General features: G+C 42.6%; 1 protein-coding gene across 3 annotated transcripts; it reads left to right on the top strand.

The window, feature by feature from the left end:
• Positions 1-3,818: 3,818 nt before the first annotated feature.
• LOC137624603 (myoneurin-like) lies at positions 3,819-51,444 on the top strand. Of its 3 annotated transcripts, XM_068355561.1 has the most exons (6): positions 3,819-3,886; positions 4,086-4,097; positions 15,587-15,677; positions 37,582-38,115; positions 42,955-43,188; positions 49,176-51,444. In XM_068355561.1, exons 3-6 carry the CDS (start codon positions 15,597-15,599, stop codon positions 49,776-49,778), a joined length of 1,452 nt encoding a protein of 483 aa, XP_068211662.1. In that variant the 5' UTR covers positions 3,819-3,886; positions 4,086-4,097; positions 15,587-15,596; the 3' UTR covers positions 49,779-51,444. The 3 variants fall into 3 exon arrangements, with proteins under 3 accessions (XP_068211662.1, XP_068211661.1, XP_068211660.1); XM_068355560.1 differs by lacking the exon at positions 4,086-4,097 and having other exon boundaries at positions 3,819-3,907; XM_068355559.1 differs by lacking the exon at positions 3,819-3,886 and having other exon boundaries at positions 4,050-4,097.
• The last annotated feature ends 12,543 nt before the right edge of the window (positions 51,445-63,987 follow it).

Here is a 63,987-nt window from a genome sequence, read left to right as displayed (position 1 = left end):
TCACCAATAATTGGCACCATGCACTAATTTTAGCAAGATCTCAGCCACCCCAGATACAAAGAGAGTAGCATCATCTGCATATGCAACAAGCTTGTTTTCTGGGCTAAACTACATATGTGTATACAGTATATTACAAGTAATGGACCGAGAACACTACCCTGAGGAACACCAGATATCACAAAGAGAGTAGCATCATCTGCATATCCAACAAGCTTGTTTTCTGGGCTAAACTACATATATGTATACAGTATATTATGAAAAGTAATGAGCTGAGAACACTACCTGAGGAACACCAGATATCACATTCCTATACATTTGTAGGCTACTTATGATCAGTATTTCTGGCTACTTTTTGTATTTCCCACAACCAAACTTTGCAACTTTTCAAATTCACTTAAAGCTCTGTTTCTCCTTTTCCTGTCTCAAGCCATTAATAGAAGTACTTTCTTTTGTTTCCTTGTCACCATGAAATGTTCATAGATCCTGCCATCCTTTTTAAAGCTTACATTCCTTCTAAATATGACAATATCTTTCAATAGAAGCGAGATAACACATTATAGGCCTATATGCCAAGTACGTCTTATCGTAAGATATCATTATCAGTACTTTCAAGAGTGGCTTTTCGAACTTCAAGATGAATTTATAGAATGATATGAGAAAACTTACTTTGGAGCTGGTTTCTGAAATAATACACTTCTCATCTTTCATTAAGAATTGTCTGTGGATAACAATTTCTGTCAACAAATACAAAATCTATGGCATTTTTTTCCCAATCTGTTTCATTACTGTACCTTCTATCATGCTATGTACCTTAGTCTATTCATCATCTCAATTGGCTCCATCAGCAAAAATTACAGTAAGCTTATTGATTTATTGATAATTTGTTCCTCTTCATTGATATATATTTCCTTATTTCCTTTCCTCACTGGGCTATTTTTCCCTATTGGAGCCCCTGGGTTGTAGCTTGGATAATAATAATAATAATAATAATAATAATAATAATAATAATAATAATAATAATAATAATAATAATAATAATAATAAGGAATCTTTAACAGAAGTAGGCCTATAGATCATTCATAAAATATCTTTGGTTAAGATTAATCTCTTTACATTTCTTTTTTTTCTGGTTATTATATTTTCGTGTCTTTCCATTTCCATCGACCGCTGTATTGAAATAATCGACCCTTTAGAAAATCCATATTTTCATGGGTCGATTCTCACCTGCACGATATGTTTTCCTGGGTAGAAACAGTTGAAAGGTTTCCTTTCTATTTGAATATCATATTTCAACCTCTCTTTTCCATTCTTTCACCCAGGCTCAAATCAAACATGTGAACTATTATATAAATACTTGAGGATAGTTTTTATTCTTCTGTTAAAGAATAGCAGTAGAAGATTACTATGTAGTTGAAATGGATTTTTTGTTATATCCACTTGTCTCTACTTCTACAAAAGCTTATGCTCCTAACTTAACAATTTCTAACATCTCCAAGAGGCTGCATTATATACTCAAATTATAGAATATACGATGTTGAGCTATGATTATGCCGTGAAAGTAGTAAATAATGTATGAAATAATTATACACAGTATAAAAGAAGGTTTTTATCCTCTAGTTTAAATATCCATTTTGTTTATGAACGGTAGTACTTATCTCTACACACATTATATATATATATATATATATATATATATATATATATATATATATATATATATATATAATATATATATATTTATATATATATATATATATATATATATATAATATATATATATATATATACAGTGTATATATATACATATATATATATATATATATATATATATATATATAAATATATATATATATATATATATATATATATATATATATATATATATATATATATATATATATATATATATAAGAAAAGTTCTGATATTTTCCATAGCTCTTTGAGTTGTAACTAACTTATGCACAAGTTAGAAATGCTAGGACTATCTGATTAAATACTTTTCTTTTTATAGATAGTGGCATTTTACATTTCATAATCTCACTTTGTTCACTAAAACATATTTCCATAAAAATTTGGTTATTTTGAAACTTTCTATTGTGAACAAAGGCAAAGTACCACATTGTTTGATAAATGTTCTAGAATTAAGTAAATAAAGTGTACATTTGAAATGTTGATGATTTTGTAAAGTGAATAGAATGTTTCATGGTTAAAATAGAAAAAAAAATGACAAGTTCCTATGGCATAATAGATATGCGCAAAGCTTCTAAGTTTATACTTATTATTGTAATTAAGTTTTTCCCCTTGAACCATAAACAATATTATCAATGAAATTATTAATTTTTACTTTTATTCTAAAATAAAATCTTTTAGAATAAAATAAAAGTAAAAATTAAGAATGGCATTTCAAGACGACGCCTTCTGTTCAGGGTTGCCAGGTTTTCTAAAGGAGGAAAGGTCAATTTCTAATCAACAGAGGCTTTAAAAGGTCAACCCATTAATAGAAAAAGGTCAAAAATATAGTATTTAAGGGCCGGCTTTTTTCATATTACTAAAGGCCAACCTATCTACATACAAAAGGTCAAATTTGAGTTTTTTTTGGCCGGAAAAAAGGCCAAACTGGCAACCCTGCTTCTGTTGTGTACGTGCCGTAGAGATAATTTTCTAGTGTTCGAACACTATAAAATATGACTTCCATTTCATATATTAATAATGTATATCTCATAATTAAAAGCAAAATATATCAATAATATATATTCTAAATTAAGATATATATTTAAAATAATATATTTATATCATTACCTATGATTTTTTCAGTGTTAGAACACTGTAAATATGACTTCAGTTTTATACATAAACATTGTTAATCTCATATTTAGAAACAAAATATATTATTAATATATATTATAAATTCAATTATATATTTAAAATGATATATTTATATCCATAACTAATCATATTTAATCAAATTTATAAAATTCTTAACATGATTTTCTAGTGTTCGAACACTTTAAATATGACTTTAGTTTTACACGTAAATACTGTTAGTCTCATATTTAGAAACAAAATATATTGTTAATATATATTCTAAATTCAAAAAAATATTCAAAATAATATATTTATATCCATAACTAATCATATTTCATTAAAATTATAAATGATTTTCTAGTGTTCGAACACTATAAATATGACTTCAGTTGTATATGTAAACACTGTTAATCTCATATTTAAAAACAAAATATATTATTAATATATATTCTAAATTCGAAAATATATTTAAAACAATATATTTATATCCATAACTAATCATATTTCATTAAATTTATAAAATTCTTAACATGATTTTTCTAGTGTTCTAACACTATAAATATGACTTCAGTTGTATATGTAAATACTGTTAATTTCATATCTAGAAACAAAATATATTATTAATATATATTCTATATTAAAATATATATTTAAAATGATATATTTATATCCATAACTAATCATATTTAACCAAATTTATAAAATCCACAACAGACGCCACTAATCCGAACGCGTACAAAATTTGTCCCATTGTAGCTTCAGTCAGGGTTGCCATTCGTACGATAATTATCGTACATGTACGATTATTTTAGGTCCAGTACGATGTACGATACATACCTTAGGTATATACATATGTGTGTGTAATTAAACAATTATACTAAAATATTTTGAAATAAGACATTTATGTTACTCCTTAATAATTATATTGAAACTGTGTACGATCATTTTGGTTGAAAAACAATAATTTTAAGCCTTATGTACGATAATCCAGTGGACATAATCTGGCAACCCTGGTGGAAAGGTCCATGAAACTCCAAAACAAGAAGATAAACAACAGTTGTAGGATTTATTGTGACTTGTTTGTCTTGTTATACATTGAATGGTAAGAATTACAAGCCAATATAGTTCATATTTTCGTTACATTTCAATAATTATGCCGTTAAATGGCTTAAATTTCGAAGCCTATATGCTATTGATGCAAAGCATAATCTTAGATTGGTTCAGTTAAATCCTTGGCATTTTAGGATAAACAACAGTTGTAGGATTTATTGTGACTTGTTATACATTGAATGGTAAGAATTACAAGCCAATATAGTTCATGTTATCATTATATTTCAATAATTATGCCGTTAAATGGCTTAAATGACTTAAATATCGAAGCCTAAAGGCTATTGATGCAAAGCAGAGTCGTAGGTTGGTTCAGTTAAACCTTGGCATTTTAGGTTAAATTTATGTATGATTAAAGAAATGTATCTTAGATTATTGATTTTATGGATACGAAATGTATTTAGAAAGTTGTATTATATGAATGCTTAAGAAATCATGATCATAATTGGGAAGGAACTATAATGGTTTGGTTTGCATCTGAAATTGAACTATTATTTCGTCCTTGTAATATTTCAATTTTATTTTATAAATTTTTCCCTTTGATAACGAAAAATGAAATTTTCATTATAAAAGACAAGCTTTATTATCCTACGACCTAACCTAATATTCCCCACCTAACCTAACCAAGGACTCCTATCCTTACCTTACAGTAGGGCTACGCCCCCCACCCATGGGATATCGGTTTCATTGTAGTGTATTACAGGGCAATGTAACCTAGGAAAAAACTACTGTTTCTTACAGAAAAAATTACGCTCTCTTCGAAAATGACACTCGTTCCCGTCGCAAAGGAATAGTTTCAGAAATATATATACATCTATATCCTTCAATAATGGGGGACCCCCAGTGGGAACTTGGGGTTTTGGGTGGGGAAAACATTCTGGGGAATCGATATGTAAATGTAAAACAAGCCTTTTCTTCTCCATACATTACCTTCTTGAAATTATAATAACCGGAGGAAAATACAAAACAGTATATCTGGATAAACTTTGGAGGCGCCGTTGCAAAGATTGTGTCATGAAAAAATACAGTAACCAGTGCTGCCAACGTCCGATGTAGATCAAATGTTATTTTGTGACCTGTCATACTACTAGGCTAGGTTAGGTGGGTTTGTTAGGTTCAGTGCCCTTTTTGTACTTTTTATATATTGAGGAAAACTTATATGGAGAAATTATTTAAAATGCGTATGGAAATATCTATCATTACTATCGTTAGTAATGTCAGCGTGCCGTTGGTAACTCTGTGTACCATACGTCAACGTTGGTAACACTGTGTATTATTGGTAACGTTGCTAATGTTATCGTTCGCAGTACATTCGTAAGAGAAGTGACACCGTGCAACTCAAAGTTAGCCGAATTGGTTGATCTGTTTGTTTCCGATTGAAATGAACATCAAATTCGGTTAATTCACGTTATTTACTATAGGAAAACATATTTTCTGTTCGAAATCTCACCCTCTAATACAATAAAAAATTACCATATATTTTTTTTAATTAGAATATAGTGCTTTAGTAAATCTACCCATATTTCAATTACTGACCTGGTACTTCTCAAGCAGTTTAGCTTAGCTTGTAATAATAATAATAGTAATAATAATAGTAATAGTACTGTAAATAATATTAATAATGATAATACTAATAATACTGTAATAATAGTAATACCGTAATAATGATGATAATAATAATAATACTGTAATAATGATGATGATAATAATAATAATAATAATAATAATGATAATAATAGTAACAACAACTACCAAAGTTACCCATCTGTTTTCTTGCCGACCATCTTCTTGAAATTTGATTTTACATACATACTTCTTAGTTCAACCCGTCCTTAAAACTTGAAAAGTACGTTTTTTCCTTCGATGATTGCCCTCAAAACCATTCAGAACACTTATAAACGCTTTTGGTGGCTTATGTGCTAACGTCCTACTGGTGAATGCCAGACTGGGGTTCGAGTCCCGCTCAAACTCGTTAGTTCCTGTGGTCGCTGCAACCTCACCATCCTTGTGAGCTGAGGGGTAGCCTATAGGTTTATCTGCAGAGTCATCAGCAGCCATTGCCGGGCCCTCCTTAGTCCTAGCTTGGGTGAAGAGGGGTCTTGGCTGTCAACCATATGTATATATGGTCAGTCTTTAGGGCATTGCCCTGCTTGATAGGCAATGTCACTGTCCCTTGCCTCTGCTATTCATGACCAATTTTTTGTTAGGCTATATCTCACTAGATATGTTTCAAAGATTATGATTTGTCAATATTGAAACAAGCTTCTAATTAAATGGTGGGAATTGACAGTGAAAACATTTCTTGCATAGAGAACGCAAATGTCTACCAGTACTAAAAGTGCAGAAAATGTATAATAAAAATCGCCAAAAATCGGTGTCACCTGTTGGAAATTTTATGAAATATGCGTGGGAACTTCCCTTGTAGTGGTGTATATAAAAGATATAGTATATACCGTGCTTTGATGAATTCATATTTTTGTGTGTTTTAAACAATCTTGATATTGATAAACGTCGATACGTTTTAAATGATCTTGTCGATAAATGTCGATACGTTTTAAATTATCTTGTTGATAAACGTCGATACGTTTTAAATGATCTTGTTGATAAACGTCGATACATTTTAAATGATCTTGTTGATAAACGTTGATGTGTTTTATATGATCTTGATGGTGATAAAAGCAATACTTTTTAAATGATCTTGATGTTGATAAATGTTGATACGTTTTAAATGATTTTGATGTTGATAAATGTCGATACCTGTAATTTTCAAGTTATAGATAAGCCTGAAAAACCATATTTCACTTAGAAAGCAAACAGGGATACAACTTCCCCTAACCTAACTTAGGGAACCTTGTCCTTACCTATGAGGTACCAGGGAGTGCTACACACCTGGGGACCCAACTAAGACAGCGTGTATTATTAGTATCCGAATACTGTATAGGTTATCGGGTTTTAGAAAAGGTTTGAGGAACTTCATTCGTCTGTTAGTTCCAATATTGTAATCAATATTGTCCTTGGAACCGTTGAAGTTGGTAGGGATAGACTGGGTGTAAAATTTTAAAAGTTATGACTAAAAAACCCCATTTTTAATGGGAACCAAGCATAAGAACACCACATTATCTAAGGTTCCCCACCTAACCTAACCTGGGGGGAAATTGATAGGCTTTGAAGTAATGACACATTATCCCCGGCATATTTTCAGTTAGGCCTATCATACATCTAAAGAACCATATCATGGAAAAGAAAAATCATAACCCTGTCATATCAGCCTATAAAGCCATATGGTAGGTTTTAGCTTTATAACTAGAAGCAAGAATTTTCTGTGACGACTTTTCCATTGCATTGGAGTTGCAAGAAAAATAATGGTATATGTTCAACCGTAAAGTGTCCCCACCTAACCCTAAGTTAAATCTGTCTCTTTACATACTGGGGAAGGAGGTTGTGAGGAACCCGTTAGGGGGGAAAAGATCAAGAGGGAAGCAGAAAATTAGATGGCGAGAAAAGGTGAAGGATGATATAGAGAGAAGAGGTTTGGTGGAAGAGGATGCCTTTGACAGAATGCATTGGAGAGGGAGCATCAGGCAACCGACCTCTTAATGTAGGAATAACGTTGGGGAAGAAAAAGAAGGGAGGAGGTTTTGACACATTGGGCTATGGCCCTACAACTCTTGCTTACTGCTGGCGGTCAGTGGCAACACACCTTTCCTGGCTTGCAAAAGGAACAGAAACCAACATATAGATCTAACTTGAGATATTACTTTTTCTCTCTTTTTTTTTTAGGGAAATAAACATTTTGTACGGTATGGTCAAAACATAACTTTTATTACCTCTGCCAACAAAATTTTACTCCTTGTTTGTGTGTGTGTGTTTGTGAACGGCTTTAGATCTTCACCTGACTATGAAGACAGTTTTCCTTATCGCCTAAACGTCAGCACGAAGACTATTCAAAGAAAATCTTTCATAAAATATTTTCTAAAAAATATTCATTTCATAACTCTTACAGAGCAAATGATTTAAACTTAACGAAAATAAAAGTTGAATGGGCTCAACGTTGTTTAACTTCGGTTTCCAAGTTAGGACCGCCTACTCTCGGACTAGGGGAGGAATAGGTAAGGCCGCATATAAACAGAACATAAAATTTATCTTGATGTTTAGTATAAATGGAAAGCTAATCGAAGAGGCCTAATAAGGGCGGGTGAGATATAAAATATATAGAGGAAAATCTATAATTAACAACAATAATTTATAACGTGATAAGATAATTGCTAAAAGCCTAAAACACACTTCCGTACACTAAGGGAAGGGTCGGCCATCTTTACTCTATGGAAAAAACCAGAGATAAAAGAGCAAGGGCAAAACACTTTTACTCTCCTTTCAAAAGCATTTCTTTTGAGGATAGTATTGAATAATCCAACACGGCAAAAGCAATAAAACCAAAACCAAGTACTTCACCAATTCGGTAGAAAACTCGAGGTCATAATAGCGAGTGGAATCGACTTGTCGATGAAACCGACAGAGAAGAACTGAGGCTGTTTACATGTATATGCGGTATCTGGCCGATAGTCGGCGCTGGTGGGCACACCCGCAACCTTCATGGCGATCGCTCGCGAGTTTTTGGAATCTGTCGAGCCGTCGGAGACGTCAGCTATTATATATTCACCGGGTAAGTATATTCAAAAATTTATTTTATAATCAAAATATCATATTTCGTAAATGTAATGCTAGGGATTGTAACAAACGTCTTCCAAAGGCCTCTCTCGACCCACATACCGTGTGTTCTAATTGCCGGGGTAAAACCTGCCAATTAGGAGATCTGTGTGATGAGTGCGTGGTACTTTCGGAATTCGACTGGCTAGAGTTTGATTAGTGTTCTCGTAAGCTTGAGAGAGATAGGGTGAGGAGAAGTTCCTCTAGATCATTAGATTTTTCCTCTTCCCATGCCCCTGAACCTAATCCTTCCCCTGTAGTAGTTGTGCCTGAACCTTCTACTAGCACTCATGAACCATCCATGCGGGATATGTTGCTTGCCATTCAAGCGTTGGGCGAGAGAGTTGAGTCTTTGGCAACGGACCGTAATCAACTCATGGCGGATGTTAAAGTGTCAGAGTGCCACATTAGAAAATCGTGGGGATAAAGTGATTAGTGCGCAAAGTGTTTTTAGTGTTGCGACCGAGGGTTCGTCTGTTCGTGCTTGTCGTTCGCCTAGTCCGAGACCTCTTGCAAGCTCCCATGCACCAGGGAGAAGTAATGTCGTAGGACTTATGGGGACGAGAGGCTTTAACCAACGAACAGACGTTCCCTCTATGGTTTCAGGCGTGTCTCGTCAAGACCGCCCCTACCATAAGACGAGCGAGGCGGTTTTCTCCTCGTCATCCGAAGGCTTCTCGCGTAAGAAACTGTGGAGCAAGGTTTCGAGACCCTTAAAGCGGAAGTCAGTCCCTTCAGGACAGGTCCAGCGTCCTGGCTGTAGCCATTGGGACAGCTCTGACCCTGTGCAGTCATCGGAAGACTGCTCGCCGCCTAAACGAAAGCGTAACACGGGCTCCGAGAGTCTTAGTAAAGGCAATGTTTTGCCGTCACAGACGTTACCATCGTCTCGGCCCGTACCGACTCCCTTTGATCCTAAATGGGTTGTCCTGCAGGATATGCAGAATGAGCTTGCCTCCCTTATGGAGGAGTATACCGTTGAGCAGGTTCACGATGATCCTCGCCGTTACGCTGATCGAGATCCTGGCCTTCAGCCGCCCAAACGAGCCTTTACTCGTCCTGTTGACGTTACAAAGTCACGTCAGTCACGTGACTTGGAGCCTCACTCGATGCAGTCCCGTGTTGACTTTCAGCCGCCTCCGCATGCTCGTGTTGACGTTCAGGACGTTCGCCAACCATCTCAGTTGCCTTGTTTTGACGTTGAGCGTCAAGCACCGCAGTCAAGGGTTGTTTTGACTGCTCAATCTAGGCAGTCAAGGCAGTCTCGACCTGACGTCGAGCGTCCTCCCGCTCCTGTTTCTGTTGCTGGTCAGTCCTTTAAGCAGTTACATGACGTAGCGTCCTTGACTGCTACTGATGCTCCTTTGCGTGTGGACTTTGCTTGTCAAGCATTGCCACCACGGCAGGTCTCTTCCTTGCTTGAGACTCATCAATTGTCGGACGAGGTTCCTTCAGATGAGGATGTTGCTGATCCCATGCCTACTGATAATCCTTTGGACGTTTTATCAGACGTGGAAGAGCCTAAGGCTGCGCAACCTTCCATGGATTTTAAGAAAATTATGATGGTTTTTAAGGATCTTTTCCCAGATCATTTTGTTACTGCTGCTCCTCGTTCGCCTCCGTCTGAGTTTGCGCTAGGCTTAGCTGCTGCCAAGCCCTCCTTTACTAAGCTAGTGCTTTCTCGCTCTTCTAAGAGGGCTTTACGTCTACTAGGCGACTGGTTGGTTACCAGGAGGAGTTTGGGGAAGACGGCCTTTGCCTTCCCACCTTTTAAACTAGCTTCTAGAGCGAGCGTCTGGTATGACACGGGAGAAGTTCTCGGCTTGGGAGTCCCTGCCTCTGCCCATGGTGACTTCTCAAGCCTCGTAGACTCTCCCGTCGCCTGGCCATGAGACGCTCTAAAATTTGTTGGTCCTCCTCGGACCTTGACCATCTCCTTAAAGGGGTATACAGGGCCTTCGAAGTTTTTAACTTTTTAGATTGGTCTCTAGGAGCATTAAGCAGGAAGATCTCGTCTGCTGACCAGGAGGTGTCCTTACTTATTATGTCTTGTATGGACAAAGCCATCCGCGATGGCTCCAATGAGCTCGCCTCCACCTTTACGTCTGGAGTCTTGAAGAAGAGAGAATCCCTTTGCTCTTTCCTTTCAGCAGGAGTTACTCCCTGTCAAAGATCGGAACTTCTCTTTGCTCCCTTATCGGCTGCCTTGTTTCCTCAACAGCTGATTAAGGACATTGCTGCTTCGCTTGTACAGAAAGACACACATGACCTGATGGCTTCTTCTGCTCGCAAGGGAGCTCCTTCTTCATCTTTTGTTGTGAGACCCAGAATCGAGACTCCTGCGTCTAGGTTTATCCCGCCCTTTCGTGGCAGAGCTCCCAGCAGGGGAGGCTCTCGTGCCGACGGAAAGAGAGGTAAGAGGAGAGGAGCCAAGTCCTCCCGTGGCAGAGTCTGACTGCCCACGTCCTCAGACAGCGGTAGGGGCCAGACTGAACAACTTCTGGCAGGCCTGGGAGAAGAGGGGTGCAGACCAAGAGTCTGTGTTGTTGCTCAAGGAGGGGTACAAAATACCTTTTGTACGCAGACCTCCTCTAGTAACAGTTCCTCTAGACCTCTCTCCCAGGTATCGAGAGGAGTCAAAGAGACAAGCTCTACATCACCAGGTGTCTCTGTTGCTAGAGAAGGGAGCGGTGGTGAAAGTCTCGGACCTTCAATCACCGGGATTTTACAACCGTCTCTTCCTAGTCCCAAAGCTTACGGGAGGTTGGAGGCCAGTGCTGGACGTCGGTGCGCTCAACGTTTTTGTTACGTAAACAAAATTTACGATGGAGACCACGAAGTCCGTCCTAGCAGCGGTCAGAGAGGGAGACTGGATGGTCTCTCTCGACCTGCAAGATGCGTACTTCCACATTCCTATACACCCGGATTCCCAACCGTATCTGAGGTTTGTTTACAGGAATGTGGTGTACCAGTTTCGAGCACTGTGCTTCGGCCTCAGCCCTGCTCCTCTCGTGTTTACGAGGCTCATGAGGAATGTGGCAAAATTCCTTCATTTATCGGGAATTCGAGCCTCCCTGTACTTGGACGACTGGCTTCTCAGAGCATCGTCCAGTCATCGCTGACTGCAGGACCTACACTGGACGTTGGGTCTGGCAAAGGAGTTGGGACTGTTGGTCAACTTAGAAAAGTCTCAACTGATTCCATCCCAGACGATTCTCTATTTGGGGATGGAGATTCGCAGTCTAGTTTTTCGGGCTTTTCCGTCTGCCACCCGAATAGAACAAGCCCTGCTCAAAGTCCGACTCATGCTGAAAAAAGAACGTTGTTCAGTAAGAAGTTGGATGAGTCTCGTAGGGACTCTGTCATCCCTGGAGCAGTTTGTCTCGCTAGGGAGACTTCACCTTCGCCCTCTCCAGTTCCATCTAGACTCACTGGAACAAGAGCAAGACTTTAGAAGCTGTATCAATCCCGGTCTCCGAGCCAGTAAAAGCATGCCTGAACTGGTGGGACAGCAACATAAGTCTGAGAGAGGGTCTGTCCCTGGCAGTCAAGAACCCAAACCACGTGTTGTTCTCAGACGCGTCGGATTTGGGTTGGGGTGCGACTCTGGACGGTCGGGAATGTTCGGGTCTTTGGACGTCGGTTCAGAAGAGCATGCACATCAACGGCAAGGAGCTATTAGCAGTCCACTTGGCCTTGATGAGTTTCGAGAGCATTCTTCGAAACAAAGTGGTAGAGGTCAATTCAGACAACACCACAGCTTTGGCGTACATCTCCAAGCAAGGAGGCACTCACTCCCACACACTATTCGTGATCGCAAGGGACCTCCTCATCTGGTAAAAAATCGAGGCATCTCCCTGTTGACAAGATTCATCCAGGGGGACTTGAACGTCTTGGCAGACTGTCTCAGTCGGAGAGGTCAGGTGATCCCCACGGAATGGACCCTCCACAAGGACGTGTGCAAGAGTCTTTGGGCGACTTGGGGTCAACCCTCCATAGACCTCTTTGCCACCTCGTTGACCAAAAGGCTCCCGATCTATTGCTCGCCAGTCCCAGATCCAGAGGCGACCCACATAGACGCGTTTCTACTGGACTGGTCTCACCGTTCAAGATAGTCAACAAGGTACTGCAGAAGTTCGCCTCTCACGAAGGGACAAGGTTGACGTTGGTTGCTCTCCTCTGGCCCGCGAGAGAGTGGTTCACAGAGGTACTTCAATGGCTGGTAGACGTTCCAAGGAGTCTTCCTCTAAGGATAGATCTCTTACGGCAGCCCCACGTAAGGGATCTTCATCAAAGCCTCCCCGCGCTTCGGCCGACTGCCTTCAGACTATCGAAAGACTCTCAAGAGCTCGAGGCTTTTCGAAGGAGGCAGCCAGAGCGATTGCGAGAGCTAGGAGAGCTTCTACCATCAAAGTATACCAGTCGAAGTGGGAAGTCTTTCGAGACTGGTGCAAGTCAGCATCTATTTCCTCTTCCAGTACCTCTGTAGCCCAAATCGCAGATTTTCTCTTACATCTGAGAAATGTTCGCTCCCTCTCAGCACCCACTATTAAGGGCTACAGGAGCATGTTGGCGTCTGTCTTTAGACATAGAGGCTTAGATCTTTCCAATAATAAAGATCTCCAAGATCTCCTTAAGTCTTTCGAGACCTCTAAGGAGCGTCGTATGGCAACTCCTGGATGGAACTTAGACGTGGTCCTAAGGTTCCTAATGTCCGACAGGTTTGAGCCATTACATTCAGCCTCCCTGAAGGATCTCACCCTCAAGACACTTTTCTTAGTGTGCTTGGCTTCGGCTAAAAGGGTCAGTGAGATCCATGCCTTCAGTAGGAACATCGGCTTTTCCACGGATAAAGCCACATGTTCACTTCAGCTTGGTTTCTTGGCCAAAAATGAACTGCCTTCTCGTCCTTGGCCTAAGTCATTTGATATACCTTGCCTCTCAGAGATCGTAGGCAACGAGCTTGAAAGAGTACTGTGTCCAGTTAGAGCTCTTAAGTTCTATTTAGCTCGTACCAAATCCTTACGAGGTGGATCTGAGGCCTTGTGGTGCTCAGTTAAGAAGCCATCATTACCTATGTCAAAGAATGCTTTGTCATATTTTATTAGATTTTTAATCCGAGAGGCTCATTCTCACTTGAGTGAAAAAGACCGTTGCTTGCTTAAGGTTAAGACGCACGAAGTAAGAGCTATAGCAACTTCCGTGGCCTTTAAGCAAAATAGATCTCTGCGAAGTATTATGGACGCGACCTTTTGGAGAATTATGGACGCGACCTTTTGGAGAAGCAAGTCGGTATTCGCGTCATTTTACTTAAAAGATGTCCAGACTCTTTATGAGGACTGCTACACACTGGGTCCATTCGTTGCAGCGAGTGCAGTAGTGGGTGAGGGTTCTACCACTACATTCCCTTAATTCCAATATCCTTTTAATCTGTCTCTTGAAATGTTTTTAATCTTGTTTTGGGTTGTACAGAAGGCTAAGAAGCCTTTCGCATCCTGGTTGATTTGGCGGGTGGTCAAATGTCATTTCTTGAGAGCGCCCAGATTGAGGGTTTTGATGAGGTCCTGTTGTATGGGTTGTCGCCCTGGATACTTCAGCTCCTGGGAGTCTTTCAGCATCCTAAGAGGATGGCTGGGCTTCGTGAGGAAAGCAGACTAACAAGGCAGAGTAATCGTCAGAGTCAGCTTCCTTACCAGGTACCTATATTTATTTGGGTTTTGTTATGATATAACTGTCAAAAACTCTAAGCATATACGCCGTAAACTGTATTAATACTGGTCTCTACCCACCACCATGGGTGTGAATCAGCTATTATATATTCACCGGCTAAGTTTAATATTTAAAAATGATATTTTGATTATAAAATAAATTTTTGAATATACTTACCCGGTGAATATATAAATTAAAGGCCCCCCCTTCCTCCCCGATAGAGACCGAGCGGAATGAGAAGAACTGGAGCTGTTTACATGTATATGCGGTATCTGGCCGATAGTTGGTGCTGGTGGGCACACCCGCAACCTTCATGGCGATCGCTCGCGAGTTTTTGTGTTTCTGTCGAGCCGTCCGAGACGTCAGCTATTATATATTCACCGGGTAAGTATATTCAAAAATTTATTTTATAATTAAAATATCATTTTTCCAAATGATACAAACCTTCAGCTATTTATACAAATTAGGCCCTCCATCACCTATCCCCCTGCAACTCCTGTCTGCAATTAAAAGTGACGAGATAACACCGGTGTGTGTGAGTGGGGTTGCCAGTACTACCCCTTACCCTACCGCTAACCAGCGATGGGTTAGTTACACCTCGCTAAAAGTCTTATGGCTAGTCTTCTAGCTTCGCCGAAAGTATATACCCTAATAAAGATCTCAAGGTTTGTATCATTAGAAAAAATACAAATTACTTTAAATTTGTCAAATTTTCTCTGCCGAGGAACTGAAGTATGCAAGCGTGCATAGATAGGCTATTTGAAAAAGGGTTTGTGTATGGGAAAATTAATTTTAAACATGTAACTTCCCTGGTAGTTACATATATATAGCATATATCAGCCACGACTAAGGCTATATATATGTAACTACCAGGTAAGTATATTTAAAAATTTATTTTAAAATGAAAATACCATTTTTAAAAATATAACTTTCCTGGTAGTTACATATATATAGCCTTAGTCATGGCTGATCTATGCTGTATATATATGTAACTACCAGGTAAGTATATTTAAAAATTTATTTTAAAATGAAAATACCATTTTTAAACATATAACTTTCCTGGTAGTTACATATATATAGCCTTAGTCGTGGCTGATCTATGCTATATATATATATATATGTAACTACCAGGGAAGTATATTTAAAAATTTATTTTAAAATGAAAATACCATTTCTATTGATAAGGAAATTATTTTTTTCATTGTTGAACTTGAAATGAATATTTTTAATTGAATTTCAAATGAATTTTAATCTCCAGGTGAAGCAAGATGGAAGAGGAGATGTTGGAACTGATCTGGACCAATCATGGCCCAATATTTCGATATTGGTTCACTGAGCATCGGGAAAAGGTAAAGAAATGAGTCAACATTAGAACTTTTATTTTTTTCCATGGTTCATCGTAGAACTGTCTTACATTAATATTTGTAAGTAGTCCTATAAATCTCTAAATTCCATTATATACTTAACCCTTTTACCCCCAAAGGACGTACTGGTATGTTTCACAAAACCCATCCCTTTACCCCCATGGACGTACCGGTACGTCCTTGCAAAAAATGCTATAAATTTTTTTTTTCATTTTTTTTATAATTTTTTGAAAAAGTTCAGGCATTTTCCAAGAGAATGAGACCAACCTGACCTCTCTATGACAAAATTAAGGCTGTTAGAGCAATTTAACAAAAATATACTGCAAAATGTGCTGGGAAAAAAATAACCCCCTGGGGGTCAAGGGTTGGAAATTTCCAAATACCCCGGGGGTAAAAGGGTTAATATTTGTAAGTAGTCTTGTAAATTTCTAAATTCCGTTATATACTTAAGAAGTAAATTATTATTATTACTTGTTAAGCTACAACCCTAGTTGGTAAAGCAGGATGCTATAAGCTCATGGGCTCCAATAGGAAAAATAACCCAGTGAGGAAAGGAAAAAAGGAAAATAAAATATTTTAAGGAGTGACAACATTAAAATAAATATCTTCTATATCAATTATAAAAACTTTAACAAAATAAGATTAAGAGAAACAAGATAGAATAGTGTGCTTGAGTGTACCCTCAAGTTGTACATATCACTGTTGAGTTCCTTGCATTTTTTTTCATTTTTAACTGCAAATTCTTTGCATTTTTCTTGAGTCTAGACAACTATCATTTCAATGAGTGTGTATTATATGTAAAATTGCCTTTAGAAATTTTGGTATTCCTCATGCCAAGCTAAATAGACATTTGACAGTGCCATACTTTAGTAGGTGATCTGTTATATGTGTAGCAAAATGATTAAGATTGAGCCTTAGCAGCCTGGAAGTATATCCTTTATATTGGAAAAAGTAAGTATTCAAAAATATAGAAGCAGTTGATAAAACAAGATATATGATTTTTATTGGTTAAATCTGGACATAAAGTTGAACCGTAGACGATAATCAAATACAGAATTTGCATCATCTGCTTTGTAAGACTCCGGAATATCCTCTCCATATGTAAATTTCTTTTGTTCCTTCACGAATAGAAACTTTCGTCCTTTAACCCTTTTACCCCCAAAGGACGTACTGGTACGTTTCACAAAACTCATCCCTTTACCCCCATGGACGTACCGGTACGTCCTTGCAAAAAAATGCTATAAAATTTTTTTTTTCATATTTTTGATAATTTTTTGAGAAAAGTCAGGCATTTTTCAAGAGAATGAGACCAACCTGACCTCTCTATGACTAAAATTAAAGCTGTTAGAGCAATTTAGATAAAAATATACTGCAAAATGTGCTGGGAAAAAAATAACCCCTGGGGGTTAAGGGTTGGAAATTTCCAAATAGCCTGGGGGTTAAAGGGTTAATTGGATTATATTTTAGCACAGCTAAAAACTCGGCTTTCAGCCACTGAGTAGTATTCTTGGTGACCAAACTTGGCTTATTAAATCTTTTATATAATGTGTTGTTTAGTCTCCAAGGGCTCTCCTGTAAAAGTCTAGAGCATGGAATCCAATGCAATATAACTACCTGAGAAATATTGTCTTTCCTCCTCTAAGGCCACCTGATCAATTTCCAAAGCTTGTACTTAGTGTATAAGAGAGGCCTTCAATTTCAGATTATTAAACTTGACACAGCACCTCCTAAGCTGAAACCGTGTAGCTATGGGTGACACGTTATTACTATGTCATCACCGAGAAACATCGCTAAAAGTGGAGACAGCGCTTTCTGCGCATCAATTTTCTGTTGTCAAACCGCCAACATTGTTCCCGGTTTTCGTCTTCGTGGAATTATGAATCTTAAAATAAGCTTAAGTAACAGGAATCATATGATTGATTATCCACTATTTTCAATAATTCCATTAATGTAATGGTGGTTATTATATAGTCAAGTTTACCATAAATAGTTTAATTTGTTATTGTTTTTTGTTTATATGCCATTATTAGCCTTTACTCCCCAGCTTTGTTAACATGGAGGGGTTTAGTTTGCTTCATTCCACCTTTTCCAATATAAAAATTTGATATATCTTTCTAATTGGATGATTTTATAATTCCTTGTTGTAATATGTTTATCTTGCATAGCCTAGTAACCCTAGTCAGACATATGAATGTTTGTTACCTCCGCCAATGAAGTGGGAAGGAGGTTGGGTTTTTGCCTGTTTGTCTGTTTGTTCGTGAACAATGTCCCGGGTACAATTTTACTTGCAGAGTAGTGAAACTTTCAGGGAATAATTGTTATCTTGAGATATGGAAGTGATTTGATTTTGAAAGTCCTAGGTTATGGTCAAGGTCCGGCAAAAGGTCGACCGAAAAATATGCCTATGGTCTAAGTTGATTCTGGGAATGGCGAGCTAGTTTCAGTGTGCTTTTCTAGTTTAGTTTATTACTGGTGTAATTTGTTCTTTTGACTCGAGGTATTTATACATTGATGTTTATGAGACTAAATGGGAGTTTTAGTACTCCTTTATTGCTGACACATAGTAATGGATAGGCTAGCGTAGCGTAAAGCTGGCTTTTTCTAGCCAATTTTACAAGTGGTTATTTTATTGATGAGAGAGAGAGAGAGAGAGAGAGAGAGAGAGAGAGAGAGAGAGAGAGAGAGAGAGTCTGTGTGTGTGTTTTATTAAATTCACCCATGACTTACAGGGAGGGATTCCTGTTTTAGACGGACTATAGTAACCTCCCGTAGAGGCAACGGGTTACGTAACATTGACAAAAGGGGAGGGGACTCCGGTTCTTTTCTAATATGCAATATCAGGGCGTCCCGAACTATACAGGTTGTTCTGGACATGGGGTTTACTTTAACCCTTTTACCCCCCCCCCATAAGGTTAAATTTCGAGCACATTTTGCTTTATATTCTTTTCAAATTGCTCTAACAGCTTTATTTTTTGTCGTAGAGAGGTCAGGTTGGTCTCATTCTTTGGGAAAATGCCTGAAGTTTCTCATAAAGTTATCAAAAACATGTAAATAACAGTGTTTTGCAAGAACGTACCGGTACGTCCTTTGGGGGCGAAAGGGTTAAACACCACCTGAAACAAATCTAAGCAACACAGCATTTATATGTGGTACTTGGCTTATTCGTGAGCCCTTTGGGGGGAACTCGGAGAAAAGGACAGTTCAGCCAGATCCTTCAGCAGAAACGTGACGACAGGTATTCAGTGTCCTCCGGAACAGTGGCAGCTCATAGTTGAAATTAGTGAGGAAGCTGATTCAGAAAATTTTAGTCTGTTTTAATTTTGCGTAATAAGAAACAAACAGGTATAAGAAAATTCATTCTGAAACTTGAGAGGATCCTAAAAGAACATAAGCAAACTTCTTTTACTTACTATAAGCTAAATTGTTACAGTTCAAGGTTTATCCATTCATCTAAAAATGAAATCCATTATTTTTGTTTTGATTTGTGTAAAAAGATCAATAATTTTCTCCTTGATCTCTGGATGACACTGAGGAGATTTTTCTCCATTGTAGTGGATTAAACAGAGTAGCTGGAAGTAAAACAATAATCTAATTCTATGCTTTATAACATTCAAGAATATGATACACGTTTTTCAAGCAAATCAGACGCGGAGTAAAAAAAACTTCCACCAGCACGCCAAGGTCGGCACTGTGGGAGTGACAGTGCTCATTCTCCCACGCAGCCTCGTGAGCAGTTTCTTAGGAGTGCATTTGCACAACAGCCAAACACCATCCTGCTGGAACTATGAAGTACACAGTTCCATACAAAGATTTTCGTAATTTTTTATAAACTGAGGGATGGTTACTGACATTAAGCTTAAGGGTTATATATTGTAAAAGTATAAAAAAAAAAAATTATAAAAGAAATGATTATATTTAATGTTATCGATAATACCAAGTGAAAAAAGGGGATGCTGCACTTCCACGTTGCCTATACACGAGCCACTATTGGTCCAGATTCATCTTATGATGTGAGCGTCAAACTTGTTAATTTTTCTTCTCATCTATACAAACATATGTAGATTGTTTCATGTTGTTGCTTGGTGTAGATTGTCCTCAACCGTGCATGACTCTACTCCATTAATACTCTTGTACTAGTCTTTGGTGACCATGACGAAGGAATAACCTATTTTGGCAAGGTGCTGTGTGGGCTCTAGGACCCTCCCTCCCTAGTCTCATGCATGGAAGTGGGACAATTGATTCTCACTATGCTTGGTGATGACGTAGCAATAACGTGTTGCCCATAGCCAGACTGTTTCAGTATTGGATGTGCTATGTCATCTTCAATAGTGCCTGAATTTGAATCTCTCTTTTATACACTTCTAAGTCCATGCTTTGCATATTGATACACTGACCCTAGAACAGGGGAGACAACATTTCTTTGGTATTTATGTCGTACAGTATTGGATTCCTTGTTTTAGCCTTTTATAGAAAACTCAGAGTGGAGATCTCACAGCACCTCTCCAAAAAAATGCTTCCTTTGTCAAAACCCTTTTTTTTTTGCTTGATTTTTGGTTGGTGTGTCTTTCAGGGAGAAACCACAAGTAGGCATGAGCAAACCAAGGGGCACAAATGTATGCAGTCTTCCCCTTGTGGGGAGTGTAGGGAGGGGTCAGCCTTCAAGCGGTAGGAGTTCGGTAAGAAGAGGATAAAAGAATATCAAGAGAGAATCTTCCCTTTCGGGGTCTACCGTTGGTTCTCTTCTTTCTCCTCCCAGAATCATGGATGTTAATCCTTTTCCGTTGCCCTCCTTTGGGGTGAATGTAAAGAAGGAAAGCTGCTGATGATTAAACCCTTAGGCAAGCCCAGAGTGTTGATAGCTGTACCTGCTTCCCCTAGTGGAGCAGATATCCCTTCTCCTCAAGGCCAACCTTTTAAGATTACTTCATCAGATGCTGTAGCCAGTGACGATACCCTAAAGACATTATGGCTGTCCTTTGGGCTGGAAGATATTCCCTCCAGAGAGGCTTTTACAAGCTTTAGCTTAATCAAAAGCAAACTTTATAGGTGAAGAATCAATAGCGCAGGGGAAAGAAATTTTCCTGCGGGAAACAAGAATTATTTTCACACGTGCTCATTCTTATGAGTTTTCTCCTGCTTGGTCTCTTTAGCACACACTCTACAAGGGAACTTTACCTTTGTGTGTGTGCACAGAGGTATGGTTGCTTTCATAATATTGAGCACTTCTGTTTATTCACACTCATCTATTAGAGAGCACTCTGAACTTGTTTGTTACTTTGATGTTAATCAATCTCATGTTTACGCTCGTCCTCTTGTCAAGAGTGCTCTCTGATTCACTCACACACATACTGTACTCTTTGGATCGTGCTTACCATCCTCTTGGCATTATTGCTTCTGGCCTGGAAGAATCTCCTGTGCACACGCATCACTATGCAAATTCCTATGTTTGCTGGCAATCTTTTCTTAAAATGTGAGCACCGACAAGAACGCACTCACCGAGCACCTTAGAACACACACTTCTGGACTTTAAAAACCACCACTGAGCTCACATTCAGTAGAGGACGAGCTAGCAATAGCGTTTGTGCTTAAGTGCGATCATCATCGCACACACAAACGTTTAACACGCATTCGTTAGACCATGACGAAATTCCTGTTAGGGATTAACATATCGACACACGATCGCGCTGTCATAGCAAAGCGCATCTTCAGATTGCAAGCATTTTTCGGCAAAACTTTCATCACGTAAAATTTACTCCTCAGAACAAGAGAAAAAGCATTTTGAAGCGAATTCCCATGGTAGAGCAAGATATCAAGTCACATGTTTATACATTCACTCCTATGGACTTGCGAGCTTCTTTCTATGAGTGCTCACCTACGTGTAGACTTATCTTTCAGCTAGATGGGCACTCGTGCGCTCTCAGCGGGCATTCGTGTTCATCATACTCGCTCTTATTCGCTAATTAGGGAACTTTCGCCCATTCCAATTACCACCTCAGTATGTGCTCATGGATGATCACTTTGAACTTCACACTCTCCTAGGAATGCACGCACTATGTCACGCATCCATTCTTCTTTCCTAGAGGATCTTAATAATCTTGATACTGTACAGTACTTGCATGCTCCCTTATATCTGCACAACTTTCGGTTGCACACAGGCTTGTCCTCCCATTAGGGAGACCTCCTCCCATTAGGGAGACCTCCTCCCATTAGGGAAACCTTTCTTATTCTTTTGAACAAACCTATACATCAACACTAATGCTCTCTCTCGTAGGAGGTGCTCATGGATTGAAGACATCCCCAATGTAAGACATGCTGTGTTTTAGATAAGCCTTGTTTCCTCCTTCAACAAGATCCTCAGAGGAGTACATTGCGTAAGCAAGTCATAGAGATGTATATGTGCAACTAGAGGCTTAACCTCTTCTAGGGAAAGCTATCATCATAGGACTAGAAGATCCCACTGCATTCTTCACCTTCAGATAGCATGGGTACACAAAGGAAAGATACTAGAGTACGCTGGAGGAATAGAAATCGTACGCCACAAGTTACTAGAACTGCATTGGTGACCCTATCCAGAACTAATACATCGAGGTTCTCTTGATTGAGTGATCTCATTGAGATCATTCTAGAAAATCATCCCACCCACCAGCAGGTAAATCAAAGACTTGGTAGTCCATAGGTCTTTATTGAGCAAATGTATAAGCCCTTCAGAGGCACAAACTACCACTTGTGGGTCAAGGCTATCACTGGAACCTCTAGGTTTGCTAGGGAGTATTGATGAAGAAGAGTCCCGAAAATATTGTCTGGGTACAGTTCTAGGAGAGGAATTTGAGATCTCATCATCCTTCCCCAGATCACGAGGAATCACCCCTTCTACACCAGACTCGGGCCCCGCTCTAGCAGAGGTAGAAGAAACAGAATCCAAGTCTGCTTTTCTGAGAGTCTTGCCCCAACGGATAAATTAACATCTTAGGGAACCAATCAATTTGCAGACGAAAGGCAGTAAAATGGCAATTGAGAAACTGTTTATGCCACCTACAAGTAATGAACTTTAGAACTTTGGCCAGGGAAGCAATAGATAATGAGGTACATAACTGCTTCTCAGCACCTCTGTGACTAGGCGATACAGGCTAACGAATGGGCACAGATCAGTGCAGTGCAGCAATCAGTGTGGTTCATTCCAGGAAAAAGAAATGTGATAGCCGGCAAGCTCAGTCAACAGGGGCAAGTCGTTGAGTCAGAGTGGGTCCTCCATCCTTAAAGTGGTGAGAAACCTCTTGAATTTGTGGGGTTCCTCGTCAATAGACATGTTTGCGATGAAACTAAACCGCCAATACCGGATCAGGCCGCAGCGTTAGAGGACACCTTCTAACACTCATGAGAAGGCCTCGATGTTTTTTTTCTCTGTTTTACCAAATCAGAAAGGTAGTCAATAGAGTATTGGTACTCTCAAGTGGCCACATACAGAATGGTACCTGAACCTTCTAATGCTGTTAACTGACGCTCCAAGAGAACTGCCCATTCAACCGGATCTTCTCTGCTAACCCCGTCTACATGGACACCGTAAGTCCGTCTCTTCATTGGTGGAGAGTATCCAGCATTTCCCCTGAGCAAAATTTTTTTTTTTGCAAAACACTCTGCGGGACATGTTGGGAGATCTCAGTAGATCCTCCGCAGAAACCTCCCAGTCTAAATTGCCATGGAGGGGGCACTTTTCCTCTCGAAGCCTCTATTCAGCTGGTAGTGGACTTTGTTTTCATAGGTAAAGAGAAACTCCTTTCAGTTTTAGTAGCAAATGGCTATCACCCATCATTAAGCCTGGTGTTTAAGTTGAAAGGTATTGACCCTTCTAATTCATGGAAATTGTCAATACTGATGAAAAGCTTTGAACAATCCTGTCCTCCAAGGGAGCTCAAATCCTCCTCATGAAATGTAACATCAGTTCTCAAGTCCTTCAAAAAGCCTTATACTGTACAAACCAATAAAGCAAACTTTGTATAGAGACTTGTCCCATAAAACCATCTTTCTTCTTCCCCTGGCTTCTACAAAATGATTAAGGGAGCTACACAGATTGATGTACCTCAACAGCCATTCTGAGGGATGGAGGAAATTACAGTACTGTATTGTTTTCCTTCATTCCGGAATTTGTAGCAAAAACGAAAACCACGCTGTAAACGGCCCAAGATTTGTATCATTCTCGGTTTCCTCCCTTAGGGAAGTAACATACAATCCAGATGAGTTGCATCTTTGCCCGGTGTGAGTGCACCAAGATGCTACCTCAAAAGGAATACAAAATCATTTTATCAATGCAGGTAGGCTCAAGAAGAAACTATCCTAGAACACCATCTCTTTTTGGCTTGGGGAAACCATAAACAGATTCCTAAACCAAACAGCAAGCGAACCAGAACATCCGACACAGGCATTTGCGCGCTGTCAGAGAAGTTGGTGCAATGCTAGACTTAAAAGAACCTATCAGGGGGCCAAGTACTGAAGGCAGAAATCTGGACATGTCAAATGCTATTCATAGCCCACTATATATAAGAATACACCAATAAGTCTCTCGATACTTTTACCTTAGGACCCGTGGTAATAGCTCGGCGGGCTGTGTAGCGTACCTAGTGCCCTCCCTCACAGAACAAGAAGTATTTCGTGTAAGGTAATATTTACAACGTTAGTCTAGGGTGAGAGTTAAAATGTTTGGCTTTTCTTTCCATTCTTACCCTTTTTAAGGGTGCAGTTATTTGACCATATGTCCTTGAAACAGTCAATAATGCAGGTAAGACCATGCAAGTATAGTAACTATTCTATTAATGTTAAGATGGAAGTGCTTATTCCCCCAGCCTCCTGAAGATGGTGAGGATGGCTAGTAATGTGTATCCATCTTTTTAACAGGATATAATTTCTTCTGTGACCTCCTGTTTATGACAGTAACTTAGCCCTGTCTCCTGAGACTTAGTTTTAGGCAGTGGATTGGAGTTTACACTTGCTCATCCTAAGAACCAATGCTTAGACCTCCCTGGATTTTAAGCCAGGAACCTCTTCCTTCTAAGGATAAGTATCTTTATAAAGGACGAAGGCATGTATCTGTGTTGGAACGAATCACAATTTCTTATAAAGTAATTTGTATTTTTCCTAACTACTGTATACAAACATGAGTTTGTTAAGTTACACTGTACTTCCTGCCTCTACTCTTGGTTTATACTTCCTGCCTTATTCACTCCACAAGTGGTTTCTCAGTGAGCAGGCAGGTCTCGGGACTTCCACCCCCACTACCCATCAGTAAGTACTGATACCTCGTTATAATTTTAACGGCTTAGTTTCCAGCATGCCGAAATCATACACCTATTAAAGGAATCATGTTTGTATAGTTAGGAAAAATACAAATTATTTTGAATTTTATTTTATTTCCTTATTTCGAAATCTTAAGTATCTAATCATGATAACAAAACATATGATGATAAAGAAAAGTACCTATCTATTAAAATAAAATGGAAGGAAAATGATTACTTTTCCTGGCTGGTAAAAAGTTTAGCTACACACTATATCTCTCTCGATGAATGCATCTGATTTTATAAATAGTACGAAGATACTGCAAAACTCGGTAGTTTCTAGTAGTGTCTACAACCTCACCATTCTTGTGAGCTAAGTAGAAGTGGGGTTTGAGGGAGCCTATAGGTCTACCTGCTGAGTCATCAGCAGCCAGTGCCTGGTCCTCTCTGGTCCTAGCTTGATTGGAGATAGGCATGGGCATTGATCATATAGATATATGGTCAGTATCTAGGGCATTGTCACTGTCCCTTGCCTCTGCCATTTATGAAACCTTTAAACCCGATCATCTTAATCTGTTAGTTGAACTTCAGATGTTAAAACATATTGCAAGTGCTTTTTTGTTGGAACTGGCCGACATAAATCTCGTTTCATAGTTTATGAATGACATGTCTATTTAACCCTTTTACCGCCAAAGGACGTACTGGTACGTTTCACAAAACCCATCCCATTACCCCCATGGACGTACCGGTACGTCCTTGCAAAGAAATGCCATTTATATTTTTTTTGCATATTTTTCATATTTTTTTTAGAAACTTCAGGCATTTTCCAAGAGAATGAGACCAACCTGACCTCTCTATGACGAAAATTAAGGCTGTTAGAGCAATTTAAAGAAAATTTACTTCAAAATGTGCTTGGAAAAAATAACCTCTGGGGGTTAAGGGTTGGAAATTTCCAAATAGCCTGGGGGTAAAAGGGTTAACATTGTTACTGATCTTAGTACTGAATATTTTATAATGTTTTGTTATTATCAATTATGATTTACTTATTGGTTCTCCATCACAATTTTTTTTTCTGCATTGGGCTGCTTTATTCTGGAGCCCTGAGATTGTAACCTCCTGGTTTTCCAACTAGGGTTGTAACTGAGATGCTAAATAATAATGATAATAATAGGGAACATTGTCTTTCTAGAAGAGGTACTTACCATAGCCAAAGAGTCTTATCTACCCTAACGTGTGGACATATAGCCACTGAAGAGTTATCGTAGCTACACATACAGTAAGGGAGCAATGTGTACTGTATAATGCTTATTATTGTTATCCCTTTTACCCCCAAAGGATGTACTGGTACGTTTCACAAAACTCATCCCTTTACCCCCATGGACGTACCGGTACGTCCTTGCAAAAAACTGCTATTTAAAATTTTTTTTTGCATATTTTTGATAACTTTTTGAGAAACTTCAGGCATTTTCCAAGAGAATGAGACCAGCCTGACCTCTCTATGACAAAAATTAAGGCAGTTAGAGCAATTTTAAAAATATATACTGCAAAATGTGCTTGAAAAAAAATAACCCCTGGGGGTTAAGGGTTGGAAATTTCCAAATACCCTGGGGGTAAAAGGGTTAACATTGTTACTGCTCTTAGTACTGAATATTTTATGATGGAGCCCTGAGATTGTAGCCTCCTGGTTTTCCAACTAGGGTTGTAACTGAGATGCTAATGATAATAATAATAACGATAACCATAGGGAACATTGTCTTTCTAGAAGAGGTACTTACCCATGTCAAAGAGTCTTATCTAAACGTGGACGTATAGCCACAGAAGAGTTATTTTAGCTACACATACAGTAAGGGGGCAGTGTGTATAATGCTTATTATTGTTAACCCTTTTACCCCCAAAGGATGTACTGGTACGTTTTACAAAACTCATCCCTTTACCCCCATGGACGTACCGGTACGTCCTTGCAAAAAACTGCTATTTAAATTTTTTTTTGCATATTTTTGATAATTTATTTAGAAACTTCAGGCATTTTCCAAGAGAATGAGACCAACCTGACCTCTCTATGACAAAAATTAAGGCAGTTAGAGCAATTTTAAAAATATATACTGCAAAATGTGCTTGAAAAAAAATAACCCCTGGGGGTTAAGGGTTGGAAATTTCCAAATAGCCTGCGGGTAAAAGGGTTAATGAGTAAGGAAAGAGGAGAAAGTAAAGGGTATGTACTACTGTAGTTGGTATGTGTTTGCATAGAAGAGTTATACAAAGAAAAGGACTTGACATCAAAGTACATGGCTTATACATGAAGCGTGCTATAACTCTGTAGTTCATACTGCGGGTTGATAGACCACTAAGGTGCCCCTTTTCTGTGGCACTCATATTGGTGAATTATCAAATATGTAGATGATAGAAATCAACTCGCCATTTGTTCCGTAAATGAAATACAAACCACGCTATTTACATGGGGGTGTCTCCACGGAGGGGACTCACCCCATGTAAATAGCTAAGGTTTGTATAGTTAAGAAAAATACAAATTATCTACGAATTTGTCATATTTCAGGTTCCACAGAAATCTTAGATAATGATGATGTCATTAAAGTCAAGAGAGTTTTTGAAATATATTGTGATAAAAGATTTTCAAAACTTTTATCTTTATCATATTATATTAAGTACTATCAATTTACCACTTTTTCTTTTAATACATTTTCATTATGGTAGTGATTAACCTAATGGTTCTAGTGGCAGATAATTAAATCAAGCCTTTATTAATCTAATCAATCATTGAATGTCATTAAATATACCAAAGTTTCCTAGGTAACCTGATATATCTAAGTCATTTTCCACCCTCTCTACACTTTCTTCCTCTAAGGGAACCTGTTATTATCCTCCCCATGAAATATTTTCTTGGAAGAATTCTCTAATTAAGGGAACATATTGTAATTTGGGTAATGAAAAAGTCATAGAATTGATATGCAAGATACTCAGCAGCAATAACCACTCTGTCTGAATAGAAGGCTTTGGTTGCTAACTTACAGTTAGATTGGCTGACTCCTAGCATGCTCCTCTGCCTTCCATTTTCCATTACAAGAATAGACATCTTTGCAATGTCACACTTCAGTTGGAGGGCAGTAGAACCTCCAATGAATATTCTCCCCTTGAAAGAAAAGATGCATTTGTGAATGCATTATCCTGGCAATGATGTATGGAGCGGAGACGTGGGCAATAAAGAAGACAGAAGAGAAGAAGATGGATGTGGGAGAGATGAGAATGTTGAGATGGATGTGTGGGAGTGACAAGAAGAGATAAGATATGGAATGAGGTAATTAGGGGTACCACAGGAGTTAGAAAACTATCAGATAAGATCCAAGAAAGTAGACTGAGGTGGTATGGTCATATCATGAGAAGAGATGAACAGTATATTGGGAGGAGAGTGATGGAAATGGAGGTACAGGGAACGAGAAGGAGAGGGAGACCAAAGCGAAGGTCGGTGGACTGTATCAAGGATGAACTTCGATCAAAGGGATTAACCGGTGATGAGATGTGGGACAGAAGTATTGGAGAAAGCTGACCAAAAACATCGACCCCACATAGAAGTGGGAAAAAGATGTAGACAAAGAAGAAGAAGAAGAGGTAGGATTCTAAATAAGTCTTTGGCAGAAGCTGCAGTACCGTCAGCCATTTTTTAACTCCTCGTATTTACTTCAAGAGTTAAGGTGGTGGTTTTACTATAAGGTTGATTCGATAGCCTTTGGAAATTAGCCAATTTCCAGAGGTCTTGATTAGGCGTGCCCATCTAAGTCCTCGGTAAAATGTTTAGGGCTAATAATGGGAAAATGTCTACCTTTCAGCCCTCATCATTTGTCTTGATTGTGTCTATATGGATAGTAATGTATATATCAGTCAGTGGTACCAGTATATTTAGCAGTTTTATCGTAAAGGACCACAGGAATCGGTTTAAATTCCATTTGCTCCGTAACCGAAATACAAACCACGCTATTTACATTGGGTTTACCTTTTAGCGCAGCTGAAATGACGAGCCAATAGTTTTAACGAGGGTTAATTACCCCCGCGCTAGTTTGCGGGGGGTAGGGGAAGGGTAGCTTGCTACCCCTCCCCCCCACACACCGGTGACTTGCTTCACTTCACTTTTGGCTCGGCGATGAACAGACGTGTCTGTCCGTCGTCCTCGTTGACAGTCTTTAATCTTTTTTCTGCTTTTTCCCTACAGCTTGTGTGTGTGTTTGAAGTTGACTACCTATTTTATTTTTGCTATGCGTACGTGCCCTGGTGTTGCCGGCCGCCCTTGTGGGACCTTTATGTCGGCCTGGGATACGGATCCTCACACCCTTTGCCCTCAGTGTCGGGGCCGACGGTGTGACCAGGAAAACGTGTAGTGAGTGTAGGGAGTGGTCTGCCTCCCAGTGGGAGAGGTTTGGCCGCCGGCGTAAGAAGAAGTCCAAGAAAGACCGTTCTCCTTCGGGGGTTGCCTTGAAGGAGGAGGGTTCTCGAGACTCTTCTTTCGCCGCCCAAACCTCCTCCGAAGCTCCCCCTCGTCCGGCTCCTAAGGAGCGTCGGCCGAGTGGTAGCGCAGGCCCTAGTTCTGTTTCCCGACCTTGGGTGGGGGGAGAGGGCGTCGCCTCCCATAGCGGGGCGGTTCCCCCTCCTCCTCCGGGGGAGGTTATTGATAATTCGTTGTCTAATGATGATCTTTTACAGATTTGGGCTTCCCTGGGGCTTAAGGGCTTGCCCTCCAGGGTCGCCTTGATTGACCTTGTCTCGTTGGGGGCCGCCGTTAAGCAGTCGCCGGCGGTAGCAGAGGTAGACCCTCTGTCTATCGTCGACGTCGTGGTGGCAGAGGCCTCCGACGGGGCTGGGCAATCCTATGCAGGTGCAGTTGAGGATGTTGGTGCTGACGACTCTCCTCCCCCTTCCGTACATCCTTTGAAGGGGGAAGTGAGTCCTACGGGCTCTTCTGCTGTTCAGCTTCTCTCTAAGGGGAGTGCCTTGACTGAGACTCCCCTTCGGAGGACTGATGGTCCTGATGACCTTTCCCGTGGCCACCTTCGCCGTAAGGCTCACCGTCCGCTGCGTCGCAAGGGCCTCCCTTCCCCTTGTAAGGGGGTTAAGAGGCGCCTTTTTGGATCTTCTCCCTCCGAAGGGGACCCTCCTCGTCGTACTCAGCCTACAGCTCCTGCTCCTTTGGACCTCTCTGCGGATCGTTCTCCTACTCCTGCTAGAACTTCACCTTCTGGGGACCTCGTCACCCGACGGGCAACGGTCCCTTCGGGGCAAAGGGATTCTTCCCTTTCACGTGCAGTGTTAGAGCACAGGCGCTCTCCTGCTCGTCAGCGCTCACCTGTTCGCCGGCGCTCTCCTGATGTTCGCCCTCCTCGTCAGCGCTCTCCTGAGGACATCCTCCATCCTGTGGTTCCTGATGAGCGCTTAGCGCTCCAGCATTCTCCTGCTCGCCCTTCTGCAGTGTTAGCGCACAGGCGCTCACCTGCTCGTCAGCATTCTTCTGAGCGTCGGCGCTCTCCCGTTCGTCAGCGCTCTTTTGAGGATCATCGCCCTCTTGCTCGCCAGCGCTCCCCTGTGGTCTCTGATCATCCTGCAGTCCCTGTTGGGCGCCCTGCGCGCCATCAGTCTCCTGAGCTCTCTCGCGATCCTCATCTTGTGTCTACTCAACATCGTCCGCGTTCTCCAGCGCGTGTTTCTAAAGCACATGTTCGCCCACGCGCCTACGATCTTCCTGTTCCTGTTCGTGAACGCGCCGCACCAACTGCTCCTTCACAGGATCTCACGCGTCGCCCCCTTGCTCGCCAGCGATCACCTGCTCGCCAGCGTTCACAGATGATCCTAGTATCGCCTGTTCGTCAGCGTTCTCCTACGCGTCAACGATCACCTGATCATCGGCGATCTCCGGACCGCCCGCGTGACTTACAGCTTGCGCGCACGCGTTCTCCAACACGTTGTCGACCAGAGATTCTGGAAGAACATGGTTCGCCATCGCGCGATCATTCACCTGCGCGTCCTGCGCGCTATCGCTCGCCAACGTGTCACCATGCGACAACGCGCCATCGCTCACCTGCGCGTCAGCGTTCGCCAGCTCACCACCGATCGCCTGCGCGCAATCGCTCTCCCTCGCGCTACAGGTCTCCTGACCTACGTCGCCAGCGACATTCCTCGCCCACGCGGCAACGCGTTCCCTCACCATCGCGCCAAGGCATTCGTTCGCCGACTCGGCCACGCGCTCGTTCGCCGACTCGGCCACGCGCTCGTTCGCCTGTGCACCCTCGCGCCCACTAGCCTGCGCGCCCGCGCGTCTGCGCGATCACTCGCCCGCTCGCCTGCGCGCCCGCGCGACCGTTCACCTTCGTGCGACCATCGTTCGCGGCGAATTTCGCAGCCAGTGGTAGCAGTAGGAACGCGTGTTCCCAGACAGCGCTCGGGATCGCCTCCATCCAAACGCAGGACTGTTGTGCAGGACAGGGAAGAAACTGCGGAGAGGTTAGTGCATCCTTCTTCCCCCCCTTCTTTTCAGGCAGTTACTGTGGTGTCCACTCCAAAGGATCGCCCGATCCCTTTCCCTCCAGCGAGGATTTCGGACTCTGTGTCCGTGGAGCAACAGACTTGGTTTGGTCCTCTGATGCAGGCGTTAGTGAGGGTAATGAAACCAGCACTCGCCGATCAGGGCGACAAACCAACGGCTGCCTCTCCTTCGCTGAAGAGAAAGAGAGGAGTGGACTTCGTGGTGACTTACCCCAGGGCGAAGTTGGTTCCCAAGAGGTTTGTCGCGAAGCCCCCTTCTCCTGCTCGAGCGTTTTCTCCTTCTCCCGTGGACGAGGCTTTTCTGTCTTCGGGTGAGTCCAGTGAAGCGCTAGTCTTCCCCTCGGTACCAAGGGGGGAGACTTCGCTTCATGGAGGAGAGTCGTCTCGTGCGGAAGGGGCTCTTCGAACCTCTTTGTTGGGATCCTGTATCCCTCCCAGGAGGGAATCCAAGGACTCCAAGACAATCCCGAAGTCCTCTTCAAGGATTCGTCAGGAACCCACGGCTCCCCGGGGGAACGTCCACGCTTCACCCCAGGAAGAGATTCCGGGGACAGGAGACTTAGCTGCCAGCCCGCAGGGAGGAGATCAGCAGGAATCTGAACATGCCTTCTGGCAGGTCCTGAGCCTGATAAGGCAACTTAACGGGCTTATGGACCCCGTGATTGCCCCCCGTGAAGGCAAGGACACTATCTTGGACGAAGTGTTTGACATTCGGAAGGCCCCTAAGTCCAGTGCGGCTCTGCCCTAGTCTCGGGGTCTGAAGAGTGCCAGAGCGAGGGCCAACGCTCAGCTCGCGATTCTTGCCGCCTCCAGTCGTTCCTCTGCCGGGAACAAGCTCATCCCTCCTCCTCGTCTTCAGCAGAGGAGGTATTTTGAGATCTTGGGTGAGTTTAGCCTCGCTCTTCCTCTCCATCACTCCGTGGAGGAGCTGGCGAAGGGAGTTCCCCTTGAGAAGCTCTCTTCCCGGCAGGTGTCGTTCTCGGCGGCAGAGATCCTTAGCCATGAAAAGGTCGCTAAATGTGCCATGCAGGCCACTTCGTGGCTGGACTTTTGGCTAGGAACTCTGGGCATCCTATTGCGCTCCGAGGATTTGTCTGAGGAGACCAATAGGAAGGCCCTGGAAACCTTCTTGCTCTAGGGCACCCGCTCCATCGAGTTTTTGGCGCACCAGGTCACCACCCTGTGGGCCAACTCGGTGTTGAAGCGGCGCGATGCTGTGACCGAGAGATTCCTTCCGAAGGTCCCCGCCGTGGATGTGTGTAGGCTCAGACATGCTTCCCTTCTTGGGGAGAACCTGTTTGAGCCTCAGGACATGGAGCGAACGGCTGAGAGGTGTAGGAAATCCAGCACGACTCCCTCCTCCATAGGGCCCTTACAGCTCGGCCCTATAAGCCTCCAGCTCCGCCGCAACAGCAGCAGCAGCCTCGTAAGGGTCCGAAGCAGGCACCGGCAGTTAAGAAGGTGGTGTCTAAGCCCCAGCCCTTTCCAGCCAAGGTCAAGAGGGGCGGTAAGTCCTCCAGGGGAGGCAAGACTCCTAGGGGTAGCGGCCGCGGCCGCAAGCCATAGGGGTGGCAGTCCCCCTGCGTGTCCACCTGTGGGGGGATGCCTTCAGTGTTGCGTCCGCAGGTGGCAGCAACACGGGGCCGATGCTTGGACGGTCTCAGTGATCGGCCAAGGCTATCGCGTCCCGTTCACAACATCTCAACCTCCCCTGACAGCGAATCCAGTGTCGTTGAGCTCCTATGCCACGGGGTCGGCAAAGGGCTGGCCCTTCGGGCCGAAGTCGAGACCATGCTCGAGAAGGGTGCTCTCCAGGAGGTCGTCGACGGCTCCTCAGGCTTCTTCAGTCGACTCTTTCTTGTAAAGAAGGCGTCTGGAGACCTGTCATCGACCTCTCAGCTCTGAACGGGTTTGTCAAGCAAACGCGGTTCAGCATGGAGACAGCAGACACGGTCAGACTTGCGGTGAGACCACAAGACTTCATGTGCACACTGGATCTAAAGGATGCGTACTTCCAGATCCTAATCCATCCGTCTTCCAGGAAGTACTTAAGATTCTGCCTAGACGACAAGATCTACCAGTTCAAGGTGCTGTGTTTTGGTCTCTCCACAGCTCCTCAGGTGTTCACCAGGGTGTTCACCCTGATTTCATCTTGGGCGCACAGGAACGGCATTCGTCTCCTTCGTTATCTGGACGATTAGCTGGTCCTAGCAGACTCGGAGTCAACCATTCTTCGGCACCGAGACAGGCTTCTGGATCTTTGCCAGGATCTGGGGATCGTGGTAAAGTCCTCTTTGCAGCCGTCCCAACGACTGGTATATCTAGGCATGCTAATAGACACCAATCTCCACAAAGCCTTTCCATCAGACGACCGGATAGCAAGGCTGAGGAGGGTCGCGGAACCCTTCCTCAGGCGAGAAGAGCTCCCCGCCCAGTCGTGGTTGCGTCTCTTAGGTCACCTATCCTCCCTGTCCCGTCTGGTTCCAAACAGCCGCCTCAGGATGAGATCCCTGCAGTGGCGGCTCAAGTCCCGGTGGAATCAAGGATCCGATTCTCCGGACATTCTGATTCCGATGGGGTCTTTGGAACAGACGGACTTGCGGTGGTGGCTGATCGACGAGAACCTGCGGAAGGGAGTGAGTCTTCTCGTCCTCCCCCCGGAATTAACTCTGTTTTCGGACGCGTCAAAGGAAGGGTGGGGGGCGCACGTTCTGAACCAGAGGGCCTCAGGCCTTTGGTCAGAATCAGAAAAGTGCCTACACATCAACCTGCTAGAATTGAAGGCCGTCTTTCTGGCTCTTCAGAAGTTCCAACGGTCCCTGGCGGGTCACTCCGTGGTGGTGATGAGCGACAACACAACGGTAGTGGCTTATATCAACAAGCAGGGAGGCACTTTTTCGCAGCAGCTATCCCATCTTGCAGTAGAGATTCTGAGGTGGACCGAAACCCACTCGATAACACTATCAGCTCGCTTCATTCCTGGCAAGAGGAATGTGCTCGCCGACAGTCTGAGCAGGGCCTTGCAGATAGTGAGTACCGAGTGGTCTTTGGATCCTCAGATAGCCAACAAAGTCCTGACCTTGTGGGGTTCCCCGACTGTGGACTTGTTCGCGACAGCGTTGAACTTCAAGCTGCCCCTGTACTGCTCCCCAGTCCCGGACCCCAAGGCACTCTGGCAAGATGCTTTCCAGCAACGGTGGGACAACATCGACGTGTACGCCTTCCCACCGTTCTGTCTGATGAGGAGGGTGCTCAACAGGACCAGACTATCGGTCAACTGTTCGATGACTCTGGTAGGTCCGCTATGGCATCACGCGGAATGGTTCCCGGACCTTCTGCAACTCCTGACGGAGCTCCCGAGGGAACTTCCTCCACGACACGAGCTTCTCAGACAACCCCACTCTGGCGTCCCTCACAGGGCCGTGGCCTCGCTTCGGCTTCACGCCTGGAGACTATCCAGCGTCTCCTCACGGAGAGAGGCTTTTCGCAACAGGTTGCGGAGAGAATGTCTCGGCACCTGCGAAGGTCCTCTGAGGGAGTCTACCAAGTAAAGTGGAGAGTCTTTTGTGGTTGGTATCGTGGGAGGGGTATCTCTCCTCTCGATGCCACTATTCCAGCAAAGTGGACTTCCTCGTTTATCTGCGGGAAGAAATGCGCCTTTCTGTCTCGGCAGTGAAAGGCTACCGCTCAGCCTTAAGCTTGGCCTTCAGGCTGAAGGGCGTGGGTATTTCTTCATCGCTAGAACTCTCTTTACTCATACGTAGCTTTGAGCTTACCTGCCCCCAGTCGGAAGTGAGACCTCCTCCTTGGAACGTGGTTCGAGTCCTCAGGGCTCTTAAGAGACCTCCCTTCGAACCATTACGCCAGGCCTCCGATCGCCACCTGTCTTGGAAGACGGCTTTCCTACTCGCTTTGGCTTCGGCCAAGCGGGTTTGTGAACTTCATGGTCTCTCGTATGACATCGCCCATTCAAAGGGATGGGGGGGAGGTAACGTTCAGGTTCGTCCCTGAGTTTGTTGCCAAGACTCAGAATCCTGGAGTGCCGGATTCTCGCTTCGACTCTTTCAGGATCGCGAGTCTCCGTTCTGTAACAAGCGACCCAGACCAGCTGCTACTATGTCCAGTGAGGTGTCTGAGGCACTACTTGAAGAGAACGGCTGCAGCCCGTCCTCAAGTGCGAGCTTTGTTTGTGAGCACAGGCAGGACTAAGAGGAGGGTCACCAGGAACACCATCTCAGCTTGGATTCGAAGGGTTATTCACCATGCCTTGAATCCAGACCCTCCTCCGTCACGTCGCCCTAGGGCACACGATGTCAGGGGTGTTGCTACATCCCTGGCCTTCAAGAGAAACTTCTCTGTGACGCAGGTACTTTAAGCTGGGGTCTGGAAGCGTCAGACGACCTTCACAGCCCACTACCTGCAAGACGTGACCCACAGGAGTCTCGATACGTTTTCTATCGGCCCTGTGGTGGCTGCACAACAGCTGGTCTAACCTCTGGCTCCTTTTTGGACAAGTAGCAGTAGGTTGAGGGCGTTGTTACCCGGTTTTAGTCTGCGTGAATGAAAGAGTATGTCTGACCCTTACTTCTTTCTTCATTGTCCCCTCTCTTGGGGAAGCAGCATCCTGGTCCTCGCATAGCTGACCTCGACCTCTGCAGGTAACCCATGCTTCTTTGTGCTCCTAGTATTAAGCTTAATACTGTTGCGTCCCCCATACCCTGACGAGGTGGTATTGGGAATGTCCTATCCTAGATTCCTATCTAAAGGTCTCTAGGTCAACTTCATAGGACGAGTCACTCTTTCCTCCACACACTGCTTATGTAGGCCACTCGTTCCTAGCGATGCTAGGAACTTGTGAGGTGCAGGGGCTCCTTTTCTCTAGTGCTTCTCACTGAGAGATTGAGCCCCCGGGCAAGCCGAAGTCAGTAAGGCTGGGGACTTTCCACCCTTCCTAAGGGGTAAGTCACCCAATGTAAATAGCGTGGTTTGTATTTCGGTTACGGAACAAATGACAAATTCGAAGATAATTTTTATAATTTTTATTTTTCCTAACCTTACAAACCTTAGCTATTTACACATATGTGCCCGCCATCCCTGACCCCCAAGTCAAGTCCTACCTCTAAGTGAAGTGAAGCAAGTCACCGGTGTGTGGGGGGGAGAGGGGTAGCAAGCTACCCTTCCCCTACCCCCCGCTAACTAGCGCGGGGGTAATTAACCCTCGTTAAAACTATTGGCTCGTCATTTCAGCTGCGTTAAAGGTAAACCCAATGTAAATAGCTAAGGTTTGTATGGTTAGGAAAAATACAAATTATCTTCGAATTTGTCATTTCTAATGAAGAACTTATCAACTATAATGATACGTATAAACTTTCTTCATATCAATCTTCATGTTGAAAGCTGTGACAATTAACTATCTCTGTGTTTTGAGTTAACAACTGTGCCAATTGCAACAAAGTGCTAGCAAGATTCTGCAGAAGATTATTTCACTGAGGGGATAATTTCCTAGATAACTGCTCTCCATCTTTCCAATATTAAATGAATTTATCTATTCAGTCAATAAATGTGATTTTAGATAGTCTAGTACTTCAAGTCCTTAAACTTTCTGTAAAGTCTAATTTTATGAATAGAACTTACCTGGCAGTTATATATACATAGCTAATATTAGCTATGTATATATAACTGCCAGGTAAGTATTCATAAAACTGTTTTATCATAAAAACTCAAAATTTCAACCAATTTTTACAGTGAGAAAAGCCACCTAATAGTCCCGGACAATATAGAATTCACAGTGTAGAGCATCTGTGTAAAGGTGTCATGGCTTCAGATTTTTATATGCTACTGAGTTTAATTCGTACAGTTTGATTTAATAAGTTAACTCTTTTCATTGTAACTTTTTACTCGACAGAATTCAAAATTACTTTGTTATTAATCATAAAGCCAAACTTATAAAATGTATTACTGTTATTAATCATAAAGCCAAATTTATAAAATGTATTACTGCATGATCAGTCATGTGTGTTCCAAGTATATTTCTTGAATTTAACATTTATGTACTAATTTATAATTTTTATTCTTTGCAGGAACGGTACACTGATGCAACAATTGGATGTGAAGGAAAATTATATGCAGTTCACAAGCTGGTCCTTGCCACTTGTAGCAATTATTTCGATGAAGTTTTTGAGCACACCGAAGGCAAACATCCGGTACTTTTGCTCCACGACGTCAAACAGCACGAGTTGGAAGCCATCCTCTGCTACATGTACACGGGGTCGGCTAACGTATCCCAGCTTAACCTTTCGAGGTTCATGATGGTTGCTAAGGCCTTGCAGATCAAAGGGCTTGCTGTTCCAGATGGGGATTCCAGTGACCCTCTGGTAGCTGTGGAGAGTCCCCAAGTGGACGACAATAAGGGCTCCTCGTCCGGTGGTTACTGCTGGCAAGAGAGCGAAATGGGATCCATGCAGTCTATGTCCGACAGCTCTGAATTACACGACGATATGGATAATATGCATCAGGGTACAAGTGGTGTCATTAAAAAAGAAGACATGGATAGAAAGAAGAGGGAAAACAAAGACCAGTACTCTTTTCCTGGATTTAAATACAAGAGTGTTGAGGTATGTTCATGTGAATTTTTATATGCAAAAGATACTTGTTTTACAAGTGCACTAAATTTTGAGCTCAGGTTGAATGGTTTGCTTATTAATTTTAATTATTGATTTCGTGTAATTAGGACTTGGAACAGCAGGTGTGGATTACTAAAGCACTAATGGATCTACTTTCTCCTTCTTTTAATCTTTCATCATCATTTAGATGAGCTATGGTTACTACCTGCTGTTTTGCTTTTTTATTTATTTATTGTTTAACCCTTTTACCCCCAAAGGACGTACTGGTACGTTTCACAAGAGCCATCCTTTTACCCCCATGGACGTACTGGTACGTCCTTGCAAAAAAAATGCTATAAAATTTTTTTTTTTCATATTTTTGATAATTTTTTTTAAAAAAATCAGGCATTTTCCAAGAGAATGAGACCAACCTGACCTCTCTATGACAAAAATTAAGGCTGTTAGAGCAATTAAAAAAAATATACTGCAAAATGTGCTGGGAAAAAAATAACCCCCTGGGGGTTAAGGGTTGGAAATTTCCAAATAGCCTGGGGGTAAAAGGGTTAATCTCCATCATCATTTAGATGAGCTGTGGTTACTCCCTGCTGTTTTGCTTTTTTATTTATTTATTTATTTAATTATGAACTAAACTAATTATCTGCTTTGTTCCTTGAATTTTTAATTTTCTTTTTGTGTTCTATGGAATAGGAAATACAGGCAGTCTTCACTTTATAATAGACAGAGTAGTGATCCCTTATACAATATTAATTAACCAATAGTATACTCCCAAGTTATTCTGTGATCCACTGAATACTTATCATCTAATTTTGGAAATATTTTTTTTATAATACTCCAATTGTCATGTCAGGCTAAAAATCGCTACATGTACATTCCTACTCTTACATTGTAAGGCATTTACATAAGCATTTTAAGAAATTTACATAGTTATTTAATTAGTTGCAAAAATTAATTTGTCTAGAAGCTTGTGGGTGGTCTCATTTTGCTGAACTGTATTTGATGGTAAGTAATTGGTAGACGACACTTTTAGTTATCATTGATATTCTTCTCATGATTATTATCATTTTGATGTTTGCTTGGCCTGAAGAACTTTTTATTTCATCATCTTGATGTTTGCCTGGCCTGAAGAACTTTTTGTTTCATCATCTTGATGTTTGCCTGGCCTGAAGAACTTTTTGTAAGATATTACACAGCCAGGCATATAGTTCAATTATAATACCTAACATTATTTTCAAATCAGATAATAAGCAAAGTGGGTACTCTCCAGGATAATGAAAAATAACAATAAAGAGTTAGGTTTATTTACTCACATCAGAAATATCAAATAGAATTCAGGATTTAGGAATCTGACTCAGATACTAGACAGTCTTTTTAGACACTAGGTATTGAAGGGAACAGGTACAAATTTAACTGAGAATTAGTTGTCTTCTCTCCCACCGTTATCCCTACATTAAGGGGTCGGTTGCCTGATGCGCCGTCTCCAGCTCCTTCTACCAAAGGCATCCTCTTACAGCAAACCTCTTTTCTCAAGACCTTTCTTCACCTTATCTCGTCATCTAATTTTCTGCCTCCCTATCAATCTTCCTCCCCCTAACAGATCCCTCCCAAGCTCTCCTCACTCCCTTCTGCCCCATCCATCCTCAATGAGTGCCCACTCCATCTTTGTCGTTAGACTTATCACTTCTGTAACCTTAACTACGCTGACCATTCTTCTTATTTCAACATTTCCCAATCTTTAAAGCTGTGATATTCCCATAATCCATCTCAACATTCCTATCTTTTTTCCCTTGAGCTTTGCTCTCAACATTCCCATCTTTGTTCTCTCAAGTTTTGCTTCCTCTTTTCGTCGTAATTCGCGGTTTCTTAGTATTTGTTGATATGCTGTGGTGTTCTTAACTTCCTTTCCTGAAAACTGTAGACATCATGATGGTAATGTGGATTTCTTGGTACTGTAAATGATACAGTAATGGTTTATTGCATATGGGTCTGACCATCCTGGGTACTTCTCTGGAATATAAAGAGGGAAATTTTTAGCTTAATTATTAGCAAACGATAAAAATGTTTCAACTATTACTGAAAAGTTACTTTTTCTAGCCCAAGATGAATAAATTTGTAATATTTTTTGAAGAAAAAAATGGCATAAATTGTCTCAAAACTAATCTCTAAAAGGCTAAGAAAAAAAAATAATATAAAAGAATAGGATTTGGCTAGACAAAAATATAAGGGTTTAGTAGAAATGAGTGTAGGATGAGCAATTAAATATGTTACAGAACTTTTATTATATCTTACATTACAGTATACACAAAGAAAGAACATTCATATAAAAATAATAGTTAAAATTGAGGTTTTGCCATTCTATATTTTATTGTAAATCATAATTATATACCACAAAAATATAGGATTATAACATAAAAAGCTGTGTGAAAATTGAGATCTTAAATTAACCGTCAATACTGCAATTGTCAGGAATATAGCGTTTTCATGATGCCCACTCCTTTTTATGCCAGAGTCACAGTTGTATCTACGGCTAATAATAGAGCCAAGATCCTGATGTAAGCAGCAAGGTCTGTGGTAATCCCATCGACTCTTACCTATTTCCTTGAATGTGTCTCGGTGCTAGTTTCTTCTCCGTTGGGTTCCCAGTCCTTAGTTCTGGGCTGAAAGTGAGGAGCTCATTAGTCGATCAGGTTGTGGGTGGAGCTTCCCCGCCCCACGGCGGCGGTAACTACTGCATCTAGTTGAAATTTTAACGGTTCTGGCTACAGAAGGTCCCCAAAGGTCCATAACTTAAAAACGTTTGGAGATGCAAACACAAATATAACTGAAAATAACAAAGGCAAGATAAGTAAATACTGCAATAAAACAATATTTTATCATTTAATACAGTAAGCAAAACAAATAAAACAATATTTTATTATTTAATACAGTAAGCAAAACAAATAAAACAATATTTTATCATTTAATACAGTAAGCAAAACAAATAAAACAATATTTTATCATTTAATACAGTAAGCAAAACAACCTGATATCTATTTCATATGAAACGCGACTATTTGTTGATTATTGTAGCTGGAATTCATAAGCATGGAATTCATGTTAGGTCTACCCTAGGCCAAAATGTAACAAAATTGGACTTACTGTACAAACAATTCGCCCTACAAACATCCCAACTAAGTTGAGGACCAGCTGTACTCTAAAAATATACTCATATCAAAGGACTCAGGTTCTTATACATACATACATACATACATATACCAAGGCACTTCCCCCTATTTTGGGGGGTAGCCAACATCAACAAATGAAACAAAAACAAAAAAGGGGACCTTGACTCTACGTTCCTCCAGCCTAACAAGGGACTCAACCGAGTTCAGCTGGTACTGCTAGGGTGCCACAGTCCAACCTCCCACATTATCCACCACAGATGAAGCTTCATAATGCTGAATCCCCTACTGCTGCTACCTCCGCGGTCATCTAAGGCATCGGAGGCAGCAGCAGGACCTACCGGAACTTATAGTTTGGAAAATACAAACCTTCAAAATTCCTTTATTTCCAGTAATCTTTGAATATTTTTTTATTAGATAGGTGGGTAGCTGGAACCGATAGATAGAAATTCAGTAAGAAAGCATGAATGACTGCTATGCCTTTGCATATTACCATATCTTTTCTATCATTAAAATTGTCACTTTTTCATTTCAAGAACCTGAATGGTAATGATTGTATTGTCATAAGTCCGAAGGAGAAGGTTTGTTTCATTCTCACTGTCACCTTTACACAGATGGTGCTTGAGTGGCCTCCCGGGCCCCAGAATTTGTTAATACAGCTCAAAATAAATCAATTAAATCCTATCAAAATTTATAAATTGTGATTTTTGATCAAGTGACTTACTGTTGCTATTTTAAAACTAGAAAAAATCATGTAAATACACATTACACTTCATATAAGATACTACTGCACCATCATCATCATCTCCTCCTACGCCTATTGACGCAAAGGGCCTCGGTTAGATTTCGCCAGTCGTCTCTGTCTTGAGCTTTTAATTCAATATTTCTCCATTCATCATCTCCTACTTCATGCTTTATAGTCCTAAGTCATGTATTTTATCTTTTGACATTTCATTCTTACTATTAGCATTTTCTAATCGTTTTACATCTTCATTCCTATTAAACCATGTTTTCTTTAGTCACATTTTCAATCTTTCATTTCATCCTCATTCTTGTCCATATTTTTTCCTCTCACTTTTCCCTAAAGTTTTCAGGAAGGCCTGGGTCTTCCAATTCTTCTAGTGCCTTGTGGAGCCCAGTTAAACGTTTGGTGAACTAATCTCTCTTGGGAGTGCGAAGATCATGCCCAAACCATCTCCATCTACCCCTCATCGTGATCTCATCCACATATAGTATTATATAATCAATTCATTGTAGTAGTGTATTATCCTAATTTTATAAATTAACCTTTTAACCCCAAAGGACGTACTGGTACGTTTCACAAAACTCATCCCTTTACCCCCATGGACGTACCGGTACGTCCTTGCAAAAGACTGCTATTTACAAATTTTTTTTTTTTTTTTTATATTTTTTTGAGAAATTTCAGGCATTTTCCAAGAGAATGAGACCAACTTGACCTCTCTATGACGAAAATTAAGGCTGTTAGAGCAATTTGAAAAATATATACGGCAAATTGTGCTTTAATAAAAAATAACCCCTGGGGGTTAAGGGTTGGAAAGTTCCAAATAGCCTTGGGGGTAAAGGGGTTAACCAAATGTCAAGTTTTTCCATATCAAGAGTAGAGTAATTCACAAACGAAATTTACCCAAATACATTTTTTAATGTGTTCCAGGGTGCTAATGACGGAGATCTGATCAAGAAGAGAGAAGTTCTGGAGAAGATAATATCACAAACAGAAAGGCAGTTCATCACAGATGGAAAGCAACACTTTGCACAGGAGAAAGCAGGGATTATACAGCAAGAACATTCTGCAGCTATCAAAACTGAACCGGATGAATATGTTGACCAAAGGAAGCTGCTGAAAAAAGAAAAGTTTTCTTCGCCAGAGTCTTCAAAGCTCTTTAAGGTATGTTGAAATTTGAAAATAGCGTCAACAATATGTTTATATTGCACTATAGTCCATTTCTTTTAGCGATGCATATTTGCACCGACTCACAGCGGTGCCCTTTTAGCTCGGAAAAGTTTCCGGATCGCTGATTGGTTGGAATTATCTTGTCCAACCAATTAGCGATCCGGAAACTTTTCCGAGCTAAAAGGGCACCGCTGCATGTCGGTGCAAATATGCCTCGCTAAAAGAAATGGACTATAGAATACATTAACTGCTAAATAGTTTATAATGCTTTAGAATACATTAACTAATGAATCGTAAAGTAGAATATCTCGATAATGAACCACTCCTAACCAGATTTATAGATCTTGCTCTTAGACAAACTAGAAAACTATATGAAACTTCCTGAAATTGAAGTGGATGGGAGGGTAGGCACTTAAGTGCTTAAAGTATCATCAGTGGTGGGGATATTATTTGCTAATGCTAATATATAAGAGAGGTGAAAATGATACTTTTAGTTTTCCTCATATATCCTTTTATATGATGCAGAGAACAAGGCGAGTTGGGCTGCCCAAAAACAAGAAGTGATTTTGTATTTTTTTTTGTATTCACTGTAATTCATTACATAAGTTTCTGTTATGTCAACTATGTAACAAAATGTTATGTATTCATATAAAAAAAGATTAGTATTCTTGTGTTTAAACATTTTTTTTTTTAAAGTGTTTCCTGAGTTTATTACTCTGTTGGTTTAAAGCCAGCTAAAGCGTAGTCTCGACACTGAATGATCTCGGTGTTTTGCCATTGGCCAAAAATTCACTCTTAACCCTTCTACCCCCAGGCTCTTTGGAAATTTCCAACCCTTAACCCCCAAGGGGTTATTTTTTTCCCAGCACATTTTGCAGTATATATATTTTTTTAAATTGCTCTAACAGCCTTAATTTTTGTCATAGAGATGTCAGGTTGGTCTCATTCTCTTGGAAAATGCCTGAATATTTTCAAAAAATTATCAAAAATATGAAAAAAAAAATCTTATAGCATTTTTTTTGCAAGGACATACCGGTACGTCCATGGGGGTAAAGGGATTGGTTTTGTGAAACGTACCAGTACGTCCTTTGGGGGTAAAAGGGTTAAAAGCGTGCCCTGGACTAGGCATGAAAAATTGCCAGAACTGTTTATTATGAATTACTTCTGTAAATTGATTGTCAGGTATTTCAAAATGCAACAGTAATACTTACAAAATAGGAACCATGGCCATTTTCATACCTACCTGCACATTTGGCAGATGTGTAATTGAACACAATCAACATACAGGTTTCCTTGGTATACACTTCAAAAGACCACAAAATTTAGTTTCTGAAATATGACTGGCATAACTGTACAGGAGGGCCGATTCTCAGGTCTCCATCAAGAATTAAAGTCGGCTTTTCTAGGAGAAGACACTCAAAATCAAACCTCTGATCTCTAGTCTTGGGTAGTGCCATATCCTCTGTACCATGCCCTTTCACTGTCTTGGATTAGAGTTCTCTTGCTTGAAGGTACACTCAGGCACGCTGTTCTATCTCATGTCTCTTCCTCTTGTTTTTGGAAGTTTTCATGGTTTATATACATAAGATCTAAGTTAATGTTACTGTTCTTAACATATTTTATTTTGATGTTTACTACTTCTCTTGTAGTTTATTTATTTCCTTGTTCCGTATCCTCACTGGGCTGTTTTTCCCTGTTGGAACCATTGTGCTTATAGTGTCTTGCTTTCCCAACTAGGGTTATAGCTTAGCCTCTAATCATTTATTGCCTCAGTAAATTATTTCCTCTTATAAAAGGAAATAAGACTCGCCAAACTATCCTAAATGATTCTGTTATTGAAATGTTCCCCAACTTACACTAATTAAAATAAACATTCCGGTTTTTGGTACAAATTATTGATGGACTCCCTTCACGGACCTTAGATAGACAACCCAGACGACACAAAAACACTGTGGCTCTTAGAATAAGGACACAACTCATTCAGTTGGTTGACGCAAGTATGGGTTTGGGTGAACCAATTTCAAAACTAGTGGCTTGAAAAGATTGGATTTATAAAGCCAACTAGGATATTTTGACAAATAGAGGCCACATCCTCTTTGCAACTAAAAAGAAACGCCAGAGTCATACAGCTGCTTGGAGAACTCTTGAACTTGCTCAACACAGCTCAAATGATTGACCTAGATTTTACCAGTCCTATTATGGGGCTTCCATTTACCATGTTGTCTAATCTAAAACTGGTGTTTTTCACAAGTTCTAAATTCCCAACAAACTAAAGGACGAGAAACAATTTGTTTAGGAGTACAGTACTTGTAATTTCTCGTAACTAACTGGCTAAAAAACTCAATTTTCCTGGAATAATCTGAGGTAAAAGGATTATTTCCCTCAAATTTGTCCAAGATATAAGTACCTATGTCATCCAGAACAGTAATTCCCACCTGGTTCCCTCCTGGTTTTGAATCTATGCCAGTGTGTCGTGTAGCCTGAAAACATGCCATGCACTTACCCATAATTAGAGATTTCTGAGGCTGAAGGACTTAGTCAACCACTTCTCTAACTGAAGAAAATAATTCGTAGTTGCACCCCACCCCTCCTTGGGAAGAATTTCTATAGAGAGAGATGTCCGGAACTCTTATTTCCACGGTTTACACCTTGGGTTAAAGGTCAAGGATTGTCCCATTATTCCTCTATAGTTGAAGTCGGCTTTACATTTATAATGTATAAATACTAGAACCACTGGCATACAAATTGACTTACGATTGAAGGTCGTGTTCCAATAGCGATTGAGTTGAAATTGGATATTCCTCGTCTTCAAGTTACTCAAGAAACAAGCTTCTTTCAAGAAATCTTTTTAAAAACCTCATCACATCCAAACTAGATATCATTCTCTTGAACTCGAACAAAAGCTGATAAAACTGATTCCTCCTTTTCCCGTGAAAAAACCTGAAAGTTCCCAAAGTAAGAAACCTTAGAGTTGGGCTCAGAAGAAACATTTCTAAAAATTACCAGGACTCCCTACCTCAATAACCACATCTGTTTTCAAGTTCAACACGTTAAAAACACCCAGTTTCCAAAAACCATAATATTTAATCGAGACAGGAGCTACAATCCTGATGATTACAGGAGACCGAAACACAGCCCCAGAGAAAGAATATCTTTGAACCTTTCATAAACTGGAGTTTTTTTTGAGAGGTTGCCAGCCTGTGCAATTATGGTCCGTAAGTGAGGGACCACACTGTGATTACATCTAGATTTCTGTATAACCTCAGTTTAGCCTTATACACACTATAAGACCTAAGTAGCCCAACTTCTTACAGTGTAAGGAGAGTAACTCCTTCTAAACCTCCGTCAGCAGAAGGTCCATGTACCTCTGCGTGCTGCAATAGCTCAATGTCATTGCTAGGTTAGACGATGATCTCACTTTGTTGAGGAGTCAACAGATAAGGCAAAAGGGGCGGGGAATGTATAGATGTCTATGTCGTTCCAAGGATGTTGGAAGGTATCTTGGATCACTGCCTGAGGGTCTGGCGCTGGAGAGCAGTATATCGGCAGTTTGAAATTGAGGGACTTTGCGAATGGGTCTATCAGAGGCGAACTCCACAAAGTTAGGACTTTCCTATCCGAAGAGCCAAACTATTTGCAGCCACTAGCAGAGTCCTTCTGCTTAGTTTGTCTACATGAACCGGGCTGATAGTGAGATCTGATTGTCCTCTGTCTATCTCAGAACCTTGACTGCTAAAGGACAGCTGTTGCGAGAAGGTACATCGCTGTTTAAGTATGCCACTACATCGGTGCTATCATTCACCAGCACTACCGAGTAACCTGAAAGGAGATGTTGGAGGGCTGGGAAAGTTGCCTTCAACTCCAGGAGGCCATGTGTTGTTGCAGGTAAGCCCTCCAATCTTCTTTTGATATGTCTGGGAAGAGCATCAATCCCAGGGAGGAGAAAAAATATCTATCCCTAGGCAAAGGTTGGAGTCTTGCATCCACCATTCCAAGTCTGTCTTGTGCTCTGATCCTATCAGAACACATTTCTGGAGGATCCCTTTTGAGACCATAGGGTCTTCAGTTGCCACTGAAGTGACCAAATGTGGAGTCAGCCATTGGGGACTAAGAGGTCTAAGGACACTAGCTCTCCTAACAGTCGTTGCTACCAATGGGCTGGAAGTGAATTCAGCAGGAGAAAGGATGGGGCTACTTCCTTGAACCTTTCAATTCTGCTCCAAGATGGAAAGATCTTTCCCTGTCAGGTATCGATGTGCATTACCAGATATATCAGTTCCTGTTTGGGATGTAGGTATGACTTCTCAAATTTTACTATGACCTCCAGATTATGGGAAAACTCAAGTAATGAGGAGCCCACTGGGATACAAGAGGAGGACGTGACTGCTCCCGCTCTTGCTACGTAAAGCTAGAACATGCTGACGACAAATCGCGAGTATGCTTGCGAGAACCTCGAGGTGTTCTCTCGAGTACGGACAACCACTCATGGCAACGGGGTAATCCCAAGGATGCACACTTCCCTTACTGAGTAGACTCAGCACGCACACTTAGCTCGGGTGGGTAGGCGAGTGGGGTTGTTACCCTCAAGAGGGTTGAGGGGGATAACCAACAGAACCTCGGCAGGGTGAACTGCTAAGGAAGAAGAGGCTTTTAGCACGGGAAGGGGGATGGGCCTAGGCCGATCCCTGGAGCTTAAGGGAGCTTCTACTGTGTGCTACGCTTCAACTATTTCAGTAGCTGATCCTTCAAAGGGGGGAACCCAAAAGTCTCAAGGGTGGCCGAAGCTCACGAAGAGCACCAATGGAGGACTTCTCATGGAAGGAGGGTGTCACTGCTTCTCCAGGGGAAGCAACGGGGGTCTTTTGGACTCAAAAGTTGTCGGGGGAGTTTAAAGGCACATCCCTCTTAATCATTTGTTCTCTGGAGGAGACTGAACAAGCAGAGGAAGGAGGGGGCTGTTCTGAGTTAGAAGAGAGTTTTGGTTTCTTGGCCCTTGAGGCAGAGCTTGAGGGCAAAGAATCACTTTTTGCCTGCTTCCTCCAGCAGCAGAACTGCTCCCACTGGGAGGATGGCTACAACATGAAGTGTCCTTTGCATGAAGGGCAAAGCTTTTTAGGATCAGTCTGCAAAGAAGATTGTAACGTACCAAAAGTACCCCCATTTGTACCCGGACAAACTCACATGTTGCCTCCTTAAAACACCACAGTCGCACCTGAAAAAGAAATTAAAAGAAAACAAAGCTAGAACAGCCAGTCAATAGAAAACAGCAGCCAGTCAATAGAAAACAGAGCAGAGTGTAGCACATCTGCTGTTTACGCAGGCCAAATCAAAAGTGGTTGAGCTAGTGAGTGTGCTTCTACTGGGAGGTTGGCTGCCACGTCGCTCTTAAGTTTTTATGGCCTGAACACAAGCTCGTGTTGAATCTACTATTAAAGAACAAAGGTTTGTATTTTGTGTCAGAACAACAGACTATTGATAATAGAATTTCTTATATCTATATTTACCTGATGTTCAGTTACCCACCCACCTCCCCACTGCCTCATGGTGTCAAAAGAAAGGGCATTTGTATATTGTAGGGAAAAAATTGAAAAATTTATAAATTTTAGGGGGAAAGGTTGATTAAACCAAGCCTCTGGAGAAGTGATATGAACATCTGCTTAGTAAAGAAATAATAAATTTTATTAAAATTGTTTTTTTCATCTTTTATGGGGTGAATGTCATTTAGCCTAGGAGGAAAATCTTGAAAAAAATTTAGTGGTGAGAGAGACTTTTTCAACTGTTACAAAAAACATTTCATTTCCGAGGATAATCTCACCAATAAAAGCACATTTATAAAGCAATTACTTCTATGAAATAAATGATTGTACATAAATTTTCAATGGAAATAGTATAACAAGAGTAAAAGCCATAGTGTCAAAGAGCATTTGTAAGTACCTGTATGTTTTATATAATGAGACTATTGAACAAAAACATTTCCACAGGGTACCATGAAAAGGAATCTTAATGGTCAAAAGAAGAGCAGCCTCACCAAAGTTAAAACCAGTAAGTTCAAGAGTATGAAGAAACACCTTCTCTCTCATACGGGGGATAAGGCTTACAAATGTCTAAAGTGCCCCGCCTCCTTCACGCGGAAGTACGCCCTTCATCGACATGTGCAGAAGCATGTCGATATTGAAGAATTTTCCTGTACCTATTGCCACGCCAAGTTTCCTAGCAAGGCTTTCCTGACAATACATATGGAAACGCATGACAAAAGTAAACCGTATGTGTGTACTCTGTGCCATGCCTCTTTTTCCCGCAAAGACAAATTGACCGTTCACATAAGGAATCACGAGACTGAAGGTACAGGGAAAGTGATAGCTCAGATGAAAAATCTCAGCAGTAAAGTATTTGTGTGCAATGAGTGCCCAGCCACATTTGAGACTCATAGCCAATTTGTTGAACATAGTGAGATGCATGCAGGTGAGAGACAGTTCCCTTGCACTGTATGTCCTGCAGCATTTGCTAAAAGAGTCCACTTGAGCAGGCATTTCTTGACTCACAAAGGGTTTGGCTCAAAAGACAAGCTCCAAGATAGTAATTGACTTTTACAGTAAAAACAGTAAAGGTATATGTTTACAAAATAAGTCAGTTAATTGGTTTTTATATTTAAAATGCCTTCCCAGTTACATGTCATTATCCTTCTTCGTATGAATAAGTACAGGAATGTTTTCAATTCGTTTGATTGTCTCTGTTGCCATGCATAGTGAACAATTACACAATTGTAAATTGCTCACTTTTTATTTGCGTTTGTTAAAGACCAAATTTTATCATTATTTAAATATTTGAATACAGTAACATAAAATGTCATTCCTTTGTTTTTTTTTTTTTTGGTTATTTAACAACAGATTTTACAGAAAGTTCTGCTTTGTAGATATACCGAGATATACTGTCGTACATTTCAGGAGGATAAGTCAGAAGTGTGTTATGCATCTCTTTATATAGTTAATTCGACTTTCCCCTTCTACTACCTCCTATGTCATGACCATATTAGAGACTTATTCCTGCCCTGGGTGTCAGATTTAAGTTCGTTGATGCTTAACCCTTTTACCCCCAGGCTATTTGGAAATTTCCAACCCTTAACCCCCAGGGGGTTATTTTTTTCCCAGCACATTTTGCAGTATATTTTTTTTAAATTGCTCTAACAGCCTTAATTTTTGTCATAGAGAGGTCAGGTTGGTCTCATTCTCTTGGAAAATGCCTTAATTTTCTCAAAAAATTATCAAAAATATGAAAAAAAAAAATTTTTCAAAGCATTTTTTGCGATGACGTACCGGTACGTCCATGGGGGTAAAGGGATGGCTTTTGTGAAGCGTACCAGTACGTCCTTTGGGGGTAAAAGGGTTAACTGCAAATTTAGGTAAACTTTCATAGTTCAAGCATTCATATTGAAGGTGATCATTATGGTATGTCATGAATCTTTTTTTTTTTCTTCTTTTTTTTATTCAGTTTTATGCTTATAATAGAAAGTTTTAGTTTTAGCGTAGTCATAAAAAATTTGGGGCATTTTCGTAATGCTAGTTGATACTTTTTAGTTTTTTCAGGTCTACTTTAGTCTTACAATGATAATTATTAAGAATTTTTATGGTAGTATACTTCATAGACGTAGCATATTTAAGAAAATTATGAATAATTGATTTACCACACCTAGTCAGCACAGCAACAAAGGTATGTGAAACCCAATGTTTATATACTGCCGTTGGCTAAAGATTAGTTTAAAGTTAAGATCATAGCAGGCAAGTTATTTAGGACAAATAGAATTGCTTATTGATTTTTTGCATATATAAACAGAGCTACTTATTGTACCCAACCTTTTCTATTCCATTCGAATAGCAGTGCACGTGATCTGGTAACATATATTACTTTAATTTGTAGGAGGTCCTGCTCACCTAATGGTACATGTATACTAAATTTATCATGCATCCAGATTGCCCTTTGAAATATATTTTAATCGAGTTCTGTTGGATACTGCAGTTTATATCTTACCCCTAGCACTGGTTATTTATGTTTATGAAGATTTTCATAACATTGGAAGTAATTAATAGAGAATACTGGAAGTCGGATCGCAAAAGAGAATACTGGAACTCGGATTGTAAACGTGTGCCTTAAGCTAAGCGCTACATCCCTCGTAGATGATGCTGCCTATCACGTGTGATGTCTTGCACCTTAGGTAGCTCAGAATTATAAGTTCTTTGTAGGCTCCCTTTGTTCTGTCTAGCTCCCTTTGTTCTGTCTAATTAAATCCCAAGTCCCCTCCGACTTATCTGTCAAACTCCTTAGGAATCCTGCATCAATTTTCATGTTACCGTTTTCATAAACAGATCCTTTATGGTCAGCTGTGGCAAGAAAAGACTTAGGGTTGCTGTGACCTGAATGGTAACGTCTCTGCTAGGTGATTGCCAGAAGGGGGTTCGAGTCCCACTCAGACTCGTTAGTTACTTTAGTGTCCACAACCTTACCATCCTTGTGAGCTAAGGACGGGGGGGGGGGGGGGGGAGGTTTCAGGGGAACCTATAGGTCTATCTGCTGAGTCATCAACAGCCATTGCCTGGCCCTCCATGGTCCTATGTCAGGTGGAGAGGGGGTTTGGGTGCTGATCATATGATATACAGTATGGTCAGTCTCTAGGGCATTGTCCTGCTTGCTAGGGCAATGTTACTGTCCCTTACCTCTGCCATTCATGAGTGGCCTTCAAGTTAGTTTATATTCTTATTTAAACTAAATTAAGTAATACCAACTCATTTTAAAACAAAGGATTTTATGTCTTCACCAGCTTGTTTGGCAGACTTAAATTGCATTTGTTAAAGGATGAGATGTTTCCATTTGTGATGAACTCATATAAGCTCATTTTGCTTTTCCTGGTCTAATTTTAGATATGTATGGGATAGTCTGCTACTGGGACTAGTTACACACACGGTAACATGCAAAAGATTAATAGAAGGACTTGTTCTAATGAATCTTCCCAAATATTTAAGTGCGCAATATACTTCAAGTACTCCATCCATATACCAAGGCACTTCCCCCAATTTTGGGGGGTAGCCGACACCAACAATGAAACAAAACATAAAGGGGACCTCTACTCTCTACGTTCCTTCAGCCTAACCAGGGACTCAACCGAGTTCAGCTGGTACTGCTAGGGTGCCACAGCCCAACCTCCCACATTATCCACCACAGATGAAGCTTCACAATGCTGAATCTCCTACTGCTGCTACCTCCGCGGTCATCTAAGGCACCGGAGGAAGCAGCAGGGCCTACTGGAACTGCGTCACAAAACAAATTAAGTGGAAATAAAAGCTGTTCTGGCTTAAACTAATTCATTTGGTTCTTTACATTTCTTGCCATTTGTGTAAATTGTTTGTATATGTTTCAATCATCTTCAGTTGGCATTTTTTCATTGGATGGTGAACTAGGGTTTTCTAGAACTAAAAAACATTTGGTAACATGGAGTTGCTAGTTAGGTATCATCTCCTTTATTGATTGCTGTTTAATTTTCACAAAGTAATTCATCCTTTTCTACTTCTGTTAAAGTTAGTTTTTTTTTTTGCAGGTCATTGTAAAACCAGCACTGTATCAAATAAGATCCTCACTCAGTGTGTATTCAAGTAAAAGTCAGGTCTGCTACTCCCAGATTAGATGTAAGGTGTGTCAGGGTGTTTGTGATATTAAGAAGTTATTTTTTATTAATTATAGTGATAGGAGAAACAAGGATAAAGGCCGTAAAATATTTAGGAGTGAGGTACACCAGGTTTTAGTATTCCTTTTCATCTTCTTACTCCAGCACGTTCACCCGATCCTGTTTCACACTACAAATGGCAGGAGATTCAACTATAGTCAATTTCTTTAAGCGATGCAGATTTGCACCGACTCGCAGCGGTGCCGTTTTAGCTCGGAAAAGTTTCCTGATCGCTGATTGGTTGGACGAGATAATTCTAACCAATCAGCGATCAGGAAACTTTTCCGAGCTAAAAGGGCACCGCTGCGAGTCGGTGCAAATCTGCCTCTATAAAAGAAATGGACTATAGTCATTGGTACTCTCCATAGTTCTTCAGTAACATTGTGATCCCTCCCAATGAATGTTTCCGTGTTTGGGCCTTTATATGCCATAACCTCATGCCTTTCATTGGCTAACAGAGCAAAAGCATGGTGCAAGCAGCAAGATGGTTTGTGGAGTGTCCACATAGTCTTACCTCCCTCCCCTTTGATGCAGCAACAATTTGGGAATTTTAATTGTCTCTCGTAATAATAAGCTAAGGAGATTCTTAGCTCCTCAGATAATTCTTATACATCACTAGACTGCTGTAGGTTAATTATACCTCCCAAGACTCCCCTCTATTTCCAGAAACATCGTAACTTCCACCGCTACGGTATTCAGAAAACCGTAGGCGCCTTCAATTCCGTCGGTTTCAATTTGCCTGCACGTTTGTGCCAGAGAGAGCAAAGCCTTGGACTTACTGCACTCTGCTTGTATGTCCATTTTATGTTATCTCGATAAACCTTTCTATTAAGATTTATCTAAGAAGTGCTGATGAAAATAAGAATCCAAAGGAATACGACGCATGAAAAATGTAAAGTGAAGTGAGAGGAAGAGAAAATTGGAGGATGGATCCCATTAGCTTAAACATTTTTAATTCTGAGAGCGAGGGATATAGGAGGAACATTACTGAAAGAGACTGGGAAGTGAAGCAACTTTCCAAGATAATCGATCACTATAGAGAGAGAAACTTATCTGAATGCGATTTTCAGAAAAGAGAGTTCTGTCTTTCAAGATGCAAGAGTGAGTCACCAAACAACCATGGATTGAGAAATTCACCGAGGCACATAGAAATATAAACAACAATCGAAGCAATAGAGGCATGAAGTGTAGGAGTATAACATTTGTCACACCCAGAAAGGAACTTCATATGTTTATGATAAAGGTTAGTCACTGGTGTCCTGTACGGAGTAGCTGTAGTGACTACCACCATTCACGAAAATCATCTCTCCAAGTATATGCAATAGAACTTATCCATTCATTTGTAGACTCATCATAGAACCATAATACAATGGGAGTTGTTTCAAGATTCTTCTCCACAGAAGAGGAGGCTGGAGAAGTTCCAGGAACCACTCTTGCTGGAGTTAAAGAAGAGGAGGCTGGAGAAGTTCCAGGAACTACTCTTGCTGGAGTTAAAGAAGAACCAAGAGGCTACTGTGTACATTGTTCAGCAGCCACAACTTCACAAAAATTTGGTATACGAGACATATGAGAGGAAAAACATTGACATCTAGTCATCCAAACCAATGTCATCGCTTTGGTTCCCCTCAAGAAACCAGATTCAATTGAGGTGAGCAATATAATAGGACTTGTCGATGAGCACGGTTGCAATTTAATCAGTGAAAGCATTCTCCCACAATTACTAAATGACCTTCCAGCTGTCTATTTTGGCAACTATTTTGAAGGCAATTTTCCAGCATATTTATTGCCCCGTGTCTACCAAGGGAGTGCTGGGTATTGTTTATGGTAGATTTCTTTGTTAGCAGCTTTACAGAGAAACTACATGACCAATTTACTTGAAATTTCAGGAGGCAGTACACAATAGACCCCATTAATCAAGGTTACAGAGACCAGACAGGTCAGAATAAATTTTGTTACCAACTTTACAGAAAAACTACAAGACTAATTTACTTGAAATTTCGGGAGGCACTACACTATAGACCCCATTAATCAAGGTTACAGGGACCAGAAAGGTCAGAATAAATTTTGTTACCAACTTCACAGAGAAACTACATGACCAATTTACTTGAAATTTCAGGAGGCACTACACTATAGACCCCATTAATCAAGGTTACAGGGACCAGAAAGGTCAGAATAAATTTTGTAAGCAATTTTACAGAGAAACTACATGACCAATTTACTTGAAATTTCAGGAGGCACTGACACAATAGACCCCATTAATCAAGGTTACAGGGACCAGAAAGGTCAGAATAAATTTTGTTACCAACTTCACAGAGAAACTACATGACCAATTTACTTGAAATTTCAGGAGGCACTACACTATAGACCCCATTAATCAAGGTTACAGGGACCAGAAAGGTCAGAATAAATTTTGTTACCAACTTTACAGAGAAACTACATGACTAATTTACTTGAAATTTCAGGAGGCGCTGACACAAAAGACCCCATTAATCAAGGTTACAGGGACCAGAAAGGTCAGAATAAATTTTTCACAATAATTCCATCGGATATCCAATTTACTTGAAACCAAGACCAAAATCTTTTTGTTCCGTAACCGAAATACAAACCACGCTATTTACAAAGGGTTATTACTTTTAGCGTAGCTGAAATGGCGAGCCATTAGAATTTAACGAGGGTGTATTACCCCCGCGCTAGTTAGCGGGGGGGTAGGGGAGTGGTAGCTAGCTACCCCTCCTCCCCCTCACACACAGGTGAATACCCACTTTCACTTTTGGCTCGGACTGTGACAGACGTCTCTGTCTTGGTCCTCGCTTGGCAGCCATTGTCTGTTTTGTCTTTACTTAATCGCTTACTTTTCTTTTACTCAATATATATGTAAACATGTTTTCATGTTTGTATATATATTTGAGTATAGAAATAAGTAAGTTTCCTTTTCAGATGTGTGTGTGTAGTGTACGATATCTACGTGGAGGCCTCGGCAGTTAGGCCACCACGGCCTATTTTTATGGGTTGCGATCGAGTTTGACTTCGGTCTTTCTCTCTCTCTCTCTCTCTTGAGGTCGTTCACCCTTTTACTATGTTTTACTACGCCCTTGTAGCTTCCTTCCCGTGTGGGTGGGGTTGCTACGCCGTACATTTTGTCTCAATTAGTTTATGAATCTAATTGTAGTTGTTAATTTTTCAGCTTGTAGAACGATTCCTTTCGGGGTTTTCGTTTTTTTCTTTAGTGTTCATTCATTTTTAAATTACATAATTACATAGTTACATAATTATAATTGTTATAATTCTGTTTTGGTTACAGCTCTCCTTCCGCGAGTGTAAGTGGTTGTGAGGGCACGTGCCTGTTGTGTAATTCTTGTTCCTTTTCCTCGGGATTCCTCTTCGGAGCCTTCCCGGGGGAATGAATGTGTACTAATATTATTTGTTTTATTTTTTTACAGTTACCGATCTAGTTCGTTTCTGTAATATAGCAACGGTGTGAGCTGTCTGGTTGAGTCCTGGGGATTCGGCTGTTGCTGCCTCCCCCCTTGTATTGTCGTCAGGGGCGTGTCTCCTACTGGTAGTACTCCCGTGTCGACGGACAGCTCTCCAGTTCATTTTAGAACAGTCAGGAGGCTTGCCTCCTTGGGCGGATAACTTTCCTTCCGAGGGAAGCTTTTTCCTGTCCAGGCTTGAGCTTTTCCTCTTTTGGGGGGTTCTTCTCTTGCCTTTTTTTCGTGCGACTATGCTCTTGGTGCTGAGCGGTCGCACCTGCAGTTTCGCTCAAGGGGCTGGGCAACTGCAGGAGCTCCTCTTCGGAGGATTGCACCTTTTAGGTCACTGGCTGACCAGTCTCTTCCACGAAGTGTTTCTCTTTCGTTCGCGAGAGAGTACACTCATAGAGACTCCTCTTCGGAGGTTTCTTCTGTTGCTGTTGCTGTTGGCCTCCCTCGCCGTAAGGCCCTCCGTCCGCCTCGTCGTAAGGGCCTCTCATCTCCCTGTAAGGGTGCTTGAGGCGCCTTTTTGAATCTCCGTTTGCAGCCTACAACTTCTTTATCTCGTCTTCCGACGGGCAACGGTCTTCCCGACGGACAACGGTCTTCCCGACGGACAGCGGTCTTCCGACGGACATCAGTCTCCCGGCGGACAACGATCCCTTCGGGGCAAAGGGTTGCCCCCACGGGGGTTCTTCCCTTGCGTGTCAGGGTTTCCCTGCGCGCCCTTCTGTTCGTCAGCGCTCTCCTGTTCGTCAGCGCTTTCAAGATGATCTTCCCTGCGGTTCCTGTTACGTGCCCTGTGCGCCCACGTTCGCCCTCGCGATCTAGAACTTCGGTTCAGGTCGGGGTCAAGGACTCTTCTTCTTTGCGCAGGCTTCCACGCGTAGCCTTCTGCTCGTCAGCGATCATCAGCTCGTCAGCGATCATCAACTCGTCAGCGATCATCAGCTCGCCAGCGATCGTCAGCTCGTCAGCGATCATCAGCTCGCCAGCGATCTCCGGATCGCCCACGTGTGTTACAGCTGGCACGCCAACGTTCTCCAACACTTCTGAAGGAATATGGTTCGCCAGCTACTAGCTCAACTGCGGATGCTGATCGCCATCGCGCGACCCTCAACTGCGGATGCTGATCGCCATCGCGCGACCCTCAACTGCGGATGCTGATCGCCATCGCGCGACCCTCAACTGCGGATGCTGATCGCCATCGCGCGACCCTCAACTGCGGATGCTGATCGCCATCGCGCGACCCTCAACTGCGGATGCTGATCGCCATCGCGCGACCCTCAACTGCGGATGCTGATCGCCATCGCGCGACCCTCAACTGCGGATGCTGATCGCCATCGCGCGACCCTCAACTGCGGATGCTGATCGCCATCGCGCGACCCTCAACTGCGGATGCTGATCGCCATCGCGCGACCCTCAACTGCGGATGCTGATCGCCATCGCGCGACCCTCAACTGCGGATGCTGATCGCCATCGCGCGACCCTCAACTGCGGATGCTGATCGCCATCGCGCGACCCTCAACTGCGGATGCTGATCGCCATCGCGCGACCCTCAACTGCGGATGCTGATCGCCATCGCGCGACCCTCAACTGCGGATGCTGCTCGCCATCGCACAACCCTGAACGATTGCCCGCTTACGCATGCTGCTCCTCATCGCACCACCCTGAACGATCGCCCTCTTGCGGATGCTGATCACCATCGCACCCTTTCACGCGATCATTCACCTGCGCATGCTGCTCGCCATCGCACAACCCTGAACGATTGCCCGCTTACGCATGCTGCTCCTCATCGCACCACCCTGAACGATCGCCCTCTTGCGGATGCTGATCACCATCGCACCCTTTCACGCGATCATTCACCTGCGCATGCTGCTCGCCATCGCACAACCCTGCACGATTGCCCGCTTACGCATGCTGCTCCTCATCGCACAACCCTGAACGCTCGCCCTCTTGCGGATGCTGATCACCATCGCACCCTATCACGCGATCATTCACCTACACATGCTGCTCGCCATCGCTTACCGCCAGCGATCTTCTTCACCTACGCGGCAGCACGATCCCTCGCCGTCACGCCCATTCGCCTGCGCGCCCGCGCGATCGCTCGCCTGCGCGCCCGCGCGATCGCTCGCCTGCGCGCCCGCGCGATCGCTCGCCTGCGCGCCCGCGCGATCGCTCGCCTGCGCGCCCGCGCGACCACTCGCCTGTGCGCCCGCGCGACCATTCGCCTTTGCGCGACCGTTCGCCCTCGCGCGACCGTTCGCCCTCGCGCGACCATAGTTCGCGGCGAATTCCACAGCCGGTGGTAGCAGCAGGGACGCGTGCTCCTAGGCGGCACTCGGGATCACCTCCATCCAAGCACAGGTTGGTAGTGCAGGACGAAGACAGGTCAGTACAGCATTCTTCCCACCTTCTTTTCAGGCAGGAACCGTCGTGTCCTCTCCAAAGGATCGCCCGATCCCTTTCACCTTAGCGAGGATTTCGGACTCTGTGTCCTTGGAGCAGCAGACATGGTTTGATCCGCTGGCACGGGCGTTAATGAGGTTTATGAAACCAGCACTCACCGGCCAGGGTAACAAACCAGCGGCTGTCTCTCCTACGCTGAAGAGAAAGAGAGGAGTGGACTTCGTGGTGACTTCCCCCAGGGCGAAGTTGGTTCCCAAGAGGTCGGTCTCGAGGGTCCCCTCTCCTGCACGAGTACTCTCTCCTTCTCCCGCCCTGGAAGGATTTTTGGCGGGGGGGCTTTCCGTTGAAGATTTCTCCATCGGACAAGGGGTGACTGCTTACCTCTTCCTCTGGGAGCTTACCAGGTTCTTTCCCTCCTCGGTTACGGCCCGAGGTTTGGTTCAAGGAAGCTACAGGAAGATCAAGGGTACTTTCCTCCTCTCGAGCTCAGGCACCTTGGCCTTTCGTCGTTAAGTATCTACTTGCGGACAAGATCGATGTTGTACCATCTGGACGCACTGACTGAAGGCTTCCTTCGGGTGTCTCATCTGTGGAGGTCAACGACCTCAGACACCCTTCCATCCTTGAGAAGAGTTTTGTCTTTGCCCAAGGACAGAGACTTAAACATCTGCTGTGCGGAGTAAATCGACTTCCGGTTTCACTCCTCCAAGGCGCTTTCTTCCAGACTCTGCAGGGCTCCAGCTCCCTTTTCTTTCAACCACGTCGGCCTAAGTTATCGGCTACGACAATTGGGACAAGGTGTCCAATTGCAGTTTCCTCCTGTCAGGAACAGATGGCACGGGAGACTCCCCCGGGGGGGCATAGTCCTAAAAGGAGTTCACGAACTCTAGGATTGCAGGTTTTTTCGCTGGGAGGATGCTTAAGGTTACTCATCCGAATGACAGCTTCCCAATGCCCATTCCCGCACAATCTCTGTGAGTAGCCAAGGATATCGCGCCTGCCGTCTCTGTCAGCGAATTCAGTGTCTCTGAACCTCTATGCCATAGCATCAGCAGAGTTGCCCGGTTGGGCAGAATGATCCATACCTTAGGCGAAGGTCTTCCTTAGGATCATCGACGGCTTCACCCCCGGCCCCCTCAGTCGATCCTTTCTTGTAAGGAAGGATCTGAGAGGGGATGTCCATAGTCGACCTCTCAGCCCTGATCAAGTTTGTCGAACAAACTTCGGCCAGCGTAGACCAGCAGAATCGATCAGACTGGTAACGAGGCGACAGGACTCCTTTAACCCTGGATCGGAAGGACGGGTACTTTCAGTTTCCATTCCATCCATCTTCCAGGGTGCTCGTCGAATTCAGCCTAAACTGCAAGTATTCCTGCTTATGATGCAGTGTGGCTATCCCGCCGTGGCATAGCAGGTTTGTTTCCCCAGAAAACTCTCCCTGCCTTCCTCTTGGCCGCTCAGGTGCAGACTTCCGCCTCCTCTGCTGTTTGGAGGGCTGGTCAACTCCGGTAGGCTCGGGTTTCGACCTTCTTCAGCGCCGGGAAAAGCTTCCGAATGCTGACCATGAGTGTGGGCTCATGGTATTTTGCTTGGAGCCTTCTCTTCCTCTGCCTCAACATCTGGAGTATCTGGCCATGATATTGAGTCAACCGCCTTACCACGTTGGAAACCCCGCTTCTCGTCCGTCCAGCGAGGTTAAGCAACGTCGGTACTTGGATGGGTGACCACCTGGGGACGCCAGATTCTGTTACCACATCCTCCGAGCCTTCCTTTCGGTTCACCGTGGCAAGACTGAGGAGAGTCGCAGTACCTGTTCTCAGTCAAGCAGAGTTTTCAGCCCTACCTTGGAACGTTTCCTAGTTCTTCTTTCCTCATTGACCCGTTTATAGTCCGAACGGTCGCCTCAGGATAAGTTCCATGTGGGGCGATCCAAGTTCCGGTGGCTTCAGGCAATGTTTAACCGGACTCCCTGGCCCTATGGGACCAGCGGAACTATTAAACCTGCAATGGGTGTTGACCTATGGAGCCTCTTGATGGTAGTGGATATTCTCGTCCTTTCCCCACATTCTTGATGCGGTTCTCGGACTCGTCAAAGGAAAGGGGGGGGGGGGCATGTTCCGGTCCAGGCCTATGGTCAAGACCTGAAGGATACCTCTCCATCATTCAGGCAGGCTTAAGGGCCTTAGTCTGGCCCCTCTTCAGATCCTACCGCTCCTGCCAAGTCCCCCTGTTGAGCATCGACTTCATGCTAACCAGCAGGGGACGCATTTTCACACCTTCACATCTTGCAGTAGAGATATCGGGATGATTGAGATTCTCTCAATTCCACCATCGGCTCTCTCATTCCAGGCAGGGGAATGTGTCTCTCAGACTATCCGAGCAGAGCCTCATAGAGAGAGTGTACCTAGGGGTCTTTGACCTTGGGTAACCAGCAAGTGCTGGTCTGGGGGACCTGATCGCGACAGCTTGGAACCTCAAGCTTCCGCTAGTTTTCCCCCCAGTCTCAGACCCCGAGACTCTGGCAAGATGCATTCCGGTGATGGTGGGACAACTTCGACGCCTGCGTCTTCCCTCCTTTTTGTCTGCGGACAATGGGTCTCAACAAAACCAGGTTGTCTGTCAACCTTTCAATGGGAGAGCTCCACTGGGACTATGTGCAGAACGGTTTCTGGACCCTCTGCTTCCCCTGACGGAACTCCCGGGAGAGCTTCTCCCACGGCGCAGACTACTCGAGCAACCACACTGCGACATCTCTCCCGAACCGGGGCGTCGCTTCGGCTTCATGCCTGGAGACACTACGCTTCCTCCTCTAGAAGAGACAACCCGCTACAGTCGCGGTACGGAGGTCGCGTCATCTGCGATAGTCATCCACAGGGGTCTCCCAGGCAAAGTGAAGAGTCTAAGGTGGTTGGTGCCGTGGGAGATATACCTCTTCCCGTGAGGCCTCTTCTCCAGCAATAACGGTCTTATTGCCTTTCGGCGGGAGGAAACTCCTTTCTGCTCTTGGCAATGAAGCCTGTCGCTCAGCCTTTCCCTGACCTTCAGGCTTAAAGGAATAACTTTTTCCTGCCCGCTGGATCTATCCTCGCTCATGCGAAGCTACGATCGTCCCTGCCCTAGTCGGAGGAAGACCTCCAACTTGGAGCATGGCTCGGACTTTTAGTCCTTTAAGAGATCTTCTCAAGACCCTTTTACGACAGGCCTCGGATTGTATTCCGCCCTGGGTCTTCTGCTCACTCTGGCCACGGCCAGTGTGTAAGCAATCTTCTTGGTCTCTTACTACTCCCCCCCTTTCTAAGGAAGAGGGGAAGGCAACATTCAGGCTCGCTCCTGAGTTGTTGGCTAGACTCAGAATCTGAGGGTCCCGACCCTTCGGTCCGATTCATTCAAGATTTTGAGTCTCCATTCTGTGTCTGATGTCCCAAGACCTTCTCTTTCTTGCCAGTACAGGAATCGAGAGGTTAGCGCTGGGAACAGCTGCAGTTTGGCCTCAGTTGCAGCCGATTTGGGAACACAAGGAGGACATGGGGGGAGAGTCACCAGTATACCTCTTCAGCCCGGACTCAAGGACATTCATCTCGACCTGTCTTCAGACCCTCCCCCGTCACGTCGCCCTACAGCACGATGTTAAATACATCGCAACGTCCCTCGCCTTCGAGTAATACTACTCTGTGACGCAGGTGCTACAAGCTGGAGTCTGGAAGCGTCTGATGACCTTCGCAGCCCGCTTCCTGCAGGGCGTGACCCACAGGAGTCTCGATACGTTTTCTATCGCTCTGTGGTGGCTACACAACAGCTGGTCTAACCTCAGGCTCCTTTTTGGACAGGTAGCAGAAGGTTGAGGGCATTGTTATCAGGTTTTAGTCTGCATGAACGAAAGAAGTATGTCTGGCCCTTACTTCTTTCTTCATCATCCCCTCTACGGGGAAGCAGCATCCTGGTCTCTGCATAGCTGACCTCGAACCTCTGCAGGTAAACCATGCTTCCTTGTGTTCCGAGTATTGAGTCAATACTGTCGCGTCCCCCATACCCTGACGAGGTGGTATTGGGAACGTCTTAACCCAGAGTTCCTTCTGGAACTCCAGGTCAACTGCCTAAGACGGGTCACACTTCTTCCTTCACACACAAGCTTACGTAGGCCACATGGTTCCTTGCGGTGCAAGGAACTTGTGAGGTGCAGGGACTCCTTTTCTCGAGTGCGACTCACTCGGATTCTGAGTCCCCGGGTAAAGCCAAAGCCAGTATGGCTGGGGACTTTCCACCCTTCCTAAGGGATAAGTCACCCTTTGTAAATAGCGTGGTTTGTATTTCGGTTACGGAACAAATGACAAATTCGAAGATAATTTGTATTTTTCCTAACCATACAAACCTTAGCTATTTACACATATTTGCCCGCCAGCCCTGTCCCCCAAGACAAGTCCTACCTCTAAGTGAAAGTGAGTATTCACCTGTGTGTGAGGGGGAGGAGGGGTAGCTAGCTACCACTCCCCTACCCCCCCGCTAACTAGCGCGGGGGTAATACACCCTCGTTAAATTCTAATGGCTCGCCATTTCAGCTACGCTAAAAGTAATAACCCTTTGTAAATAGCTAAGGTTTGTATGGTTAGGAAAAATACAAATTATCTTCGAATTTGTCATATTACCCCATTCCTACCAAGAGGTGAGAGAGGGTTATTGTTTTTGGTAGATTTCTTTGTTAACAAATTTACGGAAAAAAATTACTTGAGATTTTCAGGAGACGCACTATGTCACGCAATAGACCCCATTAAAATTTGGACCTCAGATCAAGCTCACAAGGACCTAAAAGGTCAGAATCTATTTCTTACAATAACTCCATCAAATATTATGTAATTTACTTGAAATGAAGACCAAAGTCTTCATTTCTGGTGCCAAAAATATAATTCTATACATCACAATATTGAAAATGCATAATTTTGAAGATTACTGGATTGGAAGTTCAAGGTCGCTGTATTTCTGAGGGTTTACGTGCGAGGGGCAGGGATTGCCATGTATGACACCGCTTATTATTATTATTACTAGCCAAGCTACAAACCTTTTTGGGAAAACAGAATGCTACAAGCCCAATGGCTCCAACAGAAAAAGCAGCTCAATGAGGATAGGAAATAGCAAATACAGTCAACTAGTGAACACGACAATGACAATGAAACAATCTCCAATAGATTTAGTAGATTTGAGAAC

This window comes from Palaemon carinicauda, chromosome 31 (genome assembly GCF_036898095.1).
Source record: "Palaemon carinicauda isolate YSFRI2023 chromosome 31, ASM3689809v2, whole genome shotgun sequence".
Classification (NCBI taxonomy): domain Eukaryota; kingdom Metazoa; phylum Arthropoda; class Malacostraca; order Decapoda; family Palaemonidae; genus Palaemon; species Palaemon carinicauda.
Note: the sequence above shows the minus strand (reverse complement) of the source record. Positions and strands in the feature narration are given on the sequence as shown.

Excerpts from the sequence above, each read along its gene's own strand:
- LOC137624603 (XM_068355561.1), top strand. The coding sequence starts at position 15,597 with ATGGAAGAGGAGATGTTGGAACTGATCTGGACCAATCATGGCCCAATA. Across the intron at positions 38,116-42,954 it reads TTAAATACAAGAGTGTTGAG|GGTGCTAATGACGGAGATCT; the intron begins GTATGTTCATGT and ends AATGTGTTCCAG. Across the intron at positions 43,189-49,175 it reads AGTCTTCAAAGCTCTTTAAG|GGTACCATGAAAAGGAATCT; the intron begins GTATGTTGAAAT and ends ACATTTCCACAG.